The 72,089-nt window shown below is 41.9% G+C and overlaps 1 protein-coding gene across 2 annotated transcripts; it reads right to left on the reverse strand.

Moving 5' to 3' along the window:
- Nucleotides 1-12,083: 12,083 nt before the first annotated feature.
- On the reverse strand, nucleotides 12,084-30,588 carry LOC140199483 (SOSS complex subunit B2-like). Of its 2 annotated transcripts, none has more exons than XM_072261651.1 (6): nucleotides 29,880-30,588; nucleotides 29,403-29,541; nucleotides 23,711-23,782; nucleotides 19,460-19,544; nucleotides 19,236-19,302; nucleotides 12,084-13,227 (listed from the first exon to the last, which is right to left on the reverse strand). In XM_072261651.1, exons 1-6 carry the CDS (start codon nucleotides 29,968-29,970, stop codon nucleotides 13,184-13,186), a joined length of 498 nt encoding a protein of 165 aa, XP_072117752.1. In that variant the 5' UTR covers nucleotides 29,971-30,588; the 3' UTR covers nucleotides 12,084-13,183. The 2 variants fall into 2 exon arrangements, with proteins under 2 accessions (XP_072117752.1, XP_072117750.1); XM_072261649.1 differs by lacking the exon at nucleotides 12,084-13,227 and adding an exon at nucleotides 16,290-16,653.
- Between the last annotated feature and the right edge of the window lie 41,501 nt (nucleotides 30,589-72,089).

Raw genomic sequence — 72,089 nt, forward strand, 5'->3', positions numbered from 1 at the left:
TGCTTCGCTATCTCATCCGCCTTCCTATTCTCCTCAGGGGACAACTTAGAGTGAGCTTTCACCTTTATAACTCCACATTCTTTCCCCTTTGCTTCTTCAAATATATACAGCAATGGAGCAGGAGATGGGTGGGGCTTTCCATCAGCTGAAACAAATCCTCTTGCTTCCCACAGAGGCAAATGTTCTATAAGGCTATTACAAACATACATATTATCAGAGTGTGTGACTGATCCAGATGGAAAACGTTCTGGGTGACTAACCACATATGCCACAGCTGCCAATTCTGCTGCCTGTGCACTTATGGTTTGGGGTAACTTTAAAGCTATGCTGTACCTTTCCTGGCCACGTTCATCCTTGATATATATGCCACACCCAGCTCTTCTGTCACCATCCTGTACTAATGCGGAGCCATCAACAAAAAAATTAAAATAGGGTTTTGCCTTCTCCTTTGTGCCTTTGTACTCGGGCATTACTTTGTCTGATCTGCCTATACCCCATCTTTTTTTGTTTTGATCCAAATTGTCCCTTGGGATTATTTGCTATCATAACCTAACACTCACGTTCACTCCCTTGGTACACCAGGTTGTCAGCTAACATAGTGGTGGTACTTACTTGTTTTACAGTTACTGTACATTTCTCCCTTGCAATAGCTGTGTGCATCTAGCAATTCTGTTTTGGTTTACTGAACCATCTTTAATCATTCTATTTCATGGTAATTGTATGGGGGGGTGGTGTTCTAGCGGTATTGTAAGTGGATTAATTCCCACAATGTAGGCACAGTGTTGCACCACCAAGAAAACAGCTAACAAGTGTTTTTCACATACAGTATACCTCTGTTCTACTGGAGGGAGCACGCGTGAAGCACACGCTACTGATCTGAACTTTCCATGTGTTTCCTGTAATAGCACTGCTGAGAGGGTGGTGTCAGTTGTGGCCACCTCCAAAGAGAATGGAGCATTCGGATTTGGGGTTTTTAGAGCAGGTGCAGTAGCCAATGTTTTCTTTAGAGCTGTGATGGCCTGGGTATGTTCTGATTTCCATTCTTTTTCAGGAACTCCATTAAAGCAGCTGCCTTAGTGGAAAATCCATCAATGTGATCCCTACGGTATCCTACCAGCCCTGGAAAGGATTTAAGCCCTTTCACACCTTGGGGAATAAGCAGTTTCATAATCGATTCTACTCTTCGTTTATCAATGTCTTTTTTTTCCCAGTGTCAAAGTCATTCCCAAATAACTAACTTCTTATTTCATCACCTGTGCTTTTTTTAGGGTTTACTCAGTGCATGTAGTAATAGCAGCAGTTCTGTCAATAGCTGATAGTACTCCTGCTCGGTTTCAATCTGCAGAAGTAGATTATCCACATATTCTACCAAGGACTCAGGCTTTGAAAGCCATTTTGACTCTTTCTCTAAATGCTGCTGAAATATAGATGGAGAATAATGGAACCCCTGTGGTAGGGCAGTCCATGTATACTGCTGTTCCTGAAAGGTAAATGAAAATTTGTATTCGCACTCTTGTTCTAGTAGGATAGAAGAAAATCCATTAATTTTGTCTAAAACTGTGAACCATTGAGCTCTTTCATCTTGTTTAACCACTGTTTCTGGCCTAGTTACTACAGTTGGGGCTGATAATGGGGTAACTTTATTCAGTTCTCAATTGTCTATTGTCAATCTCCAACTACAACCTGGTTTCCTTACCGGTCATATGGGTGAGTTATTAGTGGAGGCTACGAGCCTCAGTGCCCCTTGCTGTACCAAACTTTGTACTAACTTACCTACATCTTCCTCTGCTTTCTTGGGAAACTCATATTGCTTCTGTGGTTTGGGGTCTGGACCTTGTATGCACACACTGCCAGCCATCTTTCTGCAGTCATGCTCGTACCATGAAAATGCCCCGAAGTTCTGTGCAGTAATTTTCTGTACTGTGTGATCAGTGCTCATTTCCTCTGGTTTTTTCCACATTTCACCCATTGTGCATATTCTATCCTGATATTCACCTACTGGAATCTGCCTGTGACATATGTTATTCATATCAGTTGGCATTCACCGAATCATACAGTTAACTGGGTCAAAACAAAGCCCCAATTTGGCCATGTAATCAATCCTTGGTATATGTTCCTGCTTCCCGGGTAATTCAACGAGCGTAGAATCTTGTCATGTTACATCTCCTATTCTAACTTCTAAGGGTGCACTCATAAGTTCCACTTGTTAGTGCCCTGTAAACCCACTTAAGATAACTTTACCTTGTATTTCCCAGTTTGTGTCAGTTACATAGTGGTGTTGATGGTGGTTTGGGATCTTCCAGTGTCCCATAAAACCAGCCAGTCACTAGAGGTCTTCCCGTCTTGTCTCACCTTGTGTCACACACCCAAGATGGTGAGGCCCGACACTGTCATTGAAGCTCAGGGTACAATCCCCTGGATGGTGATGTCTCCACCACATTGTTTTGTGGGCTTGTTCTAACTGGCCCCTCCAAGGTCAAACCTCCTTGCTCTACTCTCCCAGTTCTCAGGTTTGGACATTTCCTCTTGATGTGTCCCTCTTGACCACAGTTATAGCACTTAAATACTCCACCTCCAATTCTTCCTGTTCCCTGCACTGTTTCATTTCCTCCGATTTTCCTGGTCACTTGATTGCATGGCAGGGGAGACCTTTGGGGTAGGTCTCCTACCCTCATTTCTCCAGGCAGTTGCCTTACCTCCAACAGGCGGCACTTTCCCAATAGTGGGTTTATTTGGCCTTTGTGTCTCCTTTTCTCATGTTCTACTCATTTTCTTCAGTATCCATGCCTCATTACCTGTAGGTTCAGTGGGATCAAACATTTCTAATACCTTTTTAGATTCATTGGTAGAGTGAGACACCAGTGTCCTTAACCATCTAGTTGAGGGCTCTGGTCCCAAGTGGTCTCAATTTAATGCTGTTGCATGTACTCCCCGGAACACTGTCCATAAATGGTGGGATGTTCGCCTCTTCTCTGTTAACATGTCTACCAGATCCCCTCTGTTAATACCCATAACAGTCAATATTGCAGTCTTTAATTCCCTATTTGTTCCCCCACCTTGTTGTATATCTGGCAAAGCTGGGTGTATATTTGGATGCAAACACAATCAATTTCCTTTCCTCGGCGTCATCTAGGCTGTCTGATGACTATTTGCTTGAAACAATTCCTGAGGGTCATCTCCGAATACACATATCCTGATATCTTTAGCAATATCTCTCAGCTGCTGTACTCCAATTGGAGTAGTGTATGTTATATTCTGGTTTTAATTTCCTGCCCTGACTTCTCCCTCTCTGATAGTAACGAGGAGAGCCAGTGATGCCAGTGGTACCAACAATATCTTGGCATTGTATGCTGGCAGAGGATCCTTGGGCAAAAAGCGCCTCATCATTATCATAACCTCATCTGGACGCATCATCTGTTAAACCATTCCAATCTGTACCTGCATATTCACTCTCCTGTCCTCTCTTCTTTCAGATCCAAAAGCACATATCATTCCTCTCTGTGCAACACGTTGGTCCTGCAGCTTTTGTATCTGCTTTGAACACTTCGTATAATCGCTAGTATTGTCACGTACCCCGTGACAGGTTAAAGAAACAGCAGAAATAGAAAACACTTTGGAGTCCGGTATTGCTATTAATTAATGGTATTTATTAGTAACTTCGCAGTACAGAAATACATATGCAAATATAAAACAGGTTAGCAATGATTAGATACCAAGCTTCTTCAAGTCTAGGGGTAAATAGATAGTCTTACGATGATGAGTAAAGTTCAGTTCAGTTCATGGTATTGAGTTGACTAGTGAAGGAGAGAGAGAGATATTTAGTTCTTCAGGTTAATTAATGCGAGATGTTTGTAATCCAAAGACAAATGTTGTGAGAAGGCAATTACGTCAATATTCCACAGATTCTACGACAGCAATACAAAATAACAATTGTACTAGGTTTTATCTCCGAAGTTGTTCCACTCCACACATGAAATATCACCGACAGTGATCTTCAACGAATATTCTTTCAACACAAGTGGTACTACCCCCCGAACTCAGCTATGGGACATCTCAAAGTGGTGGCCACAGGATACTCCAACAGAATCCACATATGGATTATCACCAACAGTAGCTTATCACTGAGGGGACCATCTTCAAGGGAACCAACCCAGGCCAAGGTCGGCACACCGGTAGATTCCACACAAGGTTACCCCAAACACACAACTGTGATAGCCACTTATCCAGTTCCACGGCATACAAAATAACTCCAACAGTGATTTGCCACAGGGGTGCCTTTCTTCCAGTGAAATACCACACCCAAACAAGGGTAACACACAAGTGGTATTCACAAATGTACTTCCCTCACCAGAGAACCCACTCTTGTGGATTAACTACATGGCAGTCACACCTTCGTATTCGAATGGAACTCAAACTCACCCTTACAGGCTACAGAGGAGAGAGTCCAAGCAGTGACCTCATTGTCACCAGGTTTCTTCTGTTTCAAACCTTCCTCTCCCCCTTCTCTTCCTTTAAAGTCACCGAATGTGAACACAAGGGGACCGTTTTTCTGTGGTGGAATTATCAGCCCAGGCGAGGGTTGGACACACTAATAACTCCCCACCAGTCACACCTTTTCCACACTGCAAGAGCCACTGATCGATTCTCCTGATCGATCCTCCAAAAAACCCACCTTTCTGCAGGCACAACAAAGCTCATCCCGTGTCCAAAACCATGTGTCTGTATGTCTATCAGCTGACCTATTTATCTCACCACGTTGAACACCAACTGTATATCAAGTAGTTCCTCCCTTCTCTCTTCCTGCAAACTCATTAACAATACTCAGGATCAACCTCAACTCACCCCTTTTCAGGCTACTGAAAGTTTAAATCAGGACCTCACTCACTGATGTCTTTCATTGACTGAATCCATCTTGACTCCGAGCATGTGTTTCTCTGTGTCTGTAAATGTCCTTGCAAAAAGTAAACACGTTTCAGAGAAACCATAACATTGATTGTCCATCAAATAACTCCACCTCGGTCACCATGGCAACCCAGAAGCTGCCAGCAGTAGTCAGTGTCCTTGTAAAAGTGTAAACATGAGCTGAAAAGCAGACTCTGCCCCTCTGTCTCTCAGCAGAAATCCAAAAGTTAGTCTCCATTCTTTCTTGTGCCTTAAAGTGACACTCCACAGCAAAAAGGAACCCCAGGGTTTCATAACCACCATCTCAAAGCAGTCTTCGCCTCTCTCTCTCTTAATAACAAGGTGTTTGTATTGTACAACTCTTTCTTTTTAAAGGTATGGTCCATAAAATATATGACCCCTAGGGGTACATAACAGTATTACTTCTCTTTTCAAAAACGGATTCCTATATCACATTTATAGCTGCTTTTAAATCACTGCATTGTTCATTTAATTCCTCTGCCTGCCTCTTGGCTAAATTAACTTCTTCTTCCTGTTTACTGTGTTCTTTAACCAATTTCTCACATTTCAGTTGAAATTGATTCATATGCACCAAATCCATACTTCCTTGTCCCTGTAAATCTGTAACATTTCCCTTGAGGGTTGTTAACTCCTTTCGGACCCTTCTGTTTTCGTCTTCTAAATTACCTCGCTCGGCGGCAGCTTTTTGCCGATTTTCTACTAACTCCCCAGTGAGGCTGGCGACTTTTACTGGTTTCAGCCACTTAAGTTCCCTTTCTGACAATTTCCCTTTGGCAATTTTAAAAAGAGCTTTGCCGCCTTCACCGCTGGTGTGTCCAGCATACTCCTCGTATTATGGCCATTTCCCCTTCGTACTTCTGGAGGAATCCCCTCCAATCAAAATGATCCAAGTCCTTCAGACTTGCTGAATTCCCTGAATTCTTTATCCTGGGTCAGAACTAACAAGATATCCAGCCCCCAGATCTCTCTGTTTCTCACCCACGTGGTCTGGCTCGAATCTCTTGAGCCCACACAGGGACGCCAGTTCTGTTGCATGAATTGCCCCTTGTATTAATTTAATGTGGATAAATGTGAAGTTATCCACTTTGGTGGCAAAAATAGGAAAACAGATTATTATCTGAATGGTGGCCGATTAGGAAAAGGGGAGGTGCAACGAGACCCGGGTGTCATTATACGCCAGTCATTGAAAGTGGGCATGCAGGTACAGCAGGCGGTGAAAAAGGTGAATGGTATGCTGGCATTTATAGCGAGAGGATTCGAGTACAGGAGCAGGGAGGTACTTGGCCTTGGTGAGACCACACCTGGAGTATTGTGTGCAGTTTTGGTCCCCTAATCTGAGGAAAGACATCCTTGCCATAGAGGGAGTGCAAAGAAGGTTCACCAGATTGATTCCTGGGATGGCAGGACTTTCATATGAAGAAAGACTGGATGAACTGGGCTTGTACTCGTTGGAATTTAGAAGATTGAGGGGGGATCTGATTGAAACGTATAAGATCCTAAAGGGATTGGACAGGCTAGATGCAGGAAGATTGTTCCCGATGTTGGGGAAGTCCAGAACGAGGGGCCACAGTTTGAAGATAGAGGGGAAGCCTTTTAGGACCGAGATTAGGAAAAACTTCTTCACACAGAGAGTGGTGAATCTGTGGAATTCTCTGCCACAGGAAACAGTTAAGGCCAGTTCATTGGCTATATTTAAGAGGGAGTTAGATATGGCCCTTGTGGCTATGGGGGTCAGGGGGTATGGAGGGAAGGCTGGGGCGGGGTTCTGAGTTGGATGATCAGCCATGATCATAATAAATGGCAGTGCAGGCTCGAAGGGCCGAATGGCCTACTCCTGCACCTACTTTCTATGTTTCTATGTAATGGTGAGGCACAGAAAGAGAGAATCTGAATTTACCAACGACTACCTTTATTATTTAAATATATAAGTACAGGAATTCTTACACTAAGTACCTTGCGTGCACTCCCAGTAAGTTTTCCTGATTCTCATGGATAGTCAAAGAATAGCAAAGGTATTACCCAGGAAAAGGAGTCTACGCTGGCCAGGCACTCCTCATTGTCCCGATTCACTCACTATGTGTTTCACGCAGGGTTGCTCACACTTGTATCTGTAATGGTTATTCTTCGAAGTTACCACTGCCAGCACACATGAAGCATCCATTTTTATATCCATTTCTTATCAATTCAAATATCGCATTCCAGGGTCATTGGCCACAGGTCATGCATCTGACTTTTAACACCTTGTTATTGGCTCTACTCCAAGCCAGCAGCCATTTATTGCCCTCTTCCCAGCAAGTGATAGTCGATAATTTATGGTTCTTTGTTGTCAATCAGGAACCAGCTCTCAACACTCCAGACAGGCACCCCAATATTCACAAACCTGCATGTTATATCCAACAAAAGAACATCTCACAAGTAACTTATTTGGCAATTATCTCCAGTCCAGCAGATTACCCGGAGCATCATTGTATCTTGTTTAAAACATTGATCAAGCCAAGCACTTCAAGTTCACAAAAAGGCGAACAGAGTAGCTTCACAAAATGGCAGCCTCCACTCCCAAGCATACAGCAAGAACAAAGGCAATTAGTCTGCCTGCTTCCACTGTCCTTGATTCATTCGAATTCACTGATTTGTAGACTGTCATTTTTTTCTGGCCAACACTTCCTTCTTAAAGAGTGGAGTGATATTTGCAATTTTCTAGTCCTCAGGGACCATGCCAAAATCAAATGATTCTTGAAGGATCATGACCAATGCATCCATTATCTTTCCAGCAACCTTTCTCAGGACTCTGGGATGTCCATCTGGACCAGGTGACTTATCCACCTTAAGACCTATAATAATACCTGTAATACTGATACATCCCATTTTAGTTTCTTCCTCTCAAATTGCAGGGAGAATTCTATCATATTGTGGTCATTGCCTCTTAAAGGTTCCTTAATCTCCCTAATCAATATCCAGTGCAGAATTGCCTTCTCCCTAGTGAGCTCAACCACAAGTTGCTCTAAAAAGCTATTTCATAGGCATTCTACAAATTTCTTCCCTTGGAATCCAGCACCAACCTAATTTCCCCAATCTCCCTGCATACTAAAATCCCCCAGACTATCATAACATTTCCCTTTTTGCATGACTTTTCTATCTCTCATTGTAATTTGTTTCCCACATCATCTGCACTGTTGAGGGGCCTGTAAATGATCTCCTATTGGGTTATTTTTACTCATGCATTCTCTAAACTCTGTCCACAAGGATTCTACATCTTCTGATCCTATGTCACTTCTTTTAAGGATTTGATTTCATTTTTTTTACACAAATAAAGCCACCCCACCTTCTCTGCCTACCCGCCTGTCATTTTGATACAATGTGTATTCTTGCATGTTAAGCTCCCAGTTGTGATCTTTCATCCACGGCTCAATAGTACCCTCAATGTCACACCTGCCAATTTCTAACTGTGTTACAAGATCATCTACCTTATTTCATTTACTACACACATTCAGTACAACACCTTCAGTCCTATATTTACCATCCATTTCAATTTTTTCTCCATGTTGCCTGAAGTTAAATTCTTATCCATTTTAAACTTTTTGTGTTATTCTTTATTCTGGAAACCTCTGTAATCTCTCTTGCACTCTCCTTCCCTTTTTTTATTTTGTTAGGGAGTATTCTGGAGTTATGTGAATATAGCAGATATTAATCCAAGCAAGAGCCAGTCTTCAGTTCTTATTGTAACTGTAAATAAACTCAGGAAACTTGCAATTAGTCTTCAATTTTTATTTTAAATTGCAAGCAGTAAGCTGATGTTAAAAGCCCACAGACAAAGAGTTGTGGTTTCCATGAGACGTTTGTTTATGCATTAGGCTAATGTTAAGACAATGGTGTTGCGTTACTTGGCCTGCATCAAACCAGGCAACGTGGCTGAGTTATTTGCACCATTGTGACTTGAGTACAAGCTAGCAAACCAGACAGATGTTGTCTCTTAGCATATTAAACATGGTCAGAGGTATAGACAATCAATAGTTTGTGTACTCAGAGAAAACCCTAACATTAATTTTGGGTGTCTTGTTCTCTGTCATCAGAAGTTTTTAGAATATTTCCATTGATTAGTTTTTTCCCAAAGGCATTTGGACCTTCAGGGGTATCTTATCAATTACAATGTTCTTCCAGTATGTATCTCAAAGGAACCATTTGTCAACCCAAAGTATTGAAGCAAGCAATGGCATTATAACTATTGAAATTGTATTAAATCACTTCTTGTTACTTTCAATCTTAGTGGTAAAAGATGTGCTATACTTTTGGGTTCATGAGTCTCTACCAATAGTGCCTCCATGACAATGCCTGCTTGTTGTGATGACTAAAGACTACTAAAACACCAGTTTCAGTGTCTCTCCAGTGACTTTGATCACAGTCATAACTTTATCCATAATGGGATAAAGTTGAGCTTCCCCCAACTATTTGTTTAAAGCCCTATCCACAGTTCTAGTTATGTGATTTGCCAGGACTCTGCTCCCAGCATGGTTCAGGTGGAGCTCATCCCATCGGAACAGTTCCTACCTTCCCTAACACTAGTGCCAATATCTCACGAATTCAAACCCACTTCAGCATTGACCCATATCCCTCTAAGTGTTTCCTATTCATGTACCTGTCTAAGTGTCCTTGAACTGTTATTTATCCACCTCCTTAAGTACTTTCTCTGGCAGCTCAGTCCATATAAGCTCCTGCCTCTGGGTGGAAAAGTTGCCCCTCAGGTTCCTATTAAATTTTACCCCTCTCACCTTAAACCTATGTCACCTTGTTCCTGTTTCCCCAACCCTGGTCATGAACAGAAAGACAGTGGTTCCCAATGCTGACTCTGGGTGTCGATGCTTATCGTCTCACTCCAGTCACCACTACCCTCGACTTTCTGACCCTTAACCAGCTTTGTACTAATGGTGCTCCTTGAAACAAGGAAGGAAGTGACAGGAGACACCATTTTGGTCTTCCCCACTATTTCAAAGGCTCACTACTATGTTTTTATTTAATTGTAGCGTTCTAAGCAGAAAAGAATATCTACTGTTCTTAGGAATCATGCTGAAGTATCATTCAAACCAGAATCTAAATCTAACCAAGCCAATGTACTGTGTTTCATGGCTTACAAACCAAGCTAAACTGAAATGCTATGTGTGCATGCTGAGAGGGTGGTAACTAATGGGATTTAGAAACAGAACCATAGCATAGATCCAATGTATATTCCTTTAAGGTGTGCCCCATATATAATAAATGAAGACATTAAATATAATGTGACGCAAAGCATCTCGAGAGGAGTAAAGACCGGGGTTTACAATGTACCCCTGGAAGACTTAATGTCCAAGGATCTCTGAAGACATTATTGCTGGAAGATAAAGTGGTTAAGAATCCACATGCGATTCTTGCCTTCATTAGCTAGGGCATAAAATATAAGGATAGCTGTATTATGGTTTATAAAGTGTTCTCTAGACCATAACCGGAGTATTGTGGACAGCTCTGCTTACTACACTATCTGCAGGTTGTGGTGACACAACCAAAGTAGTGAAGAAGCCAAGTTGAGACATCGAATACAAAAGTTGGGAGTTACAGCTGTTTGGGATATTGGTAAGGCTGCACAAGTATTACGGGCTCTTCTGGTTAGCATATTATAGGAAATGATTAGGCTAGAGAGAGTGCAGAAAAGATTCACAAGGATGTTGCTGGGACCAGAAGCCTTGAGTTATGAGGAGACTGGCCCTGGAGTGAAGGAAATCAAGGGTAACCTTATAGCAGTTTGTAAAATCATGAGGGGCATATATAAATCGGATGCTCACAGTCTTTTTCTCAGGGAAGAGGAGTCTAAAGCTAGAGGTTTGAGGTGAGATAGGAAAGGTTTAACGGGAACATTGGGAGCAAGTCTTTCCCAGAGAGTGATGGGTACATAGAACAGGCTGACAGGTAGAGGTGGGTCAGATAACAACATTTAAAAGATATTTGGACAGGTTTGTGGATAGGAAAGGTTTAGGGATGAGGGCCAGCTCAGAGGTCAACATGAACGAGTTGAACCGAAGGCCTGTTCCCCTGCTGTACGGCTCAATAATCAGACAACTTTATTTCATTTTGTTTAAGAATAATGGAAGTGAAAAACACCACTTTCTTTTGTTGCTTGAAAGCACGAGGACTAAAGCCTACGTTTTCAAACACGAACTCTGTGAAAGAAAATTTTTCAAATATAAAATGCTGTGGATGGTGGAATTTGTTTTTTTTTTAAACCTAAACAAAAACAGAAAACGGTGGAAATGCCAGTCCTGGCGCATCTCCGTTTCGGGTTGCGGATCTTTCATCAAAACTGGACCCCTAACGATCGCTGAAGGCTTTGAAGAAAAGTTTCCAGTTCTGATGAGTAGTCTTCAGCCCGAAACGATAGAATTTGTATCTCTTGCCACAGACAGTCTGGCTTTATTTCCGGGCGTTTCCAGCATCCAACAGCGCCCAGTTAACCTGGGAAGAGTGGAAAGTTAACTGCAAAACTTTCAGATAGTTGTCATTGCTATCAATACACCGCGGGTTGATATATCAATATTGTTACTGGACCCGGCGGCTGCAACTCTTCCCAGCATAAACTTAGTGTTAATGTTCCATTTCCTGCACATCATTACTGTTTTAATAACTGTCGTACTCAGCTGTCAAAAGTCCTGAATTGAAATGGAATCATTCAGTTGCAAGGCAAAGTATTTGGTGGCGTTCTGCCCTCTGGTGATGTGTAACACATCAGCCGCATTGCACTGACTGTAACTCAATCCCCATCCCTTGCATTAGGCACGCTGGGAGAAATGTCGTATTTCACTTATCGCATAGGAAGTTATTAAGAGAACCCGAAATAGGAAAACGGATAGGTTTGACTCCGGCCCGGAAAGGTTAACGTGGCGCGCGCCCTTCTGGTTCTTTACGTTGATGTGAAACCCGTATTGAATGTGTGTGCAGATCAAAATTCGGTTCCATCCAAAGTGCCTATTGAGAAAGCAAAACACACACACACAGCTGGAGGAACTCAGCAGGCCAGGCAACACAATGGAAAAGAGTAAGCAGTCGACGTTTCGGGCCGAGACCCTTCATCAGGGCTGGAGTTGGATTCCTGAAGAAGAGTCTCGGCTTGAAATGTTGACTGTTTACTCTTTTCCATAGATGCTGCCTGGCCTGATGAGTTCCTCCAGCATTTTCTGTGTGTTGCTTTGGATTTCCAGCACTTACTCGCGTTTGTACTTATTGAAAATATTGAACCTATTAAGCGAAAAGGCCTGATACGCTTGCCAACGTGTACAGCTGAGTAGCAGGTTAACACACCGTTAGCCGAGACAAATCCGGTGCCCAATAAATGAGGTTTGATTCCTTTACACTGTAATTTTATACCCCTTTCTTAACTCCGTATCATTTAACCTTTACCTGATTAAGACACTTGTAAATAGATCTCAGTGAATTCGTTTCCATTGATGAAGCATTCATTACGCTCGAACCAAAATGCTATTTCAGAAACGGGCCTGTTTTGTCAAATCGGAGCTAACGATCCAGCCCCTTAAATACGAGTTCACTGAAGTCACCTAGAACATATGTCCAGTAAAATGCAGTCACACGTCAGTAAAGGACGAGAAGAAAAATGAAGACCATCTCTTTCGTTGGTTTAGAACGCCCTCCTAGGGTGCCTACGGGTCTCTTAGCGCACATTGAATAAAATGCCTAACGTCAGCAAAAATGAACATCTGGCCTGTAAAGACTCGCAGTTTATATCATTGTTCTTTGTCCTTTCCTCATTACAACTTCACCGGACAACTCCCTGCTCCTCCAATTCTGATCCCTGAAAGTGGGAAACTGGCCTTCAGCTCCATCGCTACTCATCTGTGGAATATGCTCCGCACCCAGCGGCCTCGGCGCTCTCCCTTTGATATGCGCATTAATCTTTTCCCATGATATATATCATCTGCCCCACCACCCCCTTCAGCCGCATTTTGACTCGTAGCATGGCGGGGCATTCTCTATCACAAAGGCTCTCCAGTAATGCAAGTGTGCGTGTGTATAAAGGTCGTGTCTGACAAAATAATGTTAGTATGTGGAATGTAAAAACATATTGCCACTATAAGGGAGCATGAACAGGCAATAGAATCATCAGCCTTGAGTTCAGCTTCTCACATCTTGGACACCGGGTTGAAAAGTTGTACTCTAGGTTAAGAATGATGGCGCACCGTGCCTGCCGGTCGATCTAATGTTTTGGATGAACTGTGCCTCGCGTTTAAGGGATAACGGTCTCTAGTAATTTCATAATAGCACGTCCAACTGCAAAGAAGAAAAACACAGGTTAAATATTCCAGAAGGAAACAAAAGGCGACAGTAAACAGTTGTATTGATGGACAAGCAGTGAGAATTACGTGCAGTGTGGCTCCTGCTTTCGAAGTTACTGGGACTGCAATATCATTTGCAGTAAGTCATACTTGGACCACAAGGTGATTTCTGCGATTACCTCGGCTGGGAGAACTAACAAATGCTGAGAAATGTTACTCTGAGCCAAAGTTGCTGCATATATTGTGCACGAAGGGAGAGGTATTTATCGTTTGGGGAATTGGGCGGGGGGTATGGTAGTGAGCTGGTGAAGTGATTATATCGTATATCCTCGCAAGTATATTCCTTCCCCACGAATTCACCAACTTCAAAAGAGATGCCTACCACAAAGTGCTCAGTAGGCCAGACAGCATCTATGGAAAAGAGTAAATAAATGACATTTAGGGCCGAGAGCCTTCATCAGTCCTGATGAAGTCTCAGCCAAAACATCGACCGTACACTCTTCCTGCCCTGCCGAGTTCCTCGAGCATTTTGTGTGCATGACTTTGATTTCTCGTGTTTGGGCCCTACACAAAGTTTTTTCTCACACAAACCCAAAAATCTACAAAGTGGAAGAAGGGTTTTCATTGTAGAAGATAAAGGATCTTAATGTTTCAATTTATGCTATGGCCAAGTGTCTTCAACATTTAGTATTGTTTTCCTAATTCATAACATCATCCAGGACACCCTATCCGACTCACAGGTTATTAGCTGCCACAATATACCGATGCATCTACTCAAAGCAAATTATTCACAAGATCAATACTAAGTAAATGCAACCGGTCTCCAATCCCGCTCGAAATATTATGCAAGAGAGCAGTCGCTGAGGTTAGAGCTGTAATGTGTTCCAAGGACAAGCCAAAGCACGCACTCACCTGCCTAACAGATGATAACAACCCATTTTGGGTATGAAAATCAGCTTAAACATAAAGATTGGATTCAGCAGCAGAGCCCCGCAGGTTGTGATGAGAGTCCCACGCACCCTTGTTTTTACTACTTTATACACCCTCACATTGATGTAATATGAAGGTGTAAAAGTGTACAGGCTAAGCTAAAAGTTCCCGAGATCGTTCCGTTGCACATGGCATAGTAATTAACATTTTATTTTACAGCATTTAATTCAATTTAACTTCTAGGAGACGTTGTTTCTGATGAGATACAGGGGCTTGGTTTGGTGCCCATTCAGTAGACAGCAGACTTCAGCTAAGACAGGAATGCTCTCAACACTGATCGCAGAGCAACGGGCAAAACCTATCTGTAACTGGACGAAGAACCAGTCGGCTGCTGGCAGTGCTTGGTAACTTACCGGAGTGAGGCACCGACTACAGCAATCAGCTGAAAATAGAAAAACAAATCTATTTCCCCCAACTCCTACAAAAACTAATTTGATAACCCCAAATTGAATGATCACAATTCAGGTACTTGGAATGATTTCCTTAAAACTACTTTTGGCATAATATACTATTTAGAACGAGACAGGTACCAACATTGAAACCTACTTGGCAAGCAGCTAAGTTTTTTTTTAAATTCTTGGGGCTTGAATTTTGATTCCTGGCTACTATATTTATGGCAAATATTCATATTGTTCTATTCAGAGTATGGTATACTAAAATGGCTAAATTTAAGCGAGATCCATTATTCCAATTTCAACTTCACTAGATTTTCCATGTTCCACAGAAGCTTATTTATTCCAGCTGTCCTTTTGCTAGATTTATTATTTGGTATCAATGAGCTAAGAGCTTGCCCATCTTAATTTAATAAAAATAACAAGCAAATTGCACTTTATGGTGCCTAAGTGCCTCTGCAGAGGAAGGCAGATTTTAGTAAAGTGTGCCTCTCAGTAGTAGCGCTTCTCGCCCAATGTAGTCACAGTTGTATTGTGGGCAAGAGAAGCTGGGGTGCATTCAAGCTTTCAGACAATGACAACATTGGTTGACTGAAATTCTAGTCAGATTGTCCTAGTCTTCAATTGGTGCTCTACATTCAGCAGGCAGGAGCTTTAATCTAACTTAAAGATGACTGCTCTCAGAATGCCATTCATTGTGTAGTACCAATAGTGTCAGCTTACAAACGTGTAAAGCACGGTTTGAACATTTCACATTCAAATGAATCTTTCTATAAGATATATTGAACTGAAAGCAGTTTTGAACTCCACTGGATAAATCACGAGTTCTCTCAACTATTTTTTTTCTGCTTTGTGTACAAAGACTGGCACTTTATATAAACATATACAGTTGATTTGTGTAACACCACTTACACACATCAAGCAGAAACATTTATTGCACAAATATTTATATGTCCTTGCTGTAGGCAGATCTAAATGTCAGTCTGCATCAGTGTATTTTCATGTATTGCAGGTATGCGACATCCAGCTTTTGTTCTGATCTACAGCTGGCTACTTTCAAAGAGTACTGGTATTTTCATTTTGTTACCCTAACCCCTGGTATATTAGGGGCTTATGTTAGGGGACACTGCTAGACTTGAGCCATGTTGTACTTGTGTTAGACATTCCTCATTTCATTGTATAGGCTATTCAATTAAGCCTGGCTGGATGTACCTTCTAATCATTATGCTTTCTTCTGGCACAAGTCACCGTGTGGACAAGTTCAGGGTCATTCACTTCCTTCTCCAAGGGATACAAGCTGTATCATGATCTTGCCCCACTGGCAACAAAGACTAGATTAAACCCCAACTCTTCAAATCTGCATAGTCCAATGCCAAGCAAATTTCCACTGTCACCTGTCAATGACATAGCAACCTGAGGGAGTAAATCTTTAGTATAAATTTAATACTTACATTCAAGATTCAATCCATCAACACTGCTGATCACAGCACAGGTGAAATACCCTTCGCTGCACACTATCGTAATTTAATTGCATTTTATTGATATTTTAAACCTAAAATTCACTTTTCTCCCCTTGCTGCTCTCAACATAAGCACCTCTACTTTTGCAACTCATTTCCAGACCGTAAAAGCTATGAAGTCCTGTGCAGCTCCAATACTGCAAGACACTTCAGTAGTTAAGGAGTCAGATGTTTTACAGTTCAAACCCCCACCTCAAACGATGGAGAGTTAAAACAAACACACAAACAAGTTATATAAAAAATAAAAGTGCATCAAGTGGCTTCAAGTAGGGTGCAGAACTGAACAAGGTGGTATATACATATAGCACAGGTCATCTTTTAAATGCTCTGCGTGGGTCTCTTCCATTGCTAACAGTGGCGACAGTTGCAGATCCTTGAGCTAGAGTCATCTGTGGTTGAACTACTGGTCCCCGTCCATTGTTTCTTCCAGCACCTGCAAAGTTAGGGTTCTGTTGCTGCTGGTGGCAATTGCTTGATGGGAGATGCCCCCCCAGCAATGGCGCACTTTGTGGGCCATTTCCTAAACAAATGATTGAAACCTTTGACATTAATGTTTTTCTACATCAGGCAAAAACACTGCAGATTAAACCATTCAAGTAACATTCAGATTTACCAGCATACAAAATAGTATTGCATTCAGCTTGGTCACAGCCACACCGATTAACTCTTACAATGAAGTGCAAAACACATGACCAGTTTAACATTAAGTTATGAAGTAACAGCAGAAAAAGTGGTCACACATTTGAAGAATAGCCTACCACATTTAACCAAATGAAATGTGGTATAAAACTAACATCACACAGTTTAAAATAAATAACCTGTCATAGCTCACCTGCTTTGAATTACATAAATTGGCAAGCAGAAAACCCAAGACTTACAAGGATTTTCCTAAAAAGGCCAGCGATTCATTAGCATTTATTGTTCCCAGCACAGACAACCTGAATATTGGTTTGGTGTGCAATGTTTACAATGAGTATTGTGAGGGGTCCCTAAATGCAAGTATACATTCAATTTTTCCACACAGCCAATACTGTCAGCTTCAACCTAACAAGTTTTCAGGCATGATTTCTGCTTAGTTTAAAAGGGATGCAGTGCTAGGACTAATTTTGCTTCCCAACTTTGATTTACAAGAAGTTGTTGTGCTTTTGCTCACTTCCCACCTTTCTGCAACAGAAAGCACAAAGATTGTTCAACTCTCTCTACCTTGGCATTTTCAAAAATGATCAATATGGCTATTTGCATCAAGCATCATTTGCTTAACTCCCTCAAAAAAGTGAGGAAAAAAACTTAATTGAAGTATCAGGTTACAGTCCTCAAACTATGGAGCAGTGAATTCTGACCACAGACTCCCAAGATTCAATTGGGTGGAACTAATGAGACCTTTAAGAATTCAGCCAACATTACCATGCAACAAAAAAATGATAGAATTTCCAGTTATTCCTGCTGTGATTTTGGCAGAAACCTAAGAGAAACTGTTTGCCTTTGAGCTTCCTGCAAGGTTTACAGTAGGAGCCTGGAACAACTCCGGAGCTCTAGCATTCAGCATTTAACTGCATTCTGGAGGCAGGAGTTGCAAAGGGGAAAAGAACAAGGTTTTGTATACTGGTTTTCACAATGTCCCAAATTCTTCTACAAACTAATCAAATACTTAGGTAGTAATGTAGGAAATGCACTAATATACTTATAGATATAGGAACATGCATCAAATTTCCACATGATATAGCAACAATTTCCTCTTTGCTTAATGAAACAGGAAACCATTCAATCATTCTCCTTCCCTTTTATTTCCCACATCATTGCAACTTATTTCCACCACTGACCCTCTGATTTACCACCTACATTAAGGGATAATTTATAGCACCAAATTGATAGACAAGAACAGTATTGAGAAATGAGGGCAAATCAGAGCACATCTAGCAGAATCCCAGCCTATCACAGGGAAAACATGCAAACTTCACAGAAACTGTACCCAAGGACAGGATTGATACTTGGTTCCAGGACTTGAGATGATGGTACTAAATGCTGCAGTGCCAAGTCACCTTTCAACCAGCCTACCTTCTCCCATTGCACAACAGTTTGCTTAAAATCATTTCCGAACACAATGGACCAAATCAGCCATAACTTCTGGATAGGATCTCTCTAACTGCAAAGAATCTATCAGAGAAAAAGTTAACTATTCTTTAATAACTAAACCTATGAATTGTAAAATATGGTCTTCAAAGTGCATTGAACAATTCTTGCAGTTCGTAGCATTTCTCAGTGCTCCAAATCATAATCCTTTAATAAAGTTTTCTGTCTACACTACTTCTTCAACCAATCATTACTCCATTCACCAGATGCACATTCTCCTTAATTACATTAGTTCTGAACACCCCTCTAACCTTCACAGTTGTGAGGAAAAGATCTTTGATTTCTCTTCACAATTGATTTCCTCATTCCTGGCAAACATCCACATTCCTTGAAGACCTTTAGATGTGATTCCAAGAACTGTGAACAGTTCTCTAGCTGAGATTTATCAAACTTTTGAATTTAACATATAGCATATGCTTTGCATGTAGTGACAAATGTATTACTCTCAACCCCCAATACAAAGATTCCGACTTATTCAGACAAAATTGGCCTTAAAACATATTATGGCAGTTGCTATATTTCTGAGAGAACTAATTTTGGCCTAGACATGTCTTCTTTCATCCAAAACCAGTGATTTTAGCCATGTTCTTGTACCCACAGTAGAGTTTATAAAGCCCTCGAGTTCTGAGAATCCAAGTTAAAATAGATGAAGTTTTTAAGCCAATAATTTCTAATTATTAAAATTGAATCATGCAGGTCTCAATTCAGAAAAGAATGCTTTCAATATTGACAGGGAACAAAACAGGTATTATAATACAGCAGACAGAAGATAAGTTTTTTTTAAAAAAGAAAAAGCCACATTAAAAAGTATATTTTGTTTAGCCAAGATGGATGTTTTGGGCAAAAATACTTTAGTGCAAGTGTCCAGATTTCCTGTATGAATGATCTCATATAGTGGATACAGCTCCCAAATGACATTGCAAGCACTAGTCAATGATAGGGAAACAAGATTTTTCAGTATTACCAGCTTACCTGTTTGCATTTGTCCATTTGTAGCCAGCTGACTAGGAGCAGAATTGTTTCTATGTTCACTTTGTGCCTTAATAAAACAGTTAAATATGAAATGAAAGGGTAGAACCACATGGTTAATGAGGAATAAAAAACCTCCATAGCAAAATAAATTGATCCTTGATTGAATTAAATAAGTTCAGATCATGACAATAGAACATGCCATCAGCTATCCCAACAACACTTACAACTTTGTTTGTTTGGTTCATCTGGTTCAGGTAATCTGGATTAGGTTCACTAAAGTTGGGTACTTCTGAATATACCATACAAAACCTGACAGCAAAGAGAAAATATTAACATGTTACACACGACTTGCTTGAATACACCATATTCACCTTTAAGTGTTATTGCATAATCAGGGAAGTGCAAGGGACTGCAAAACCACTACCAGCCCAGAGTCTCATCTGGGTTACAAAAGCAGCTACTTATCCACTCTATACTCAGGTTGGGCATATTCTCTGCAATATAGCCAGATACATATAATATGCACAGTGGCATGCAAAAGTTTGGGCACCCCAGTCAAAATTTCTGTTAAAGTGAGTAGTTCAGTGAGTAGAAGATGAACTGCTCTCCAAAAGCCACAAAGTTAAAGATGAAACATTCTTTTCAACATTTTAAGCAAGATTAGTGTATTATTTTTGTTTTGTACAATTTTAGAGTGGGGGGAAAAAAAGGAAAGGAGCACCATGCAAAAGTTTGGGTACCCCAAGAGATTTGAGCTCTCATAACTTTTACCAAGGTCTCAGACCTTAAATAGCTTGTTAGGGCTATGGTTTGTTCACAATCATCGTTGGGAAAGGCCAGGTGATGCAAATTTCAAAACTTCATAAATACCCTGACTCCCCAAACCTTGTCCCAACAATCAGCAGCCATGGGCTCCTCTAAGCAGCTGCCTTGCACTCTGAAAATTAAAATAATTGATGCCCACAAAGCAGGAAAAGGCTATGAGAAGATAGCAAAGCGTTTTCAGGTCGCCATTTCCTCAGTTCGTAATGTAATTAAGAAATGGCAGTTAAAAGGAATGGTGAAGGTCAAATTAGTCTGGATGACCAAGAAAACTTTCCGAGAGAACTGCTTGCAGGATTGCTAGAAAGGCAAATCAAAACACCCATTTGACTGCAAAAGACTTTCAGGAAGATTTAGCAGACTCTGGAGTGGTGGTGCACTGTTCTACTGTGCAGCGACACCTGCACAAATATGTCCTCCAGGGAAGAGTCATCAGAAGAAAACCTTTCCTGCGTCCTCACCACAAAATACAGCATCAGAAGTTTGCAAAGGAACAGCTAAACAAGCTTGATGCATTTTGGAAACAAGTCCTGAAGACTGATGAAGTTAAAAAAGAACTTTTTGGCTGCAATGAGCAAAGGTATGTTTGGAGAAAAAAGGGTGCAGAATTTCATGAAAAGAACATCTCTCCAACTGTTAAGCACAGGGGTGGATCGATCATGTTTTGGGCTTGTGTTGCAGCCAGTAGCACGGGGAACATTTCACTGATAGAGGGAAGAATGAATTCAATTTAATACCAGCAAATTCTGGAAGCAAACATCACACCGTCAGTAAAAAAGATGAAGACGAAAAGATGATGGCTTCTACAACAGGATAATTATCCTAAACACACCTCAAAATCCACAATGGACTACCTCAAGAGGCTCAAACTGAAGGTTTTGTCATGGCCCTCACAGTCCCTCGACCTAAACGTCATCAAAAATCTGTGGATAGACCTCAAAAGAGCAGTGCATGCAAGACAGCCCAAGGATCTCAGAACTACAAGCCTTTTGCAAGGATGAATGGGCAAAAATCCCCCAAACAAGATCTGAGCTGGCTGCAAAAAGTGTTTACAGGCTATGATACTTGCCAAAGGGGCTGTTACTACTACTGCCATGCAGGGTGCCCAAACTTTTGCTTCAGGCCCTTTTCCTTTTTTGCTATTTTGAAACTGTAAAACAGTGTTCCCCAACCACCGTGCCGCGAGCACGTGCTATCGGGCCGCGCGGAAACAAAATGGTCTGGCGATAGAAAATGATATGAGTCAGCTGCACCTTTCCTCAATCCCTGTCACGCACTGTTGAACTTGACCACCACCACCAACCACCACCCCCCCCCACCGTCGGCCGGTCTGCAAGAATATCGCCAATATTAAACCAGTTCGCGGTGTGCAAAAGGCTGGGGACCGCTGCTGTAAAAGATGGAAATAAAAAAGTAACACACATAAAAAGTTGCTGGTGAACGCAGGCCAGGCAGCATCTCTAGGACGAGGTAAAGTCGACATTTCGGGCCGAAACCCTTCGTCAGGAAAAAAGCAATCTTGCTTAAAATATTAAAGAAATGTGTCATCTTTAACTTTATGCCTTTTGGAAATCAGGTCATCTTTTACTCGCTTAGCTATTCACAGTAACAGAAATTTTGACCAGGGGTCCCCAAACTTTTGCATACCACTGTTTGTCTCTGTCCACTTCTCATTTGCTCCCCTAGTACCATGACTAACTCCTCTCACCCCACGCTAATTAGCAAGAAGGTACATGCAAATAGAAATGCCTGTATTTTATAACCATGTTATATTAAATGCAGAAGCATTGCTCAAAACGTTTCCTTTCACGCCTAGGCCAGTTCTCCCACTTCCAAAATTTGTTCACTGGAGAAAAATGAATGAAACCATATTCCCTTTGAAAGCCAAGGCTAAGTCATTGGGTATATTTAAAGCAGAGGTTGAAAGTTTGTTAGTCAGGGAGTCAAAGGTTATGGGGAAAAGATGGGGTTGAGAGGGCTAATAAATCAGCCATGAAGGCATGGTGGAGCAGACTCGATGGATCAAATGGCCAAATTCAGCTCCTATGTCTGTCTGTCTCATCAATCAAGAGCTCTTGGTCGCTCCAGAGAACTAACAACCTGTAATGTCATCCTGACACCACCTGGGGGCAGGATGAGCAACTCTAGATTAGCAATGTATTACACACATCCACCAGCAGATGATGCACTTTTTTTAAAAAAATCAGCCACAAACTTAAGAATTAGTTAGAACTGAAAACAAAATTGGAATTAGTGTCAAGAATCAACGTTTATGGCCTCTGCTTTTTTTCTTAAATTAATATCTCTAGAGTTGGTTGGAAAAGCCACAATTCCTAAATTTCCAGATGACAAGATGTCGGTAGGAAGCAACACACTCATATTGCTGGAGGAACTCAGCAGGTCAGACAGCATCTATGCAAAAACTGTCGACATTTCAGACCATGACCCTTCTTCAGGTTTTATCCTGAAATGCTGTTTATTCATTTCCATAAATTGCAGCAGATGAAATGGGCTGGTGGAAGTTGATGGAGAAATGTGAACTGGTGCATTTTGGCAGGAAGTATGACAAGAAACCATACTGGATGCTTTTCTAAAGGGGAAGAAGGACCTAGAGTTTAGGGTGCACAAGTCACTGGAAGTGACAAGGCCAGTTGATAGTGATTCATATGCAGGGAAGTCATGTTGAACCTTTATAAAGCTGTCACCCAACCTTAGCTGAAGTATTATACTCAATTCTGTTGCATAATTATAGGAAATGACATGCCAAGTATTTGGATAAAGTCTCGAAGTGATTAATAAAGAACCTCTGGGATGACTGACTAGTTACAGGGGCAGAGTGGGGAGGCAGAAAGTCTGAGGTGAAACCTGAGAAGATTGTAATATGATAAACCACCTGCAGAGAGGACAGTGGGGAAACAGTCCCTGTTGGCAGACAGGTAGAGCAACTAGGGGTCAGAGATGGAAAGAAGTGCGACTGGGATCTGGAATGCTTGGTCTACAGTCCTGGTGGGTTCTGTGGAGGCTTCAGGAGGGAATTGGCAAGATACATGGGGTGTCATATCCAAGGAGGGGGATAAAAACTAAGGTTGCTGAGAAGGAGCCAGGGTGAGGAGGTGTGGAACTAGCATTCCGTCATGCAGGGGCTGAATGGTCCCGCTCCATGCGGAAATTATTCTGTTATTCTACACTTTGTGCTACCTGGGATGTTAATGATACACATTCAAACCCCTGCTCATGGCTGATATATTAATAGATCCCAGTTCATTGCTTAGAACATTTAAAGTGAAATCTCACAGGAAATAAACCAGCGATCAAGCTCATTTCTTCCTGTGTATACAGTACAAAATCACAGCAACCCTCAATAGGAGGGCTGTGGGCACAGATGCACTAAAACATCCCTTAAAAGTATCATTCTCTCATCTCGCATTATTTCTTCTTTTGTGAATGACTCCACATCTATTAGAATGTGACCTCACAGGAACCATGCATCTTCTGACATTTTGCCCAAGTGGTTATTACACAGGTCATAATTATGCTATTAAATTGGGTTGCATCACAGGACTGATACTCTTCTCATTATTTTCAAGAGTGCACTGGAGTAATGCTCCCAAAACCATTTCCCTTGAAGTTCCATGTCACGTCATAATACTTACTCTCCAATTTTTTGAAGATCGCCTCCTCTCCCTGTATATAGCGTCAGGCAATTTTTCCACATTGAAGCATAACTGCAAAAGGTCAATGACTTAATTATGATTCTGAAGTAAATAAAATGATTGATGTTTCTTGAAAAGGGTGTATGCAGGTTAAATACAGAAATTATCCTGTTGGTTTAAAGGCACCGAAATGAGGTATTTTTACCTTTCTGCACATGAATAATATAAACATGCTGTTGCGTTATGCTGACACATGATGGGAAGATGGTCTACTCCAAAGGTTCTAACCAACCAAAGCAACCTCACAGGACAGGACTCAGCATGCATTCCTGAGCATCGCCTCAGAATATAACTTAAAGTCATTTAACTACAACACTCAACATGCTTATTTTTGCAAGGGGGGTAGGAAGTCTTAACCTCACCACATACAGGTGATGGTTAACAGCAACATCTGCTTTTTACTCAAGAAGAATTTGCCTTTTGCATTGTGGCTAAACAGTGCATCTTTAACAGGAAAGCAATTTACAATCAATACACTCCCCACCCCTAATTATGAATTCTCTAGCTGTAGACAATGTAGCCTTATTTTGGTAAGTGCACAGATCAGCCTACCTATTAGAGATTTTATTTTAATATTCCATTTTCAAACCTACATGTAAGATTATAAGCCTGCTTAGGCATTTTAAGCACTTTTCCCGTCTTTTGAACTGTGCTCCCCATGAAGCAATATAAATGTAAGGGATTAAAAACACCCACTTACAACAACTTACTGAAGGAACCACTCAAAACTACCACGGGCAGTCAACAGGGTAACAAAGGTGAGGAGAATAATACAGGTGCTGGCATCAGGGAACATTATTTTTGATATCTATTATGGTAAAAAGGTAAAAAAAAACTAGAACCGCAAAACAGAATACCTAATGAGACAGATTAAATGAAAAATAAACATCTGAGGGGAAAACGGATGAAGGATTAGAGTAAACAAATTAGATTAATTTGAGCCACATTCCATGCTGCATTTCTATGAAATCTCCCTTTATACTCCTCCCTTCAGAAAGTGTTTTGACAACAGTCTGAGAGCACCCTTCAGCCTTTCATACGTGGAGTTGCATCACCAGACAATTCAATCACAAGGGTCAAATCAAGTCCTGTCTTGTACCCAATTAGACACACACCTACATACCTTTAAGTCTGACGTTCCAAGCAAGTCCCATATTTCAAAACAGAATATTTAAATTAAATTTGCCTTTGTCTTTTACCTCTTCAGTTTTAGAGAGAGTCAAACTAGGGAAGTTAATGCCACTTAATTTCAGAGGAGTCAAGAATATTTTTGTACTATATATGGTAGTCTTGCTCTGTGCCAGAATTAGAGTAAACTGCCAAATAGTTAAACTGCTTGATTTAGAACTCAAAGCCAGCCCATACTGGGAACAAATGACGCAAATCACATTCACACCCAAAGATTGTTAAATGCAACAAAATTAGGTTATTGCAGTACTATGGTTACCTTAGCAGACTAGTATCCAGAAGGCCTGGACTGTTGATCCACAGACACACTCAAGCCTCACCATGGCAGGGGACAAGAAAAATCCTAGCATCCACAATAGTTACCACAAATCCCGTGAATTGATGCAAAAAAAAAACACATTCAGGTTTACTAAAAACTTCAGGGAAATAAAGCCAGGCATCCTCAGCTGCCTAATCCATCTGTGACCCAAAGTCCCTGTAATGGGGTTAATTATTATGATTTAGCAAGCCTCCCAATTCAAAAACAATTAAGCAATCTGCCAGCTTGGCATCAACTCCTGCATCCTGGAAATGAACAAAAACATTACAGAGTCCAAAACAAACTGCAAATAAATGTACTAATCGGGAATTTGGTTCTTGTTGCACACATTGCCTTAGATATTATCATTCGAGTCTCTCCCTCCCCTCTCCTCCCAGAGTTAATCTACCCACAATTAGGCCATAAACTTTGAAAGATGCACACAAACCCACAGTTCAAATCCGCAGCTGACTATTCACTAACATGGTTGTTGGCAACAAATTCAATTAGATTCTTCTCCCACCCTCCTCCACATCTTTCCCCGCAAGGGAACACCCATTTTCTTCGAAAATTTAACTAATATTAAACTCCATATCAAACGAAAATCAACTACGCCGGACTTAAGTCAAAATAAGCCTTCTTCACCATTTTATTATGCATAGAAACTGGGGGGGGGTGCGAGCTGTCAGAAGTGCATTTGAGACAAATGTGTCAAATTGCAAGAGGAAACAATATGACTGCAATACTATGCAGAAAAGTACACCACACTCTCAACAAATGACGTGAGGCAGAATCACATCCTGCTTTATGGTAAGACTGGCTTCCCCTTCACTCTGACCAAGAGTGAAACATCAAACTGCAGATTGGTTACAGGGAAACATTGCATTTGGCAAGCTTTCAGATGAGAAATACCAACAAGAAAGCCCCTTTTCCTGAAAAATCTGGAGTGAACAGTAAATATATTGGCACTAGAACAGTGGAAATAGTCGATGGTCTAATCTGACCAATTGAGGCATCTTATTCATGAAAGGGAAGGATAAACCTCCAATCACAAGAAACAGGCTATGAACGCAAAAAATTTACTGACACAAGGGCAGACACGGGTCCATCAGCACACCCTGCTTAACAGTGATGCTTTAAATCAAAATAAACACCTCATCTGAAAACTCTGCGACTTGAGGAGCAAATTGGTGAAGGGCATAGAAGGACAGTTAACAAACTAGCAATGCTTTTCAAATGAAAACACCTAGATCCCACCGTCAACTCCAAAACACTACTTTTAGATAAAATTTACTTAAAGATTCTATTTAGAAAGCTCTCTCAGAAGTGATAGCTGCTGCCTTCCACCTTTATGCTCAGTTTTATCTACTTTAGGCTTGAGAAGCATGCTGTTGTATTCTGATGCTGAAATTAAACAAGTCTGAACAGGTATCCTGACAAATCAGTCTTAAACGCGCTTGCAACTTTAAATGGAAATAAACTGTAAGTAGCCACATGCAGTGCTGGAAATAAACTGCAGTGCAGATCAACTTCTGGAAATAAAATGCCTCTGCACCTTCATTTAGTAATGGAATGTCCGCCTGTATATTCAGATTCTAGTTTGATTGGAAATGTATTCGATGGAACCAAACAAGATTCATATTTCAACATCTACTCATTCGGGACAGGTTCTACTTCAATTTGTTTAAACAATAAACCCACAGAAATAAATGTGCTGTAATTAGCAGAAAAATCCCTGTAACAGGACAAACAATCTCTTCCACTCAACATGGACATGCCCCATTTGAAAGAAATGCTTTGTTAGCATTCTCAAATTAGATTTGCTTTGAGTTATAGGAATAGTTGATTCAGTAGCCTAGTGTAATAATCTTTCACTTCTAGATCCTGGACTTGAATTGAAGTCAATGGTCAACTGAAAGTCTCCTCTTTGCTACAAATGGGAAATGAGTTTGCATTCTCAACAAACTGAGCAGTTCTACAAACTGAGAAAGTAGGGGGCAAGTAGATGCGTTTTACACAAAACTGAACACAGGAGCTGTAGTCTGTTTTAAGGACATTCTGAATATCCATCATTCTAAGGTTTCCTTTCTTGCAGGGCACTGTAAGATGATTATAGGAAGTGAAAACGGACAAAAATTTAGAGGAACCAGAAGGGAGGATTTTAGAAGGTGCAGAGCAGCTCAAGAATTCAGAATGAAGATTGCCCAGCTCGGGTAAAGAAACAAACAACTAGATCAGTTACAGGAGGCAGCACATGTTGACATACAACTGGATGAGGCTGGAGAAAAACTGGATTGTTTCTATCTAGGCAAGAGAAGTTCTAGTCCAACCAAGATTTGATGAAAGTCTATTATGTATCAATATGGAAATTAAGGGTCTAGATCCTGTTAGGAAAATGGGTAAGGCACTCTGATTGATATGCAATTTGACTAATGAAATCAGGGCCAGGTGAACCATGAATCATCTTTTGACAAGCCCTAATATTGCATTCAATTCAGTCTGCCAGCTTGTATTACTGCAAGAACCTATTGCAGGCATCTTGAGTTGGTACATACCAACCAAGAAAAAGTTACTGATACTGACAATGTCTCAGACACAAACAAGCTTCATTCATTGTAAGTTTTAACTCTGCGTTCCTCTCTTGTTCTGATTTAATACATTCTCTAGTTTCCAATTAATTCCAATTGGTTATTTGTTTCCCTCAAGACTGAAGACCCTCCTTTGCACATGCTTCATAACAGGACAACCTGTTTTTTGCACTATTCTCTGATCCACAGCTGAAGAACATCTGCAGATGTCCCATACCAGCAAGATTTGGGATACTGAGTCAAAGTCATTCATGGGGAAGTTCTATATCAGCATACAGTTAGAACCTATTTCCAAGGACAACATACATATGGGAAGCGGACTTGTGGCACAGCTGGAGGTGATCACACAATGGTAAGTGTCATCACTGAAGGAACCCCAACCATGTTGGGATGAACTTTTTTTTAAAAAAAAATAGGCTTGTGATGTCAAATTAGACAATGTCGGTCACACATCAGATACTAGACCCGAAACTAAACCAAAATGGACTAGTACAGTATTCATGGGGGTAGATGGTGTGTTCTAAAGACCTTGAGATGTGACCATCTCTAGCAATGCAAACATTAATCAACCCCAACAGTAATGGTGTGGAGCCCCTTCACTGAAACACTGGCAAAGGCACTCAGTACAAACTGGTAGATCATTCAATAGTTTACTGACAATGACAATGAAAGAATAACAGCACATTTTCATGTGTGAGGGAATTGAAGGGGAAAAGGAGTTTGGGGATGCAAATGGAAGCCAACAAGAACTTGAAGATCTTATAGGGAACTACCGCTCAGCAATATCATTCAGTGAGCAAATGAACGAAGAAACTAGTTGACTAAACTCATCCCATGGCATTAGTACAAATCACCCTCAAAATTAGGAGCCAGAGGCTCACATTGATCCACAACTGAGTGACTCTGATCAGTCTGCTAATACTCATGTGATTCTTGGAATCAGTTACAGAAAAAGACAAGGGTAACAAAATTGGCCGGCGTGGCCCTGCTCAATGTTATCAGCAACCTCGCCTCTAAATTAAAGTACTACCAGCAACAACAGTACAATGAGTTATCAGGTGGCCAAATTCCAACCATTTTCTTTAGTTTTTTTAAAAAACATCTGGGCCATTCTAACCCAGAATTTTGCATGATTTGTGTCACTAAGAGGCATTACCTCACTATTTTATTTTTATATTTTTGCACTACTTATTTAACTATTTAATATATATATACTTAGTGTAATTAGTCTATTATGTATTGTAATGCACTGCTGCAAAGACGATTTTACGACATATGCCGTTAATATTAAACCTGATTCTGATTATTACCCATTATTAATCTGACACCATCCCACTCCACCCTGATGAACCAGCACCACTTTTTTCCCCCCAGAGGGGCAGGATTTATCAATGATCATGTTGCCATTTAAAATATAACTGCACTTTTTGCAGTTTTCCCAAGGTTGCCAGTGCGGTTCACCCTCCTCGTAAGCCAGTTTATTTTGTAATTCACATAATTGGTAGATATTACTCAGGTTCATATTATGCCAGCAGCCCGCTGACCATTTTCGACGTACCCTCTTGTCAAGCGAATGATATCCCCGGGCTGTATTAGACCTCCAACCTCATCCCAAACTGAAATAGTGATGCTGCCAGTTTTATCGGCTACTTTGCACGACCTCACTTCATGTCCATCTTTAGTTTTGGTAACTCGACCTGCATGGAGTAAATAAAAACAAACTATAATTAGTTCCAGCAGCGCACATTGATAAATCTGCAGAGAAGTGGATACACTTAACTGCACCAGAAGTAAAACTCACAATTAAAGAAAATCGGAGGTGTCGCTTTCACAAGAAACTGACCTGAGCCTCACTAGCACTTCAAAAGAGGACTTCTAAACTGCTTGGGTCACTTCCCAGTGACTTTAAAAATACCCTCCATGACCATGGTGTTTTGGGTCTTTAAAGAAACTTCTTTATATTATTTTTCTCATTATTCAAAACGATTAAAATAACTTACTCTTGTTTCAGGGCTGGAGCCCCTACCTAACTTACCTATTTCCAGAACAATAAAGACGACATTTAAATTTTTCATTCCTGGCTTAATGTCTTTTACAAATGCGTATGTGTCGTTGGCCATGCTCATGGTGCTTAGGAGGATTTTCGGACAGATACCGCAAAACAAAGCATCACTCGGGAGAAGGAAGATAAAGCGGGCGCGGGCGCCCGGCAAGCTGGCTGAAGCCCCGGCTCACTGAGCAGCTAAGGCACCGGTGGCGGTGGCTGCAATTGCCTCGCTTCTCCCAGCAAACAGAGAAACTAAACTTCCGCAGATTAAAAGTCCCTTTTGGTGACACTTCCACTTAATGTTCCCCCCTTGACTCTCAACCTAGCGAGTTCCGAAACAAAAAAAAGCAAATCAGTCAGAGATTTGTATTTTTAAAAGCGAACCCTAAAGCTCTCGCTGCATTTTTCTCTTCCCCCATTAACTCCCACGCTAAGATTTTATTTTGTTGCAGTGATGAAGCAAACTCTCGCCCGCAAATATAGGGATGTATTGTACACTTCAAAAACTCTCCTCCGTACTGTCAGCAACTTATTTTTAATTAACTGGTTAGCATGGGCAACAAATCTCCGTGGTCAGAATTAGAATCGGGGGATTATTGAGTGCCCGGCTCCTGCTGGCCACTGCCTTTTAAAAAAAATTCTGCCTGCTGATCCGCTACAGTTCGACCTTCCCCGCTCACACAAAAGCCCACACTACGCAAACAAGTGCTCTTCACGCCTTTTATAAGCCCCTGCGCCCATTTGCGACCGTGGCGCAACGTGCTTCCTCCCCCTGGCGCTGTGACGTCTCCAACCTCGGGAAAAGGCGAAGTGAACAATCTCATTAAAACTATTTATACTACCGCGGCCTCCGCTGAACCGGCGTCGTTTTGCGTGCGGGTGTGTATTTTGCTGAAGAAATAAAATCGCCTTTGGAAATGAATGGTATGTCTCGCCCCCCCCCCCAAAGCGGAATAGAATTGTATCAAGAGCCGCTCCCCACGTGGAGGGAAAGGAGGCCGCTGATTGGCGGCTGTGTGTCCGGATGTTCGGAGATGGATTCCAGGGACATTGGGTGGTGTCCTGGGCCGGAAACGCACCCGTTTGGAGACACGTGGCCTCCTCTGGGTAGATGTCTCCAGTGTCCGGGGGTTGCCCCGTCGGGAGCTGCGGCTTCTGTTGTGCGGGTGGAAAGGGCGCATTTTCACTGGCTAGAGGCATAATTAGACAGCGAGCCAGACAAAGGCGTTCTATGCACCGTCATCAGAAAAGATCCACTGGTGACTTTCACTCTTTTTTAAATAAATCTTTTGCCCGGGTCGTTAGGTTCCATAATAATGAATAGCAAATTTGGGAAGTTGCCCGTTTATAGACTAATACAGCGCGGAAACAGGGGTTTAGGCCCAACTCGCCCATGTTAACAGAGGTCCCAACCTAAGGTAGTCCCATTAACCTGCGTTTTACCCATATCGCTCTAAAGCTGTACTATACATGTAGATTTTACCCATATCGCTCTAAAGCTGTACTATACATGCAAATGGATTTAAAATCTTGTTTCTGTATCTCCCTCTAGAAGTTCCCTCTATTTACAACACTACCCCTTCCTCCCCCCCCCCCTGGCGTGAGTAAGAAGTTGCCCCTCACGTCCCTTTTAAATCTTTCCCCTCTCACCTTAAACATGTCCTCTGGTTTTTGGTTCCCTCTTCCTTGGAGGTTGGGGGGTGGGGGTGGAAGAGAAACGAGAGCTTGATCTAAACAAGCTCGAGCAGCGTCTCAAAGGACGAGAGGGAGCAGTGAATAGGAAGGCTGAGACAATGCAGAATTTAAGACCAGCTTGTTCATTGCAAAAAGACCAAATCCTACAGACTCGAGGAATTCTGCAGATGCTGGAAATTCAAGCAACACACATCAAAGTTGCTGGTGAAATCCTGCAGACTGTTGATTTTGTTTATAGCTGTTGAAATTTACTAATTTCCTTTCTCCAGTATTCTTATCCCTAAGTCTTGGCTAAGTTTTCTTCCTGCCTCTACCAGATGACTACCCTGTAAATATTTTACAGAACTTAGGACAATGATCCAGACGTACTGTTGGGTCACTAGCATTTGACCTGGAGATTTGTGGGTTTATGCAGCCCTAGAGAGAACAGGCTAGGAGATATAGGCTTCAGACTTACTTTGGGCATACTAGAAGGTAGGTTCCTCAGCTGTTGGGCATTGCCATCCAATCTCAAGTATTTTTATTATCAGAGTACATGTATGCCACCACATACAACCCTGAGATTCATTTTTCTGCCGGCATAGTCAGCATATCTATAGAATTAGAATTATAACAGGATTAATGAAAGATCAGTTTGTAGAAGACAAACTGTAAATGAAAATATAAATAAATAGCAATAAATAATGAGAACATTAATTCGTAAGATAAACAGTCCTTAAAGTGACATGATTGGTTATAGGAACATCTCAATGGATAAGTGAGTAGTTATCCCCTTTTATTCAGGAACCTGAAGATTGAGGGATAGTAACTTCTTGAAAATGGTGGTGCAAGCTTCTTGTACCTTCTATCTGATGGCAGCAGTGAGAAAAAGATCATGGCCTGGGTGATGAGGATCTCTGATGAGATGATGAGGATCTGATGAAGCCTAGAATCTCACACCATGACTACCTTAGAAAGAGCTCTGGAAGCAGTGTAACAGATAACTGCAGTAAATTTATTTAATGAGGTCAGACCATGTCCTAAAGGGCACTTTCAGACCTTTAACCTGCCCAGTTTTCCACTTGCTTTAAAACATTTTCTTTTTATAATCTTGGGATATTCTGAAATATTTTATTAGCAATAAAGTAGTTTGCAAGTTGGTTATTGTGGCATTATGGTTAAGTTATTGGTCTCGGATCCAGAGGCCTGAATCGTTGATCCAGGGACTATGCTCCTCATGGTCATATACACTATCAGGTCACCCCTCAATCGTCTATGTTCCACAAAATAAAGTCATGGCTTATGCAATGTTGCCTTGGAACACAGGCCTTCAACATCCTGATAAATCTTTTCTGTGCTCTTTCTAGTTTAATAACATATTTCCTACTAGGGGACCAGAACGGCACACAATACTCTGTACACAAGTACGGCCTCACCATCATCTTAAGTAACTGCAGTATAACTTCTGAATTTCTAAACTCAGTGTTTCTGATTGATGAAGGTCAGCATATCAAACGCCTTCTTCACCACTATATATGTGGTGGTTCCACTTTCAGCGAACTATGTACTTGCATTCCCAGGTCCCTCTGTTCTACAGCACTCCCTGGCTATATGATTCACTCTATAAATTCTACCCCAGTTTAATCTACCAAAATTCAATACTCCACATTTATCTGGATTAAACGTCATTTACTAATCCTCGCCCCACATACCTAACTGATCAAGATTTCCCTGTAATTTTTCCTAACCCATACTGTCTGCACCACCTGTTTTAGAATATCTGCAAATTTACTAATTTGCCTTGTACACTTACATCCAAATTATTTACATAAATTACAAACAACAGAGGTCCTAGCATCGACCACTGGACACAGGCCAAATGACTCTGAGCTATCACCCTCTACTTTCCAACTGAGCCAACTAGGAATCCATCCACCATCTCCCCCTGGATCCCCGTCGACTAAACTTTCCACACTAGCCTGCCGTGAAGGACCTTGCCAAAGCCCTTACTAAAATCCATATAGTCAACATCCTCTGCTCTACCCTCACCTGTTCTCCTGGTTACTTCCTTAGAGACACGACTTCCCACACACAAACCATGTCAACTGTCCTGAATCAGACACTGTCTCTCCAAAATCGGTAGATGGTGTCTGGACTGTCCTGACCAGCCCTTGGGAATGTAGCTATGCAAATATTTTCCCTGTTGCTGGGATTGCATGGGACTGGGATGTAGTCTCACACAGAGTAATTTGCATCAGGTTATGGTAATTGTTTTGATCAGGAAATAGGGGCATTCTCAGGAACAGTGAAGAGGAGGCTCGGGACATTTACTTTGACATTTATGCTGATGTGAATGATTTAATAAGTGCAAGTTAGCGTGGACTTTTTTCTTTTGTTTGAGCAAAAGATATGGAAGTCAGTTCCACGTTCAATTTCCCACTCTAATTGGCCTGAGTTCACTGTGGAATGTACCACACAGTACTCTGAACAGTGAGATCCTGGTTTTTAATCCTGCAGCAGTGAAAGAAAAATGCAATATATTTCCAAAACAGGATGGTGTGTGGATTAGACAGAAGCTCACAGATATTGTTGTTCCCATGTAGTTTCCAGCCCATCCTTTTATGTGGTGGAGACCAGACTTGGAAGGAGTTTTGGAGACATGCTGATTTGCAACTTGAAGAGATGGTGGCAGAAAGAGTGAATACTTAAAGTTTTGAATGTAATGCCAAACAAGCAGGCTGCTTCATACTGGATGCCGTCAATCTCCTTGAATGCAGTTGGAGGTGCCTTCATAAATCAAATGTGTATTCCATTGGTTCCAAGCATATGGTTTATAGGTGAAGTAAAGATCTTAAGGAGCCTTTGGCAGACAGCAGGATTCTTGCATGAGATGGAATTCCAGAAATTTGATCAATTCAACACTTCAGGCTGAAGACTGGGAACGCCACAGTTTTATGTTTCACCAAGTCGAGCTGGAGCTTGCATTCACCAAAGATTGGAATGTCCTTGGAGATGACGACTCCTGTTATTTGTTGTTGGGGATTATCTTTCACAATCAGAAGTAACAGGGCATGGATAAACTGGAAGGAGTGCAATGAAGATTCGCAAGGATGGTGCCAGGACTTAGAAGGCCTGAGTTATAGAAAACTATTGGCCAGACTAGGTCTGTATACCTTGGAATGCATGAAATTGAGGGGAGCGACTTGTAGAAGTATTTAAAATGATGAGTGGGATTGATTGGGTGGATGGCAACAGTCGATTCCCCTGGGTAGAGGAGTCCAACACTAGGAGCCACAGATTTCGGGTGAGAGGGGAAAGATTTAAAAGGGACCAGAGGGGAACTTCATCACACAAAAAGTTGGTGAGTATATGGAATTAGCTGCCAGAGGATGTGGTTGAGGCAGGTACCATAAGTATAATTTAAGAAGCACTTAGATAGGTAATAGAGGAGCAAGACCTAGTGGGTTACGGGCTGACCACAAGGAATTGAGACTGGTTACATAATGTACTGGTTGGGCACAGGAGTACATTCAACCAGAGACTCATTCCACCGAGATGCAACACAGAGCGTCATAGGAAGTCATTCCTGCCTGTGGCCATCAAACTTTACAACTCCTCCCTTGGAGGGTCAGACACCCTGAGCCAATAGGCTGGTCCTGGACTTATTTCCTGGCATAATTTACATATTTCTATTTAACTATTTATGGTTTTATTACTATTTATTATTTATGGTGCGACTGTAATGAAAACCAATTTCCCCCGGGATCAATGAAGTATGACTATGACTATGACATGGTCGGCATGCACTAGTATCTGTGCTATTATTTCTCTGTGCCCCCTATGACTTTGTTGTGACTCGTGCTGTTGCTTAAAGGGTGTGGGACTACTGCAGTTACATTACTGAACCAGTAATCCAGGAACTTTGACAAATGATGTATGAACTTCAGTTCACATTCCACAGGGGCAGCTGGGAAATGTAAATTCAGCTAATTAAGTGAATATGGAATAAAATGAATGATCATTAATGGTGACCATTGCCTTTGGCAGAAAGGGGTTTGACTACCCAGTGAAACAGCATTTCCAATCTTGGCACATCCACAAGAGGTTAATTAAAAGAGCTTCATGCAGATTGTGTCAACTTTCCCATGTTGAATGTGGCCCTGAGCTTTAGCCAAGTCAATCTTTTGATTTTAATTCTGCATTTTGCCGTAGTAGTTCTGTACAAGTGGTTTGCCAGATGTTTTAAGGACTATACTTATCGGTCTTGAAAAGCCATACTTCCTCTTCCCTTTTCCAGACCCTCCCACTACTCCATGATGAAATTCTGAGGGTTGAGATAATCATGTTGTTTTCAATTTGTAAGCTTCCATCTTCACTTCCCTGTTCTATCTAGTGCCACTTTTAAAAGCTGTCAAACATCAGAAGGTGAAGAGATTGCAGGTGCTAGAACCTGGAAGAGGAAACAAAATGCTGGAAGAATTCAATGGATCGGTCAGCATCCATGGAGGCAAGAGGTGTGAATCAGTGCTTTGGGTCAAGACCGCGCATCAGGACAAGGAGGGACGAGGAAAGATTGCCAGTTTATAGCAGTACAAATACGAGTGGAGATTAGATAGAGCCTGATGTGTGATGGGGGCAACCAGAGAGGAGGAGGATGATGGATAGATACAACTGGGGGCAGGGTGGGTGAACAGAGGGAGGGAAAAAAGGTAGATGGGATGGGTGTAAAGAGAGCACCAAGGGTTTGGGTTACCTAAAGTTGGGTTACACATTACCTAAATGGAATATGAGATCGTAAACACGAGGAAATCTGCAGATGCTGGAATTTCAAGCAACACACATAAAAGTTGCTGGTGAACGCAGCAGGCCAGGCAGCATCTCTAGGAAAAGGTACAGTCAACGTTTCGGGCCGAAACTCTTCGTCAGGACACTTTTAAAAAGAAGTGTCACGAACATAGGTAGGAAGGGATTGAACAAGGGGGGGGATAAAACAGTGTCAAGGTATGCAGAAATGAGTTCGGTGGGGCAGGAGCAAGCTGAGACAATGGGTCTACCAGGACAGGCAGGTTTGTGGATCTTGGGTAGGAGGTAGAAACGGGAAGTGCGGGGTGTGGGAACTATAAGGTTGGTAGCAGTGGATGGGAGATGCCCTGAGTGGATAAAGTCGGTGATGGTGTGGGAGACAATGGCCTGGTGCTCCTTAGTGGGGTCACGATCGAGGGGTAAATAAGAGGAGGTATCCGCGATTTGTCACTGTGCCTCGGCAAGGTTGACGTCAATGCGCCAGACTGACGGTCTCAGCCCGAAATGTCGATTGTACCTCTTCCTAGAGATGCTGTTCTACCAATTTGTGTTTGGCCTCCTCAGAGCATTGGCGACTTTTCTCCATTGTGTCATTGTGGGAGTGGAAAAGAGGGTTAAAGTGAAATGCAAATGGCAATTTCAAACAGAGCATAGGTTTCCACTTCTGTAAAGATGCCTTTTTCTCCTTGCTAGCCCGGTTGAGACTCGGCTATACCTTCCTACTTCAACTTGAGCTCTCCACAGTCCCACCTTGAACGTGTTCCAAGCTCCAACCCACACAAAGAGCAATTCACCTAAATCTCTATTGCTCTTCACTATCCCACACCTTGCCCCTTTTCTTGGAAACTATGTACCATTGATTTTAACTCCCCATTCTCATCAGACTTTGGTTTTCAAACCCCTCTGATGTTATTTCTGCTGTAACCATGGGCAGGCGGGTGGATGTATAATCAGTGGCAGGAACCAGAACTTTGAAATAATATACTTCAATGAAACATTATCCATATAGAGTATTCTTTCATCACTCATCTCACTTCATCTGAGCAGGCAGAGAGGAAGTGAAACTTGCCTTTGATTTCTGGCATTAAATACATGAGAGAGTATTGGCTGTCAACTGTACTGACCTCCCTAGGTACCCTTCATTTTGAACAATGTACGGAGTTAAATAAAATTAGCAGCGAATATCTTGGCCAAAGTTTAGAATTGCAACTAAAAGAAAATCTCTCTCTCTAGATCTTAAATCCCCGTATGAAATACCAAGAGATCTAGTGATATTAAAGGTAATCCCAAAGTATTGCTTCTAATATGGATTAACTTTTGTACGTTCCTGAATATCATCAAAAGGCCAACGTAAATTTTAATTTCAATTTTTGAAATATCACCAAGCACAGATACTGTTTCATTCAACTAGATAATTGCAGACAAAATCCTGCCAATAGTTTTGGTCAATTACTAATTTAAAGTAATTGTCGTAATTGATGCTTCTTTGCAGTCATTCTTGCCTGCAAGTCGGTTATACAAACAGTGACTCTCTATGGAGGTAGGCCACGGATCAGCTACAGTATGTTCTCACTGAAGGAACGTGTCCTAGGAGCTAAGTAGCTTATCATGGTTCTCGGGCTTCTGCAACATTACTTCATAAACAATTCAGACTGAGGTTAATGTTGGCCAACTTAGATAATACAAACAATCAAAAATCTGAGACAAATATCCATTCTTAAAATGTCTCAGGAAACGTTCTCTTCTACTGGGTTAATGAGGAAATAAACTTGAAGCAATGAAATCATAAAAGGAATGATCTATCACCAAATTACCCTCCTACTGATCAACCGCCAGCATGAAAATAATTTGTGGCGATTATTGCAATAAAGTTAATATCAGTAAATTAGTTTTAATTTCAACATATCACTGTTTTTGAATAGCAAGAATTGTTGCTTTATCTTAAGACAGAATAGGCACAAAATTTATGAGTTAGATATGGCCCTTGTGGCTACGGGGGTCAGGGGGTATGGAGGGAAGACTGGGGCGGGGTTCTGAGTTGGATGATCAGTCATGATCATAATAAATGGCGGTGCAGGCTCGAAGGGCCAAATGGCCTACTCCTGCACCTATTTTCTATGTATGTCAATAATAACCCACAGGAGACGACAAAGATAAACTAAATGAGCATTGAAAAATGCCTTTGTGTTAAGCAAACTGGGAATATTTTCCCCAGTAAATATAAATGAAACAAAAACACCTGAAAATACTTGGAATCTGAATTATAAACAAGAATTACTGAAGTTGCTCAGCAGGTCAGGCAGCAAGAGAAAGAGAAACAGTCAAGGTTTCAGGTCTGACTTCATTTATCACAACTGGCAAGAAAAGAAAACAAGTCCATTTTCAGAGGCTAAGAATGTATGGGAGGAGGGAGGGCGGGGGAGAATCAGTGAAAGCAACTGAATTTCTCTGGTAGGGTGAATCTAAATGATCTTGCCTTTAGATGTCCTTGCTTTTAATAATTTTGCTTGATAATAGTAATAATTCATTTATTGCAATACATCATGAAATAGGCCCCTCAAGCTGCGCCAGCCAGCAATCCCCTGATTTAACACTAGACTAATCACGGGACGATTTACAATGTCCACTAACCTACATCTTTGGACCACAGGAGGGAACTGGAGCAGCTAGGGGAAACTCACACAACCACTGGGAGAATATAGGCAGAGGTGGGAATTGAACTCTGGTCACTGGTACTGTAAAGTGTTATGTTATCGTGCCGCCCCGTTATTTATGGTGATACAGCACGGAATTGGCCCTTTGCGCTGTGCTGTCCAGCAATAACTCTATTTAATTCTAGCCCAATCAGGGATCAATTTGCAATGACCTTTGAACCCAGGTCCCTGGTACCATAAAGCATTGTGCTAACTATTACACTACTGTTCCACCCTGTTAAGTGTTGCTAATAGAAGGCTGGGGAATATGCCGCTCTGACCAGACTGTACTAATGGAAAGGAAAACTCAGTCCGAATAGTGGCATCCGAAATAGCCAGCGCCAATGCTGACAGAAAGAAAGAACGGTAAAAAAAACATATAATGCTAGAAAAACACACTGGGTCAGCAGCATAAGAGGAAAGAGAAATGGGTACCGCTTTTAGGACCTGGACCCTTCATCAGAAAATAAGGGAGTTGCATAAAGGTTGGAGAACTTAATGTTGAGTCCAAAAGGTTGCAATATGTTCAGCAGGAAAATTGCATCTGTTCCTCAAGCTTGCATTGGGTCTTTTACCAGTGCAGGAGGCGATGGACAGATAAATCAGGATGGCAGTACAGGGGAATAAAAGTGTCAAGCAACAGGATGCTTGGGTGGAGTGGGGGCTGGTGCAGGTCACTTGCACAAATTGAATGCAAGTGTTCCACAGAGCAATCACCAGATAGGTATTTGGTTTCTCTAATGTAAAAGAGCTCACACTGCAACACTGATTTCAGTACACCGGATATTTTTCATATTATTAGAGCGGATCTCAACTGTTGATAAATGAGGCAGTGGCGGGGGTGGGGGGTGGTTGGGATATGTGTGGGTGGTAGGAGGAAATAACCTGGTAAGAGCAAGAACAATTTGTCATTCTGAGTCCTTTCAACTTTTGCAAAAAATCCCCGAGATTATAATCCTGCTCATGATTCATTGATCTTCTGGTAACTAGTGTTAATAGCGTCTTTAGCCTCCTAGACTTAATACTATAGAAACCTCTTCCTAGTCTCCCTTGCAACAATCCCACCCCCTTCCTCTTCCCCCAGCACTTTTTTTTCTGTGAGCCTCTATTAAAAAACTTTTTATTTCATGTTAAGGGCCACGAGAAATACATGTTTGCCAATCAGAAAAATACATTTACAAAGAAGTATATACTGGAAAGACTCCAAATTTAGAGGAACTATCTTTCTAGCTCACTTGATAGGTGTAAGTTATAATCATTAATGGGTTAGATCCTTAATCTGTCAGCAGACATTGTGGGCTGGTAGGAGAGGTTTGATCATTTGTTACAGCAAATGTCGACGAGGAAAGAAGAAAATAATCAGCTATCATCCTGTTAGATTTGATCGTTGATGTTCAAACAACCTCATTTTGATTTTTTTTAATGAACCCTCCTTAGTCCCTTATATGTGTTTAGTACAAACTTCAGTTTAGCCATTAGTACAGACAACAAGAACAGTCATTAGCATTTTAAGGCAGAGATTCAGACACAGAATGAATGCAGATGGGCAATGTGGGAGCAGTTACTGCTCCCATGTTTGGTGTAAGCAATAACCATAAGGAAATCTGTGGGACACACACTGACATCAGAGCAGGAAAGAGGGCAGTTTACTTAAGCGAGGTGTGTGGAAATGAATATCACATCCCAGACAATCAAAAATCATTATCTCTATCCAACATGACAGTTTTTTCATGTTTCATATACTTTACAGCAGTTATCGATTTCTTTCACAACATTCAATAATAGCATTGAGTTGTAAGATAATTACATCTATTCTGATTTATCTATGTGTAAAACATAAGAACATAAGAAATAGGAGCAGTGTAGGCCCCATTGAATCCCTGCTTCACCATTTAATAAGATCATGGCTGATCAAACCGAGGACTCAGCCCCCCCTACATGCCTTTTCCAATTACCCTTAATTCCCCTACTATGCAAAAATCTAACTCATTGTGTTTTAGGTATATTTAACAAGACAGCCTCCACCTCTTTCCTGGGCAGAGAATTCAATAGAACAAGCATTTCCTCCTCATCTCTGTCCTAAATCCACTTCCCTGAATCTTGAGGCCATGTTCCGTAGTTTGAGTCTCACCTGCAGGTGGAAGGAATTTTCCCGCCTTTATCTCATCTATCCCTTTCATAATTTTACATGTTTTTAAAAGATCCCCTCTCATTCTTATTCAAAATTACTTAATTTATCTCTATCTGAGCAAAACTTGAAAAGATTATAATTAAAATAAGGTAGAAACAAGAAACAAGAATAATCATTAACTGTCTCGTCCTGTGGTGAATTAACCTCATTTTGGAAACCAGAGAAAATCGGCAGATGCTGGAAATCCAAGCAACACACACACACAAAATGCTGGAGGAACTCAGCCGGCCAGGCAGCATCTATGGAAAACAGTACAGTTGGCATTTCGGGCCAAGACCCTTCCTGCTGAGTTCCTTCAGCATTTTGTGCGTGTAACCTCATTTCGGCTTGGCTGACATTAAAACCACTAGGAAAAGTCAAACTATATAGAGCATTCCTCAGATCTTTTCCATCCAGCTGGAATGGGTGATTTAAAGTCACATAAACTGAATAATGGGTCTTTCAATATGACCACACTATGTGGAGTTCTGGTCATACTTTATTGATCCCAAGGGAAATTGGGTTTCATTACAGTTGCGCCAACCAAGAATAGAGTATAAATATGGCAATATAAAACCATAAATAAATATTACAGTATGTAAATTATGCCAGGAAATAAGTCCAGGACCAGCCTATTGGCTCAGGGTGTCTAACCCTCCAAGGGAGGAGTTGTAAAGTTTGATGGCCACAGGCAGGAATGACTTCCTATGACGCTCTGTGCTGCATCCTGGTGGAATGAGTCTCTGGCTGAATGTACTCCTGTGCCCACCCAGTACATTATGTAGTGGATGGGAGACATTGTCCAAGCTGGCATGCAACTTGGACAGCATCCTCTTTTCAGACACCACCGTCAGAGAGTCCAGTTCCATCCCCACAACATCACTGGCCTTACGAATGAGTTTGTTGATTCTGTTGGTGTCTGCTACCCTCAGTCTGCTGCCCCAGCACACAACAGCAAACATGATCGCACTGGCCACCACAGACTCGTAGAACATCCTCAGCATCGTCCGGCAGATGTTAAAGGACCTCAGTCTCCTCAGGAAATAGAGACGGCTCTGACTCTTCTTGTAGACAGCCTCAGTGTTCTTAGACTAGTCCAGTTTATTGTCAATTCGTATCCCCAGGTATTTGTAATCCTCCACCATGTCCACCCTGACCCCCTGGATGGAAGCAGGGGTCACCGGTACCTTAGCTCTCCTCAGGAAATAGAGAGGGCTCTGACCCTTCCTGTAGACAGCCTCCGTGTTCGCTGAGGAGAGTCACTTTCAGGTTGCACAGAGTGGAGAATTTCATTTATGAGGAGAGACTTGATAGGCTGAGTTTGTTTTCCTTTTAGTGGAGGAGGCTGATGAATGACTTGATACAGTCAAAATCAAAATTATTGTCATATGTGCAAGTACATGACTCGTCCATCGTCATCGATGAAGACCTCGACACCATTAGTACTTCTTACAAGGTCAGGTTTGACACTCAACCAGCACAGATGGAGAGCGTGTCCGGGAGCTGGCCGGATTTGAACTCGGGACCTCTCGCCCCGAAGTCCAGCGCTGATGCCACTACGCCACCAGCCAGCTTGATGGTGTTGAGACTAGCACTTGATTTGGATTTAAGTGAGGGAGAGTTGCGCAGCGTCAGCCTCACTCTCTCTTCCCAAGTCCCATCTGGATCCAGTGGCAAGACAAGAGTCGAGACAGCTGGAGATGGGACTAGGCGCAGTGGATGACCAGGACGTGTTCTGTGTCTACACGTACCACGATGCTTGCAGAGACTGCCCTTCTTGACCGTTGGACCCTTCATTGGTCTCGTCCACTCAATCTGCCAGAGTCTGTCTTCACATGCTGAGATAGACAACTCCCTATCTCACCGAGGGTTTGAGAACTGTCAGCTACCCTCACCTGGTTCAGTCGGTTTGTCGAAGCCGTTGCCCGGGGTGTGGCCGCTGTCGCATGCAAACAGCTACGGGGAGCCACAGGTGAGAGCTGAGTGCCAGGTGGGGACCAAAGGTGGACTAACCGCCTTGAAAAGGACGCGACATGTTCCCCCACCAGAGGTGCTACCCCTCCCTGACACCCCATACACCCCATGTGCAAGTACATGCACATGGAAAACTTACCTGCAGCAGCATCACAGGATAATAGAATCATATAGGCAGTATTGACAAGGAAGCATAAATTTAATCTAATTTATGCAGAATTTTTAGAAGAAATAACGCAGAACAAAAAAGGCAAGAAATATTTCCCCATGGAAGAGCTCTGTAAAACCAGACAGTATGGGTTTAAGGTAATAAGTGTGAGATTGAGAGGGGATCTGAGGACGAATTTTTTTTCCCTAGAAGATGGCTAGAATCTGGAACAAACTGACTGAAGATGTGGAGGAGGCAGAGACTATCATATGTAAGAAGTATCTGGACATGCACTTGAATTACCAACTGAAAGAAAGTTAAGAGCCAAGTGCTGGAAAATTGGATTAGGGCGGATGGGGACTTGATGGGTCACTATGACACTGTGACAAGGTTGTAAGTAAGGCAAGTGTATCAACAAAGGAGCCAAGCTGCTATTAAAAGCTACACAGAAAATTAGAGAGAACCATAAACACGAAGGATGCCTTTTGTGCTTTTGTGAGCCTCACCATCTCATTCTATCTCCATGCTACTTGAGCTGCTTATCTAATCTTCCCCTAAAGAGACTACAGGCAGGCAGTGGCTCATGTGAGACCAGAAGATAAACTAACCAAATCTGGCTGAAGTACACGTGACTGTGACGTAAATATTGACCTTATCATTTTTATCTTCCATTATGATCTGTTTGTGAACATATTTCATTTTAACTCTGTTTCGTAAGAACCTTCCTGTAGTTCCTGTGGTTTTTTTTACTTTATACTTTATTGTCGCCAAATAATTGATACTAGAGCATACAATCATCACAGTGATATTTGATTCTGTGCTTCGCGCTCCCTGGAGTACAAATCAATAGTAAATATTAAAAATGTAAATTATAAATCATAAATAGACAATAGAAAAGGGAAGTAAGGTAGTGCAAAAAAACCGAGAGGCAGGTCCGGATATTTGGAGGTTACGGCCCAGATCCAGGTCAGGATCTGTTCAGCAGTCTTATCACAGTTGGAAAGAAGCTGTTCCCAAATCTGGCCGTGCGAGTCTTCAAGCTCCTGAGCCTTCTCCCGGAGGGAAGAGGGATGAAAAGTGTGTTGGCTGGGTGGGTCGCGTCCTTGATTATCCTGGCAGCACTGCTCCGACAGCGTGCAGTGTAAAGTGAGTCCACGGACGGAAGATTGGTTTGTGTGATGTGCTGGGCTGTGTTCACGATCTTCTGCAGCTTCTTCCAGTCTTGGACAGGACAAATTGCATACCAGGTTGTGATGCACCCTAGAAGAATGCTTTCTACGGTGCAGCTATAAAAATTAGTGAGGGTTTTAGGGGACAGGCCAAATTTCTTTAGCTTTCTCAGGAAGTAAAGGCACTGGTGGGCCTTCTTGGCAGTGGACTCTGCTTGGTTGGACCAAGTCAGGTCATTTGTGATATTGACCCTGAGGAACTTAAAGCTTTTGACCTGTTCCACTTGCGCACCACCGATGTAAATTGGGTCGTGCGGTCCGCTACTCCTTCTGAACTCAACAACCAATTCCTTCATCTTGCTGATGTTGAGGGATAGGTTATTGTCTACACACCATGCCACCAGGTTCTTAATTTCCTCTTTGTACTCAAACTCGTCATTACCCAAGATACGGCCTACGATTGTGGTGTCATCAGTAAACTTATATATTGAGTTTGATGGAAACTTGGCTACACAATCATGGGTGTACAGTGAGTACGGCAGGGGGCTGAGTACACAGCCTTGTGGGGCACCGGTGCTCAGAGTGATTGTAGAGGAGAGCTTGTCCCCTATTTTTACAGCCTGGGTCCTGTCTGTGAGGAAGTTGAAGATCCAGCTGCAGATCTGAGTGCTAAGGCCCAGGTTCCGGAGCTTAGGAATCAGTTTATTTGGAATGATGATATTAAAGGCAGAGCTGTAGTCAATGAAAAGGAGCCTTACATATACGTCTTTACTCTCCAGGTGTTCTAAGGAGGAATGTAGGGCCAGAGAGATGGCATCTGCCGTTGACCTTTTGCTCCGGTAGGCGAATTGCAAAGCGTCGAGGTTGACCGGTAGGCTGTGGTTGATGTGTGCCATAACCAATTGCTCGAAGCATTTCATAGCAATTGATGTCAGAGCCACAGGTCGATAGTCTTTCAGGCATGCCACCTTGCTCTTCTTTGGCACCAGGATTATCATTACCTTCTTAAAACACGAGGGGATCTTAGACTGAAGCAAGGAGCAGTTGAAGATGTCAGCAAACACTCCAGCTGGCTTGCTTGCACAGGCCCGGAGAACCCATCCCGGGATGCCATCTGGGCCCGTCACCTTCCTTGGATTTATCTTCAGGAAGGCCCTTCTAACGTCCTCCTCAGTGACGATGAATCTCGATGCCACCAGGTCCGGTTCATCCGGAGGGAGTGGGACACTCCTCTTCTGTTCGAATCTTACGTAGAATACATTAAGTTCGTCAGGAAGAGAAGCGCCACAGTTATTGATATTTCCAGCCTTTTCTTTGCATCCAGTGATCTCATTTGGACTCTGCCATAGTCTACCGGCATCCCTCTGGTTAGCCTGGGCTTCCAATTTGGCTCAATATTGCCTCTTGGCGCCCTTAATGGCTTTCCGGAGTTCATGCCTGGATTCCATGTAGCGACTGGTATCCCCGGACCTAAAAGCCGCAGCTCTAGCCTTCAAAAGGGGCTTGACCTCATAATTCATCCGAGGTTTCCGGTTAGGGAATACCCGATCGTCTTGCGAGACACAGAGTCCTCTGTGCATTTCCAGATAAAGTCCATGACAGCTGAGGCATACTCATCGAGGTTAGCTGCCAAGTCCTTGAATACTAACCAGTCCACCGATTCAAAGCAGTCACGGAGGACCTCATCCATTTCCTCCGTCCAATGCGACTCCACTTTTGACACCGTGACCTCCCGCTTCAGTTTCTGTTTGTAAGTCGGAAGGAGGAGTACGGCCTGATGGTCCGATTTTTCGAAGTGAGGTCGTGGGACGGAATGGTAGGCATCCTTGACTGCTGTGTAGTAGTGGTCAAGTATATTCAGGCCTTTAGGGGGGCAGGAGACATGTTGGTTTAACTTTGGCAGCGCCTTTCTGAGGTTGGCCTGGTTAAAGTCCTCGGCTGTAATGAGCAAAGCCTCCGGATACCTGGTCTCAAGTTCACTGATGTTGGCATACAGTACATTCAGAGCACACTCCACATCCGCCTGGGGGGGGGGAATGTAGACTGCTGTCAGTATGAGCGAGGTGAATTCTCATGGCAGATAGTAGGGACGACACTTCACTGACAGGTGTTCCAGGTCCGGGCTGCAGGAGCTTGTCAGTGCCACTGTGTCCGAGCACCATGCAGTGTTGATCAGTAGGCAGACACCACCTCCCCTCGTCTTGCCTGAAGATGCTGTGCGGCCCAACTTTATCCCCTAACTGTGAATTAGCTTGATGCGTTAATAGATAAATATAATAAAAAGCTTCTAAACAGCTTTCAGAAAGGAATTGGATGAGAAATTGAATTGCTGCAGAGAGTCAGAATTGAACCAACTGGATTTGGACCTAGAAAAGTCTTCATTGAACAAATGGTGATGGCTGGATTTAACAATTCAGCTGGAGGGAAAATGTTTAGGATTTGGCTCCATTTGGAGTTAGTTCAGTTGGTGTCTTTACTGGAGCTCTTTAAGATTAACATCTGCTGCCTGTCTCTACAGCCCTCTGCAGCCTCATGCATTCCTGGGCAATGGAGCCTCCATACTGAGCTGAACACTGTACAACTATAGAAATTTGTAAGAATTTTTGGTGGCATACAAAATCTCCTCATGGTAGAGCCACTGGCATGTCTTCCTCACAAATGTATTAATATATCCAAGGTAGATCCTCTGAGATGTTGAGGCCCAGGAACTTGTTGTTTGCCCTTTCCACTGCTGCTCCCATAGTGAGGAACGATATGTGTTCTCCTGATTTCCCCTTCCTGGTCCACAATCAGTTCCTTGGTCTCGCTGCCATTTAGTGTTGCGACACCACTTAACCAGCCAATGTATCTCACTGATGCATGCCTCCTCATTGCCATCTGAGGTGCAAGGAACAACAGTGTTTGTGACTGTTGGCAAGGATTGGCAGCTTAAAATTTCTACTTTACCATATTTATGCCATAATCTAAGATGATTGAGGCAAGCAAGACTCCCCCACCCCACCCCCCCCCCCGCCACCCCTATTAGCAAATATTGATTGTTGAGCAAGGAAAGATTTCTGCAATGACAAATAGTCAGGGGAACAGGGGACTGGGGGTTTGTGACCAGGGCCTGAGGTTATCACAGGTTCAGGGGATGGGAGTTTGGGTTTTCAGGACCTAATTCTCAAGTGATTGTGGAGTCAGGTAGATGGGAGGGAGAGAGGAAAAGGGGAGATGGTGGAACACAGAGTTCAACTCAATGTAGCCATTGAGAACTGAGCCCCACGAATGCAAGGTAAGCAAGGGACTTACCTGATCAGAGATTGAATCAGTACCTCTGGACTTCTCAACGAAGATTTCTTTATGGAGCCCATGTCCCCCAGCTGTGTTTCAAAAGGATTACAGGATGGGAAGGTTATCATCGCAAGAGATGAGCAAGAATCCTGCATCCCTTCTTGTTTCTTTTCCTCTTCATCATCGAGTTATTACAGAGAGTGCTTTTATCTCAAACAAAGAGGAGTCAAGGCAGTGTAACTTAGTCAGTAAAACTTCTAAACACAATCCTGGGAATGGTTCTGATCGCAGAGAGTAGAAACAGGAATTTTCTTCAGTAAAGAGCAAAAGGCCCATCTGAGTGCAATGGTGGGAGCTGGCTTTCCTACTCAAGAGATATTCCTGCGGGCTTCATGACGTCACCTCAGCCCCATGTCCACAATTCTGTCTTTGATCGACCAGCATTTCAATCCTAGCAGAGCCTCGTGTTCACACACCGATACCTTCCTGATCCAGAAATTTCTTCAGGCCACAGGTCCTCAACGTAGCTCTCCGCTACATAATAACTTTAAACAGTTAAAAGATCCAAGTTGTTGTTTGAGGCTCACACATTAAGAGTAAACCTGAATGATGAGAGTTGCCAGTGCAAGTCAAATGGAGATGAAGACCACCAGGCAATAAGAATTCGTTCAAAGGAAAGTCAAGGTCATATATTTAGTATCAAGGAAACATGTATGCACAATCATTTCAAACATGATAATGGAGCTAAGCCAGGTAATTGGAATTGACTTTCACATAATCTGTGATATGTATAATTGCAGAGAAATTTTGAGGGTCAAAAAGGGGTCCGCTGTTCCCAATGACCCTAGGAATATTATGTAATGTCTGATATGTCAATCTTGAAAATGGTAATTCTTTTGTGGTAAATTGAATAAATAAAGAGTGAGGGATATTTGTTCAAAATTGACTGCAAGTCATTGGTTTACTATACTACATAATTTTATTTCTATTCTGTCAGGGCAGTAGGTCAGAAAACAAAGTTGCTGGTGTTGTTTGCTTTTTATATTGCCTCTCTGTCTGTTCCTACCACTTCCGAGGGTGCAGCTGTCTGCTGGGTTAACCAAACAAACACTGTGGGGAATACAGTACTGTACCGGGTCCTAGCTTCACTAAACTACAGAGTAATCTTCCTTGGTCACTGCTATTAGCAACCCAAAACTTTCAGCAACAATACTGGTATTCCAGTACATTACCACCACATTATTATTTGTGAAGCTTCACATATGAGTCACACCATTAGTAAATATTTTTGTTTATTGACAGGTAAATGTTTAGGAAAGACTAAACCCAAGCAATTGGAACTGGTTCTGTTAAGCAACTTAGTTGGCATGGATGAATTGGCCAAAAGATCCAGGTTTCCGTGCTTTGTATCACCATGACTTTATTGTTTTATCATACCAACCAAAATAAAATGATCACAATAGTAGATTGCTTAAGTCATACAACCTGATTCTAATTTATAACATTCAAGACTGGGAATGCATATGAGCTTTCATGAACAAGAAAACCCAACCACAGATCAATACAAGGTATTTGGTTATCAAGGGGTTAATAACTATGTTAGCTGTATGCAAATTAACACCTGAATGAAACATCACCTTGTAATATCTATCTAACCAAGCACATCCATTCTTGTTGAATGTGTGACTAATAAAATGGAAGCAATGTTTATTAGATGGAAGGCAATGGGTCATGACTCATGCATGGACTGTCACAAAAGTTTCCAGCATAACAGCATTAAGTCAATAAGCATAATATGGTTAACATGAATAACACGCAGAATTTTAAGGACCCCTTCACTCTGCATTTCCTGTTGTGTAGCTCTTCACTTCTTACAAGAGCTCCATCAAATTTTCTTGATGAAACAAAAGCTTAGCTTACTGCCCATTACGGCATTGGCATTTAGGGCAACAATGAAGGTCCTCCATCCTTGGTTGTGTTCAGGGCCTCCTTCATCATGCCAGAAGTTTCTTCTTGGTTTTCACTACTGTCAGCCATTCAAGTCCTAGGTGGAGACTCAGTAAAACCGTCACACTCAGATGTAGAAGGATTCTTCATTGCTGTTTCCCTAATAGGTTTGTTTGACCAGTCTGGGACGTTAGCGCTGAGCTGAACCCCTGAACCTGGAGGACCGGTAGACCACTCTTAATCTGGTCTCCACCCTTTGACCTGTTTGGCATGGATGACCCTATTGAGAGCCAAAGCATAAAGCTTTGACTCCAGCCAACATAGCTCTCCAGGTCATTGAGGTACACTAGCCTCCAAACCATGACAAGATTGTGGTCCTCTTGGAGGTAGAACAGAAAATGCTGGAAATATTCAGCAGGCTAGGCAGCATCATTGAGATAAAGATGAAGCTAACATTTTAAGTTGACAATCTTTCATTAGAACTGAGGAAAGTCAGAAATCAAACATGTTGTAAGTTGCAGAAAGGGAAGGCAGTGGGAAAGAGAGAGAGCAAGATAAGATGGAGACCAAGAAAATGACACAAGTGCGGATTGCCCACTGAGGACGGATTAATGAAGGCTTTATAATCACAGTTGATCTGCCTCTCGAGGACATCAATCGAAGAAAGTGAAAGAAAGCACTGGGAGAGAAGGAAGAAATGTTGCTGGGAATAAGAGAGGTAAAATACTTCAAAGTAGGCACACCCAAAAGGAAAACAAGATGATGTAAGCACTCACCAGACCAGGCAGCATCTGTGAAGAGAGAAACAAAGTCAATGTTTCAGGCTGGTGATCTTTCATCAGAACTAGGAAGTTCAGAACGGCTAGTTATCACAACAAGCTGAATTTAGTGCAGAGTCCCCGAGGCTTTCATACTGTATGATTCCTGTAGAATAAAAGGTCATGTAGCAGATGGAGTGAGATAATTTCATCAGCTTTAAGTGAAGCAACATCAGTTCTTGAATGTCACTGAAACTAGATTATTACCTTTAACACACTTACTTATTACTTAAAATGGATATGTTTTCATTTTTATTTGTTTTATTATTAGGGCTTCACTGGCAAGCCCTGCATTTAATACCCATCTCTAATTGAATAAGGTTCTGGTGAGCTGTCCTCTTAAACCACTACAGTTCTTACTTTGAAGCATTTTATGTGCTTAACAATGTTGTTTGGTAAAGAGTTGCCGGGATAGTGAAGTCAGTTGTTTAACTTGGGGAAGAACCTGCAAATATTCATAGTATTCATAAGAACTTCAGAGACATCTACAGAATCAAACCAGTTCCTCTGTTATTCCAAGAATAAATTTTAAATAAATTTAGTATTTTCCTTTCTTTTGTGTGGCATAAATGTCACTTATCAGCCCATAAACACAAAATATTTTGCAGATGCTGGAGTCAAAGCATCACTCGCTACAAGCTGGAGGAACTCAGCAGGTCGGGCAGCATCCGTGGAAACGATCAGTCAACATTTCGGGCCGGAACCCTTCATCCAGCTTGTAGTGACTTATTGGCCCATGCCTGAATGTTGATAGTGACTCGTTGCATGCAAGGAAGGAGGATTGATTCATGATCAGAGGAGTTGTAAAGCAGACTGAACACTGTGTGATTATCAGCAAATATCCTGACCCCTGAAGAAAGGGAGGTCAATGATGGGGCTAGACCTAGACGCCATTCCTTTGTATTCCTGTAGCAATTGACAATTGAATTCCAACAAACCTAACCAGCTTCTTTTGTGCTGGGTAAGTCTCCAACAAGTGGAGAGTGTTCTGAGTGATTCTTATTGACTCAGCTTTAATAGCCTCGGGTGGATTTCTTCCTTCCCCAAAGGACCAGCTGGTCTTTATGACAATCCCATGGATTCATAGTCATGTACACTAATTATCGTGTTTCTTTTCAGATTTAATTTATCCAGATATCATTCAGTTACTTGAATTTAAATTGTCTAGATGTCATGGTGGGATTTGAACTCATGTCTTTGGATCCATAGATCAGGCCTCCAGATACAGGTACAATGCTGTAAATTAACCACTATGCCCTTATACCTTGGAATGCTTCTGAGACATGATAAAGTGGGATATAAGATGTAGTTCCATCTTTCTTTACCTACAATTACAAATATAAATAAATAACATCTGTATTTTTTTTATCATTCATCTAACTCTGCTTTAGAATTACACCTTACTGTATATATCCATTCATACTGAGCATAAAATTGTAAATGGCAGAGTGGAAGAAAATAAAATGAAGAACTTTTAATTCAAAAATCGGCATTCTGACAATTTGATAATTTCTTCACAGATCTAGAGATCGAATTTGAATTAACACAGACAAAATGCTGGAGGAACTCAACAGGCCAAGCAGCATATATGGAAAAGAGTACAGTTAATGTTTCAGGCCGAGACCCTTCAGTGGGTCTCGGCCCGAAAGGTCGACTGTACTCATTTCCATATATGCTGCCTGGCCTGCTGAATTCCTCCAGCATTTTGACTGTGTTGCTTGGATTTCCAGCATCTGCAGATTTTCTCTTGTTTGTGATTGAATTTGAATTATTACTTTACCCCACATCCTTTTTATACACAATGTATGCTTTATCATGTTATTTCATACTTGTTCATACCTTATTGGATAACATAACAGTGTCCTATGTTAGTGTTGGTGTAAGAAGGGTACACATCAACATCCAACATTCAATCAACACACATCAAAGTTGCTGGTGAACGCAGCAGGCCAGGAAGCATCTGTAGGAAGAGGTGCAGTCGACGTTTCAGGCCGAGACCCTTCGTCAGGACTAACTGAAGGAAGAGTGAGTAAGGGATTTGAAAGTTGGAGGAGGAGGGGGAGATCCAAAATGATAGGAGAAGACAGGAGGGGGAGGGATGGAGGCAAAAGGGGATACGAGAGGATCATGGGACGGGAGGTCCGGGAAGAAAGACAAGGGGGGGGGGGACCCAGAGGATGGGCAAGAGGTATATTCAGAGGGACAGAGGGAGAAAAAGGAGAGTGAGAGAAAGAATGTGTGTATAAAAATAAGTAACAGATGGGGTACGAGGGGGAGGTGGGGCATTAGCGGAAGTTAGAGAAGTCAATGTTCATGCCATCAGGTTGGAGGCTACCCAGACGGAATATAAGGTGTTGTTCCTCCAACCTGAGTGTGGTTTCATCTTTACAGTAGAGGAGGCTGAGGATAGACATGTCAGAATGGGAATGGGATGTGGAATTAAAATGTGTGGCCACTGGGAGATCCTGCTTTCTCTGGCGGACAGAGCGTAGATGTTCAGCAAAGCGGTCTCCCAGTCTGCGTCGGGTCTCGCCAATATATAAAAGGCCACATCGGGAGCACTGGACGCAGTATATCACCCCAGCCGACTCACAGGTGAAGTGTTGCCTCACCTGGAAGGACTGTTTGGGGCCCTGAATGATGGTAAGGGAGGAAGTGTAAGGGCATGTGTAGCACTTGTTCCGCTTACATGTCTATCCACGGCCTCCTCTACTGTAAAGATGAAGCCACACTCAGGTTGGAGGAACAACACCTTATATTCCGTCTGGGTAGCCTCCAACCTGATGGCATGAACATCGACTTCTCTAACTTCCGCTAAGGCCCCACCTCCCCCTCGTACCCCATCTATTACTTATTTTTATGCACACATTCTTTCTCTCACTCTCCTTTTTCTCCCTCTGTCCCTCTGAATATACCTCTGGCCCATCCTCTGGGTCCCCCCCCCCGTCTTTCTTCCCAGACCTCCTGTCCCATGATCCTCTCGTATCCCCTTTTGCCTATCACCTGTCCAGCTCTTGGCTCCAACCCTCCCCCTCCTGTCTTCTCCTATCATTTTGGATCTCCCCCTCCCCCCTCCAACTTTCAAATCCCTTACTCACTCTTCCTTCAGTTAGTCCTGACGAAGGGTCTCGGCCTGAAACGTCGACTGCACCTCTTCCTACAGATGCTGCCTGGCCTGCTGCGTTCACCAGCAACTTTGATGTGTGTTGCTTGAATTTCCAGCATCTGCAGAATTCCTGTTGTTTGCGTTTAAATCCAATATTCAATGATTTTTTTTTTTACCCAAAGTACTGATTAGGGGAGCAGATTGGGTAACTGGAAGTCAGATATAGTTTAAAAGGATAGAGTTAGGCTTTCAGGATGAAGTCAGGAAGTGCTTCTTTCTGGAGTGGTGTTAAAACTATGGAGGAAATGGAACTTTGTTCTGCAAGTATTCACCACAAAAAAAAAGGAGTTGGCAAAAATGTATTAAATAATCCGACAGTCTGATCTCCACTCTGATTCATGTGTAAAAACATTACTATAGGGTTCCCAGTGACCAATATCATACCATCACATGACGAGGTACTGCCTTAACACATCTCTCTCCATGAAGCAGCAGAAAAAACTACCATGAAAGTCAGGGAAAACGTGGGTGTGGAGCTTGTCAGGGAGAGAGGGTGTGAGCAATTTATCTGGTATCCCTACAATCCATACGACTGGGCACAGAGATCGAGTCCCACACTGTGCCTGGCACCACCCCATTGTGGGTCATAGAGACATTCTGCTACACAGATCACAGCATGTATCTGTGCAGTGATTCAGGTAAAAGGGCCGGTATAAGTTATGAGACACCAAGCAACCCTGCTGGAACTGTGTCGATAAATTAAAAACAAGGCTGACAGCTGCAGGCAGCAATACATTGATGAACTCTTTACATTAAGGATCCTTTAAATCATGTTACCTTGCCTATCTGCTGTTGGGTTTAGTCTTGTTTTCCTGAATCAGAATCAGGTTTATTGTCACTAACATATGCATTGAAACTGGTTGTTCTGTGGCCCAATAGAGTGCAAGTCATAAAAATTACTCAAAGGTACAAAAATACATGTGCAGTGGAGGGATAACGAGGTAGTGTTCATGGATTCATGGACCATTCATTAGTCTGATGATAGAGGGGAAGAAACTGTTCCCAAAATGTAGAGTATGGTTCTTCAAGCTCTCGTACCTCCTCCCTGATGGTAGTAATGAGAAGACGGCGTGGCCTGGATGGTGAAAGTCCTTCATGATGTTTGTGCCATCTTGAAACACTACTTCTTGAAGTTGTCCTTAATGGTGAGGAGAGTTATGCTTATGAGGAGAGTCTTCTACAGTCTCTTTTGATCCTGCAAATTGGAGTTTCCATACCAGCAGGTGTTGCAACCAGTCAGAGTGCATTTCACCAAATGTCTGCGGAAATTTGCAAGAGATTTGGGTTACATACCGAATCTCCTCAAACTTTCGATGAAATAGAGCTGCTGACATACAGTATCTTCATGATGCGTTAATGTGTTGAGCCCGGGACATGTTAACACCCAGGAACTTTCACAGCTAGCCCTTCAAAGAGGACTGGTGTGGGTTCCATTGGCCTCCCCTTTCAGAAGTCCACGATCAGTTCCTTGGTTTTCCTGACGGCGAGTGTGAGGTGGTTGCTGCGACACCACTCAACCAGCTGATCTGTCTCACTCCAATATTCCTCCTCGCCATCGCAGAGTCTGCCAACGACAGCGAGGCCACTGCCAAATGGATCGATGGTGTTTGAGCTGTGCCTAGCCACGCCATCACAAATGTAGAGAGAGAAGAGCGGTGGATGCTGCACACCCTCTTGAGCTGCGTCTGTGTTGATTGTTATAAATACAGAACCATAACTGCCAGTTCCCATCTTTATAGGTAGAATTTGATGTTGCACACAGGATGACATCGTTAACTGCGTGACCAAAGGCAGGCAAATGTCAACTACGCAAAGGAGAATAGCACCAGAAGAGTTTGTGTGATTATCCTGATGTCACTAATCAACCCCACAATGAGAAAAACTGTACATATGTCTAGTCATAGGTGATTACTAGTTTTCAGTCAGAGATTTATAGATGATTTTTAAACTACAGGTAGTGATGAGGAGTGTACAGGAGTAATGCATAAAAATTTTAGGGTGAGGGATATGGAATTAAGTCATATATTAGTCATAGACTCACTGGACAGAACAGGCTTAAGAAACTAGGTACTTTATTACCTTTCTAACTTTCAGTATACATCAAGATATTAGTAAATGGACAGTGAGCTACTTAGCTCCAGCTACGTCCTATAGGAATTGTCACACACTCTCCAAATGACCTGGAGCTGGCCTCCAGGGAACTAACCAATATACTGATGGCGGGAGGGAGGCAGGGTTACTGAACAGGGAGGAGCAAGGCCATGAAGGGATTTGAAAGCAAGCATGAGAATTTTAAAACAGAAGCAATACTTAACCGGGAGCCAGTGTAATGGGGCTAGTGGAAGAACGGTTAAGATGCAAGTTGAGCGACGTGCACAACATGCTGCATGAACAGCATTTTGTGCGTCTTGCTTGGATTTCCAGCATTCGCAGATTTTCATTTGTTTGTGACAAAGTTAGGTTGATAATTTACAAAAAAGAAATCCAGGAATCCAACGTTGAAGGCATTGGAACTGTTAAAATTTAGAAGTAACATGGGTTGATTAAGCATGTTAGACTTAAAAATAGTATGTCTGTTGACACCACTGTTGACAGATCTCACTGAATTATGCAGTCATCTCCACAGCTTGTGCCTTGGGCTGTCACTGTGCCGCCTTAGTAAAAATCTCTGCACGGACTTCAGCATTACACAAATCTAGTAGAGGAACTCATTAATCACTGAACAATGTCCCTGAGGTGAGACGGAATAGATTTATTAGAATGGTTTTGGGCACACCAGAAGGATTTCAGCTGCAAGGCCAGAATGAAGATCCTGAGGTTTATTCCTTGAAGTGGAAGATTTGAAAGAGGTGTGATGAGTTAGGCAGGGTGAGTAAGTAGAATCTGTTCCAATAGAGATGAGTCAAGGACTGAGCCACGCAGGTTTACAGTACTGAGGTAAAGAGATAAGGAGGATGTGAAGAATTGTGTTTTTATTTAGAAAGTGGTTAATATACAAAACACCTAAAAAGATAATGAAAATAGCATTGATCAATACCTTCAGAAGGGAATTAAATAGACATAAAACAATATAATCACAGGAATAGGCCCCTTGAGCCGTGATGTCTGTTGACTATGAAGTCAATTTGAACTGCACATCTGCCTGGGCGTGATTCATATCCATCCATTCCCTATCTATTCTTGTCTCTGTCTAGATGCCCCTTAAACCAATCTGCTTCCATCACCACCTACCCTGGCAGCACTTTCCAGGCCCCCCCCCCACCCAGCGAGTAAATAAATATTGCCAAGTAAATCTACTTTAATCTCTTCCCCTAAGCTTGAAGCTTTGCTCTCTTGTATTTGACATTTCAATCATGTGAAAAGGATTCTATCTACCCAGTCTATGCTAATCGTAATTTCATATACCTCTATCAAGTTTCTCGAACCTAAAAAATTCCAGGGAAAATAATTCAACTTTGTCCAACCCCTCCTTATAGATAAAATTTTCCAGTCAACATCATGGTAAACCTCTTCTACACACTTTCCAAAGCCTCCATGCCCTGCCTTTCATGTAGGGACCAGAAATACACACAATACTCCTAATGTGGCCTAATCAAAAAGTTATACAGCTGCAGTATGACTTCCCAACTCCCATACTCAGTACCCTAATGAGGCAAGTGTACAGAGTGCTTTCTTTACCATCTTTCTACTTTTGTTACCACTCTCAGAGAGCTAAACTTACACCCCAGGATCCCTCTGTACATCAGTGTTCCTTGGGGTTCCTTCCATTTACTGCACGATTGCGTTTTGCATTTGATCCCCCAAAGTGCAACATCTCACACTTGTCTGAATTAAGCTCCATCTGCTATTTCTCTGCCAAGGCTTCCAACTGTTGTACATCTTGCTGAATCTTCTGACAACCTTTCTCACTGTCCAGAACTCCAACAATTTTCATATCACCTGCAAACCTATACCTACAACAGGGAGTCAAAAGTCACAAAACGATGAATTATACCACCTACATTTTTGTCCAGATCATTATTTGCGCGATACTTTGCAGAGCTGGGGGAAAGCATTAAGGAATGAGACTGATGGGATAGTTCCACTAGATACTGGCATAGACTGAATGGGAAGAATGGTCCACTGTTGTGCTTTAATTAACTATCCTTCTATGAAATATATGAAAATCAAGTCAACACAATAAGCAGGAAACTAGGTCATACGCCTCCCTCCAGTAACTGCACACCATTGAGGTACGTTGTGATCAGAACACTGGTTAAACCCTGGAGGATTTCAGCCCCTACTCCGTTAACATCATGTTCATTCTGTGCTTAAATCAAAGATCACCCCCAAGCCCAGGAGCATTCACCTCTTTTCCCCCACCACTTGCCTCTCACATACATGCACACACTTCTTCATTAAAAGACACATGGAAATAAATATACACCAAGGAGCTAGAAGTAACAAAATTATTAATTATACCAGCAAATGTTTATTCAAGGATAAAAGATATCTGGAGGATAATCAAAGCCTCTTCATCTTTGGGGACAGCCTGTTCATGAAAAAGTGTAATTAAATGAAGAGTTCCACCTGCAATAATATTGGTTTTGATGGGCATTGTTTTAAAAAAAAATAATGGAGTACTGCACATGAATGCACATACAGTACATTTAGAAGTACACTATAAATACAAGCAAGGCTTTTCTTAGACCATATGTGAAAATCTCAAAGTTTGCACAAAACTCTTAAGGATATTAGCAGTATTCTTAAAGAATGTTACTCAATACAGCTTTGGTGTTGCTAATATTCCTCAGGGAATAGGGGTTCAGAAAATTAAAAGAGAAAGAAAGGTTGAAGAAGAGAACAAGAAATTGGAAAACAACAAAGTAAGCAATTGAATAACAGGAAATAGCGTCATGGCTCAGAAAAAGCCGAAGATATCCAGCTGTGGTACAGCCTGTGATTGCAATTCATTCCCCCGATAGCCCATTCAAAGTTCATTGCTCATATGCAAGCCCATAGGAAGAGCAGAAGTTATCCAGATCACACCCTTCCTTGATGTCTACCAACATACGCTTCCAGCAGAGTGGAAACTGGAACCTTTAATCTCTCTCTGACTGAAGCTGGTGCCAGCGCCTCTACCTCAGCCCAAGGTAATGTGTCAGTCATGTCAGGAAACAGATGTGGCCTTCTGCAGTGCACTCTGTCAAGAGGTAGAGAAGCAAGACTTCTTTCTGCAGATAATACAAAATGTACTGTTCTGTGCAGGAAATAGAATTCTCAGGAATAAATAATTTGCTGTAAATTTTTATATTTAACAAAAATAGATCTCACTAGCCTCGTTCATTGCTGAATGATTGCTGCACCAGCTCATGGGGTTCTTCTCAAGGCTGGAGAATAGGGGAGAGGAGAGAAAAGGTGAAGCGAGTGGAGAGTCAGGGGTAGAGGGCAAAAAGGGAAGGACGCACAGTGGCCCACCATCAAGGCCAAAATTACACTGACTTGGTTCTGCTGAGCAGGCCATTTCATTCACATGCCAGACACCAAACTCCTGAAACAGACACGAGATTCAGCAAATGCTGAAAATACAGAGCAACAAGCACAAAATGCTGGAGGAATTCAGCAGGTCAGGCAGCATCTACGGAGATGAAAAAATAGTCTATGTTTCAGGCTGAGACCCTAAATCAACTGGAGAGGAAGGGGACAGGAGCCAGAATAAGGTGGTAGGGAAAGAGGATGGAATAAAAGCTGGCACATGACAGATGATGCAAGGAGCTGGGAAGTGATAGGTGGAAGAGGTAAAGGGCTGAAGGAGGAATCTGGTAGGGGAAGACAGTGAACCACAGGAGAAAGGGAAAAAGAAGCAGAATCAGAGGGAGGTGAGAGACAGATGAAAGGAAGAGAAGGGGTAATGGGAGCCATAATAGGGAATGAGAGGGTGCAGAAACTATGGAAATTTAGAGAAATGAATGATAAACAGTAGGTGGGGAATGATCTACAAAGCTGGGAGGTGATAGGTGGAGGAGCCAAAGGTCTGAAGAAGGAGAGGACCTTGGATCAGGGAATGAAAAGGAGGATGGGAACTAGAGTGAGGTCCCCCACCTACCCACCTTCCTCCACACCTGACTTCACCTATCACCTGCCAGCTTGTACTACATACTCTTCCCCAAACCTTCTTATTCTGGTTTCTTCCCCTTTCCATTCCAGTTCTGCTGAAGGGCAATGTTCCCTCTAAGGTCTGCGTGCACACACATCTTTCGCTAGTCGCGTGTAAAGGAATTTAAACTGCACACAAAATGCCGTCACCCTCTACCTCATGGAAATATTATGCATATTTCACGACCGTACACAATCACATTTCTTTTCTGGTTTCTAATGTAGACAGTGTTGACAATGTGAAGTTTGCAATGATTTGTTTGCAGGTACTAGAACTGGTTTATTCATACTGTTTTTATTAAGTAAATTATCCAGTGCGCACATGTTGTTGTCACCAGGCAAAAAACAATGGACAGCACAAGATTTTTACACACACAGGTCATTACAAATTAGAGGGAACATTAATGAAGGGTCTTGACCTGAAACATTGTCTGTTCATTCCCCTCCATTGATGCTGCCCGACCTGCTGAGTTCCTTCAGCTTCTTGTGTGTGTGTTGCTCAAGATTTCTAGCATTTGTCGCCTCTGTTGTATCTATCTCCTCTTCTCAGATGGTAACTGGTCTGATGAGTGTTTCTAGCCTTTTCTGTTATTGTTTCATGTTTCCAATGGTTGTGGTATATAAAAACACAGTTTAATTATGTGCATATTTGGCATATACAGCAAAACTGGGCCTGACTAAATGCACACACTACACGCATCACCTTCCAGATTAAGCTGAAAGTACAGCAAAAACATAACTCAGCCGTGTGTGATCTGTGTGAAATAGAAACACAAGAGACTGCAGCTTCTGGAACCTGGAGTAACAGACAACTTGCTCAAGAACTGCATCAGGGTTAAGCAGCATCTGTGGGGGGTTTGAGGGAGGACTCGTCAACATTTTGAGTCAAAACCATGCTTCAGATACTACTTGACCTGCTGAGTTCCTCCAGCACATTGATAGCTCAGTGTGAAGGTGAATTGCAATATCCTGCTGTATGCACAAACAAAGATGACTGAAGTTCATGAGTTGAAATTGATATCAGTTGAATCGAATCTGTGTGCGAGTGAGAGAGAGAGGGATACAGATGGGGGGGTAGTGGTGTATGTTTGGTAGGGAAGAGGTGGGTGTTGGGGTCTGCGCACCTCTTTCTGTTTTTGGCAGAGTGTTCTAGTATGAATGGTGTTTGTGTGTATTGCGTGATGGTTGTGTGTGTGTGTTTGTGTGTGAGGCTGAGGATGTGTTTGTGCATGGGTTTTGTGGGCATATTTAAGGTTTTTTTGCACATAGATAGGGTGTGCAGTCTATTGTATGAGTGTGTGGAGAGTGAATTGGCTATAAGTGAGTGCCAAGGTGTATGCACAGGGACATGGTAAAGGGTACTTGTCTTTGGGGTGTTTTGGACGTATGTAGGTATATTTGTGAATGGAAGGTTGTTAGGTTGTCAGCATGTTAGGAAATGAAGATTTAGTTAATGACTTTTGAGATAAAGCAGTGCTTTGCCATTTTTATATTTTTGATCATTTCAAAAATTAAATTTTATGAAAAATATATACACCAAGTATAAAAGCAGTTCATAGTGTTGTTCAGTCTATGCATTCATTGTGTTGAAGACAATAGAGACTGCAGATCCTCTAATCTGGAACAAAACAGGTATTGCTGGAGTAACTCAGTGAGTTAAACAGCATCTATGGAGGCAAATGATTGATGATTCTGCAAAAGCACTTAAAAGTGGGGATAGAAGATAGTCAATATAAAGACGTACGAGAGAGAAGATGGTAGGTGATAGGTGGAACCAGATATAATGGGGGATGATTGGCAGATGAAGCTATGTTGGGGAGGGGAGGTTAAGAAAGGTTGATTGGTTGAGGATACATGGAAACAGATAAGAAAAAAGGGCTGATGGAGCCTGGTGGTGCCAGATAAGTGGAACCAGCAGAACAGACTTGGTGAGCTAAATGGCCTAATCCAGCTCCTATGTTGTATGGTCTTATAAGGGAGGCATAACGGGCAGATGGAACGATGGTATTTGTCATGTTATCAGGTCAATATACTTGTAGTGTCGACAAATTAGTACATACTGTGTCCACTGCCACACGGGGTCTCTTTGAACAATTTTCTAAGTGCTTAGAGGTCTAATGTATAAGACGCAACCCTTCCATGCCTAGTGGTGACAGGACCTTGGATTGCAGTCCCTCCCACAAAGCCTCTGCATTGACAGCAGCATGCTACAGAGTGTCCTTAGCATGTAATCCTGTAGCCTGGAATATGCTTAATGACATCTTATTGTACTGTTAAACCAACAAAATTTCAGGCACTTGTACATTTAATATTTCAGTAATACAAACGTTTCTATTTGTGTAATATTGTAAATATATTTAAGTATTCTTTGTTGTTTACAGTACTTAATTCATGACAGGTTATATGTAAAAGTATGTGAATGACATACGTCATTACACCACCACATCATATGTGAGAACCAAGCTAAAGTAAAAACAAAACTAAGGCACACATTATCTCCTGGCCCTGTGTTTTTCTTTCAATTAGCCTTATGTTTTGGAGTTTCAAAACCTAACAGTGACCCACAGATTCATGGGTTCATAAACGGTGAGTATTGGGTGACAATAATCATAACTTTTTTAAAAAAAAGAGCTGAAATGGCTGGCTACATTAGAAAGTTAGCTGTGTTGGATTGCACATCGGATAATTGGCTGATGTATACTGAGCAAATTGAGCAGTATTTTATATCAAATGGAATAGCCAATAAAAGGTCATACCAGTTTTGCTGAGTGTAATTAGTGGAAGTGCGTACAGTTTGATTAGTTTAACTGCTCCACTAAACCAGCTAAAATCGTCAAAGTAATGCAGGAACATTTAAAACTGAAACCACTGTTGATTGCCAAACACTTGTTTGTAGAATCAAAAGGAAGGGGAGTCTATTTCAGCTTATTTGGCTGAATTGAAGAAGTTGTCTGAGCTTTGTCAGTTTGGCAATGTGCTTAATGATGCACTAAGAGACTGTCTAGTTTGTAGAATCTTACAAGAAAGCATTCAAAAATGTCTCCTAACTGAAGCACAACTCATATTTAAAAGAGCAATTGAAATCACTGAATCAATGGAAATAGCAGACAGAGATGAAACTGAGTTGTAGTCAGGAATGAAAGTGAGCATGAATAAGATTACAATGTCTATTACAGAAACCAACCTGAACAAACAAACTGTCTTACCTTTGTGGCAGGGGCTCACATACAGCAAACAAACGCAGATTTCAGGGTGAAACTTGCAGAAAGTGCAACAAAGTAGGACAAATACAAAGAGCATGTCAGGCAGACAAAAATAAGTGAAGAAAAAAGATAAAAAGTCAAGTTGCAGTTTCAAAAAGAGTACTGATCTATGTAACGTTGATGAAAAAATCTGATAATGATAACAGTGACAGCACTGAGCAGCCTTGAGATTTATAATGTGAAAACTAGCAATAGACAAGCAATATGGCTTACACTGAAGTAAATGCAAATTAATTAAAATGGAATTGGACACTAGCTCAGCTGTTTCAGTCATTCCACAAAAGGAGTTTGAATGGCATTTGAAAGATACTGTACTGTAGCCTGCAGATATCCAACTAAGAATTTATGCTGGAGAAAACAAAGTAACTCCTGTGGAAATGACATTCATAAAAGTGAATCCAACAACCAACAAGCCACATTGGGCTTGTATGTGGTAAACACAAGAGGGCCAGCATTGTGGGGCCGTGATCGGCTAAGACAACCACAACTTGATTAGAGATCTATCCACAATTTGCATGACATATCCTCTGTAAAAGAGTCAATTGAAAATGAATTAAGTAAGATACTGGATAATATTGGAAAACTAAAAAAGGATAAAATAGTGTTAAATGAAAATGCCCATTTTACAAAGCCAGTCTGAGTCACTACATATAGCCAAGAAGAATGGGCCTGTCAAGATCTGTGCTGATTTTAAGGTCACCATCAAACCAGTCCAGCAGGTAGATCTATAGCATCTGCCCAGGATAGAGGATGTCTTTGCAAACTTTCTTGGAGGAAAACACTTCAGTAAAGTGGATTTAGTTGAGGCCTATTTGCAGATGGAGATGGAAGAAGGGTCCAAAGCGTTTCTCACCAAAAACACTCACAAAGGGCTCTATTGCTATAAAGCTTATTTTTGGAATAGGATCTATACCTACACTTTGGCAGAAAACTGTGGATCAGATACTGCAAGGCTGTCCAAGTACTCAGTGTTACCTGGATGGCATCATTGTTACCGGTAAGGATGACAAGGAACATCTCCAAAATCTCAAGACATTGTTGAGAAGATTAAAAGATTACGGGTTCAGAGAAGGCTGCAACAGGTGTGAATTCTTTACACCAAGCATCACTTACTGTGGTACACCATCAACACACAAGCATTACACAAGTGTGCTGAGAAAATTCAAGCAGTGGTGAATGCCCCAAGGCCAAAGGACATGTCATAGTTGTGATCCCTTTTAGGATTTGTCAGTTACTATAACAGGTTCCTGCCAAACACCGCTGCCGATCTTCACCTCTTGAACTCATTACTACAGATTGGGAAGAAATGGCAATGGACAAAGTAGTGTGTGGTGGCTCTCCTAAAGACAAAGGAAATGGTGATGTCAGACAATAAACTCACACAGTTTGATCTACATCGCCCAGTGAAATTTGCCTATGTCACCTCACCTTATGGTATATGTGCAATCACGTCACACATTATGAGTGATGGAAGTGAATGCCCAATAACATTTGCATCATGTTCACTTACCACTGCAAAGAAAAATCATGCACAGATTGACAGAGAGTGCTTGAGTCTGGTTTGGGGTGTAAAAGGTTTCAACAAGTACTCGCATGGGAGAGTATGCCCTGATTACTGACCGTCAACCACTATTGTCCATTTTCAATCCACGGAAGGGCACTCCACTAGCAGCAGCAGCAGCACAAATAGAGAGATGGGCTTGGTTTCCTGGAGGACGCAATTACAAGATCAAATTCAATGGAAATGCTGATGGATTGTGCCAATTACCCTTGGGATAGGAAATACATGCAAAATTTATAAAAGAGGACACTGCTCTTCCCATATTCTCCTGAACACAAATTGAATGTCTCCCTGTCATGGCAGAGATGATCCAAAGGGAAACCAGAGAAGACCCCACACTGTCTCGGGTCCACATGGCCACCCAAAAAGGCTGCAATATGCACCAAAAATCCTAGCTCCCCCATTTTTACCAGCACCAGGATGAACTTGCCATTAATGGAGATTGCCTTATGTGGGGATTGAGAGTTATATCATTTAAGCTGAGAGCCAAGGTGTTGGAGGAGCTAAATGCCAGTTACCTAGGTGTAGTCAAAATGCAAACGTTGGCTTGAAGCTTTGTCTGGTGGCCTGCGACAGATCAGCAGATCGAGCAGCTTGCCACGCATTATTTTGGATGCCAACACAAGTGCCCCTACATCCCTGGGAATGGCCTACATTACCCTGGCAGAGGATTCATGTAGATTTTGTTGGGCCATTTATTAGCACAAATTTCTTTGTAGTTGTGGATGCAGCTACAAAGTGGACAGAAGTGTTCCCAATAGCCTCCACTACATCCTCACACACTGCTGATGTGTTGAGAAACTCAAGGACTGGTGTTCCAGAACATTTAGTCAGGAACAATGGACCACAGTTTGTTGCAGAACAGTTTCAGTCATTCCAGAAAATGAAAAGAATTAGACATACTTCACCTACACGGTACCATCCAGCTACAACTGGCTTGGTGGAAAATTTGTCCAGAGTCTAAAGAATACACGGCGAGTAACACCCTACACTAACACAGAACCAAAAGTTTGCCAATTTCCTCCTTGCATATCGCAATGCAGCACACTTCACAACCAACAACTTGCAATATCGCAATGCAGCACATGCTACAACAACTTGCCATCCATGCTGTTCCTGAGTCATCCCTTGCGATCTGCCCAAACCGAATCTTAGAAGCAGGACAAACATCTGAGACAAATTTGAGGGCCCCTCAATCTAGGAGGTTTGATGCTTCACACCTGAAGAAGCAGGCCCGGCAAAGGACAACAGCTGATTAGAAGTGGGTACTCAGAACAATTGAGGACAAAACTGGACCACTCTCCTACAGAGTGGAGATTGTGCCTGATAGCATCTGGAGATGATACATCAATCAGTTGAGGAGAGCAGAGCCCATTGCTCAAGAAGAAAGGAGGCCAGAGCTGTCAGAACCACTTCCTGCAGTCCCCGAGTCATTTCCTACAGCCACCACGGAGGAGGCCCCAGAAACTGAGATTGTTTCACAGTCACCCGTCTCAATTGCTAAGCAGAGTGATCCCACTTGTCAGGAAAAACATTATCCCACAAGAATAAGAAAGCCTCCACAGCGATTGAATCTTTGGGCCTGTGTGGAACAATTTAAAATATGTTACATATCTGAGCTGAGATGCATTCCATATTGAGTTGGAATTGAAAGCTAAGCAGGAGTGAAAATATTTTAAAGCTTTTCTTTATTCGTAATATAGCCAAATAGGAACAAAGTCGATGTGTACCGCAAGTGTCTGTCCATCCACTTGTTTCTAGATCAGAATGACAACAGGGCAAGGTACCCAAAATGAGTGAGGCTTATAGCTGCTACCGATAGACATCCTCAGTCATAGCAGCAGCTGGAGTGCGAAGGTTACGTTTAGGCTATTAGCCTTGTTAACACTGATTCAGCCAATTTAAACACACTCTAGTACAGTATAGGAAAAGTGATGTAGGAGGCTTTCGAGGAACTGCACAGAAGGTCTGAGGAGGAAGAACAATAGAATAAAGATTAAAAAAACAAAAGCAATTTTGCAATCATACGTGCTGAATTCATCTTGTTATTGTGACACTGAGGTGTTTAATTAATCGTATATCCTTTTCATAGATGCACAACAATGTAAAAATAGAAAGCCTTGATTTACAGGCAAAGTGTGACGCTTAACAGAACAATAATTACACCCATCTTAACTGCGTCCACTGCGTGAACGTGCTGCTACAGCACGTTTTAACCAATGGTTGTCAAGGTAACAAATGTACCCAGCAGTTCGTAACACCGCAATTGTTTCCATTTGAGCCTGTGGACTTGCACTGAGAGTATTGCATACTGGGATATAGAGCCCAACAATCATGGGTGCAAATGAAACAAGTTAACAAGAGAGCACGCTGATTATTAACTAGTTCATTTTGCTGGAGTGAGCCCTTGACTCTGACAGGCAGCCAGTAATTACATCTCAGGGATAATTAAAAGCCATTTGTGGAACTCCTAAGGTGAAAGCTAGCATTTGATTGTAGATCTTATTGTAATTAGCTCAGTATTGCCAGTTGCAAATAATTTAAGGAGAGCGAATCAGATGCCCGTTTTGAGTCGTCTCATCCAAATTGGATTACCAGTTGTAGGAAGGAGATAATAACTAATGTTCCGACAATTTGTGCAATGTGATGCAATTACTGGCACATCCTCCCGGGGAACATATCAATGTTATCCCCAGTTACCTTCTTGAAGAACAATTCAGGACAAGTGTCGCAGATTTAAACATGGTTCTGAAATAAAAGAATGTATAAAATCATAGAGAAAAGCATGTGCAACAAAAATAACTTTAAGCAGTAATGTTGCCATGTAGGTACATCTGTTCTGACAATGACGAAGTCCTCTGTTTCCCATTCAAAGTAAAAAAACAATATTATTGTGTTATTGCTGTTTCTCCTTTCTCTGCCTCCATCACTCTCACTTGTCGTTGTGAAGAACTTTATGAACAGCAGCTATATTTTAGAAGGTTATTATATTTCAGTTAATCATCACTATCTCTCAATTTGCACTTTGGACTTGCTTGAAATATGCTAGAACTGGCATTAAGCAGTCTTTTCTTCCCAGGTTCCCTCTCCCAGTTTGCTCACTTTTATGAGCGGGTTATAATTGAACATGATATGATAGCTTGGGGCAGGAGACACAAGAGGAAGATTCCCTCTCTGAAGCTGAATCATAAACCCCTGCTCTTTAAATTCATTTTTCAATCCACTTACATGTAACTCATTGAGGAAGCCTCGCCCCCACCCCCTGGGGAATTCAGAGTGGAAGACATTATTCAGTATTTGGATAAGCTGGTGACCTTTGAAAATATCTATTTACACAGTGTAAACCACTTATTTGATAGAATTTGTTCTGTTCAGCAGCATGCAGTGAGACATGGTCAGATATTATTTACAACATATCTAATTCTTATCTCCACCTTGATACTGCCATCGACTGTAAGGTAATTAAAAAACAACCAATGTCCCCACTGTGGCTGGGAACTGGGGCTTTGGCAACCTTTCTAATGTGATTTAGCAGCCAAGCAACAACCCTTGCTGCTTTCAACTTTTACAGCTGCCGGCAGTTTATTGCAGGCTTCAGAGCAGAGCTTTCCTATTAAGTTTGTTCCAGGGTGACATCCTTTTATCTGAACCTGTGACATGGAACCATTCTAGGGACTTTCAAAGTTCAAAGTAAATTTATCATCAAAGTATGTATATGTCACCATATACTACCTTGAGATTCATTTTCGTGCAGGCATTCACAATAGAACAAAGAAATACAATAGAATCAAAATGAAAAACTACACGCACAGACTGACAAGGAACCAACGTGCAAACGACAAACTGTGCAAATACAAAAAAAATAGCTTGAAGGCTGAGGGGTAATAACTATTCCTTTTCTTCTTCAATCTTTTTATTAGTTTCAGCATCATATACATTACAGAAAAATAGATACAGAGAAATTGGGATTACATTATTGAAAAACTAGTTTATACAACTATAACCTCAATTGACACATAATTCATGAGCCTTCCAAAGTCTCAAAAAATACAACTCTAATATAGGGAAATATGTAAAAATAGAAAAAAATCATGAAAAAAAGAGAAAAAAAGAAAAAAAAATCCCCCAAAAAAGAAAAATAATCTAAACCAGCTAAAAGAAAACTAAACTAATGAAAAGAATGGGCTATTATGACACCTCAGATAAGCCGCCATTAGTGTCGTTAACTCCGCTCCTCTCCCCGTATATAGAATAACAAAGTAGAATTGGAAAGGGTCAAATTACATCATATGAAAGTATTGAATAAATGGTCTCCAAATCTCTTCAAATTTAATAGAAGGGTCGTAAATAACATAGAAACATAGAAACATAGAAAATAGGTGCAGGAGTAGGCCATTCGGCCCTTCAAGCCTGCACCGCCATTCAGTATGATCATGGCTGATCATCCAACTCAGAACCCTGCACCAGCCTTCCCTCCATACCCCCTGATCCCTTTAGCCACAAGGGCCATATCTAACTCCCTCTTAAATATAGCCAATGAACTGGCCTCAACTATTTCCTGTGGAAGAGAATTCCACAGATTCACCACTCTCTGTGTGAAGAAGTTTTTCCTAATCTCGGTCCTAAAAGGCTTCCCCTTTATCCTCAAACTGTGACCCCTCGTTCAGGACTTCCCCAACATCGGGAACAATCTTCCTGCATCTAGCCTGTCCAATCCCTTTAGGATTTTATACGTATCAATCAGATCCCCCCTCAGTCTTCTAAATTCCAATGAGTATAAGCCTAGTTCATCCAGTCTTTCATCTTATGAAAGTCCTGCCATCCCAGGAATCAATCTGGTGAACCTTCTTTGTACTCCCTCTATGGCAAGGATGTCTTTCCTCAGATTAGGGGACCAAAACTGCACACAATACTCCAGGTGTGGTCTCACCAAGGCCTTGTACAACTGCAGTAGTACCTCCCTGCTCCTGTACTCGAATCCTCTCGCTATAAATGCCAGCATACCATTCGCCTTTTTCACCGCCTGCTATACCTGCATGCCCACTTTCAATGACTGGTGTATAACGACACCCAGGTCTCGTTGCACCTCCCCTTTTCCTAATCGGCTACCATTCAGATAATAATCTGTTTTCCTATTTTTGCCACCAAAGTGGATAACTTCACATTTATCCACATTAAATTGCATCTGCCATGAATTTGCCCACTCACCTAACCGATCCAAGTCACCCTGCATCCTCTCAGCATCCTCCTCACAGATAACACTGCCGCCCAGCTTCGTGTCATCCGCAAACTTGGAGATGCTGTATTTAATTCCCTCATCCAAGTCATTAATATATATTGTAAACAACTGGGGTCCCAGCACTGAGCCTTGCAGTACCCCAATAGTCACTGCCTGCCATTCTGAAAAGGTCCCATTTATTCTCACTCTTTGCTTCCTGTCTGCCAACCAATTCTCTATCCAAATCAATACCTTACCCCCAATACCGTGTGCTTTAAGTTTGCACACTAATCTCCTGTGTGGGACCTTGTCAAAAGCCTTTTGAAAATCCAAATATACCACATCCACTGCTTCTCCCCTATCCACTCTACTAGTTACATCCTCAAAAAATTCTATGAGATTCGTCAGACATGATTTTCCTTTCACAAATCCACACTGACTTTGTCCGATGATTTCACCGCTTTCCAAATGTGCTGTTATCACATCTTTGATAACTGACTCTAGCAGTTTCCCCACCACCGATGTTAGGCTAACCGGTCTATAATTCCCTGGTTTCTCTCTCCCACCTTTTTTAAAAAGTGGGGTTACATTAGCCATCCTCCAATCCTCAGGAACTAGTCCAGAATCTAAAGAGTTTTGAAAAATTATCACTAATGCATCCACTATTTCTTGAGCTACTTTCTTAAGCACTCTGGGATGCAGACCATCTGGCCCTGGGGATTTATCCGCCTTTAATCCCTTCAACTTACCTAACACCACTTCCATACTAACATGTATTTCCCTCAGTTCCTCCATCTCACTGGACCCTTTGTCCCCTACTATTTCTGGAAGATTATTTATGTCCTCCTTAGTGAAGACAGAACCAAAGTAATTATTCAATTGGTCTGCCATGTCCTTGCTCCCCATAATCAATTCACCTGTTTCTGTCTGTAGGGGACCTACATTTGTCTTAACCAATCTTTTTCTTTTCACATATCTATAAAAGCTTTTACAGTCCGTTTTTATGTTTCCTGCCAGTTTTCTCTCATAACCTTTTTTCCCCTTCCTAATTAAGCCCTTTGTCCTCCTCTGCTGAACTCTGAATTTCTCCCAGTCATCAGGTGAGCCACTTTTTCTGGCTAATTTGTATGCTTCTTCTTTGGAATTGATACTATCCCTAATTTCCCCTGTCAGCCATGGGTGCACTACCTTCCTTGATTTATTCTTTTGCCAAACTGAGATGAACAATTGTTGTAGTTCATCCATGCGATCTTTAAATGCTTGCCATTGCATATCCACCGTCAACCCTTTAAGTGTCATTTGCCAGTCTATTTTAGCTAATTCACGTCTCATACCTTCAAAGTTACCCCTCTTTAAGTTCAGAAGCTTTGTTTCTGAATTAACTATGTCACTCTCCATCTTAATGAAGAATTCCACCATATTATGGTCACTCTTACCCAAGAGGCCTCTCATGACAAGATTGCTAATTAACCCTTCCTCATTGCTCAATACCCAGTCTAGAATAGCCTGCTCTCTAGTTGGTTCCTCGACATGTTGGTTCAAAAAAACCATCCCGCATACATTCCAAGAAATCCTCTTCCTCAGCACCCTTACCAATTTGGTTCACCCAATCTACATGTAGATTGAAGTCACCCATTATAACTGCTGTTCCTTTATTGCACACATTTCTAATTTCCTGTTTAATACCATCCCCAACCTCACTACTACTATTAGGTGGCCTGTACACAACTCCCACCAGCGTTTTCTGCCCCTTAGTGTTATGCAGCTCTACCCATATCGATTCCACATCCTCCCGGCTTATGTCCTTCCTTTCTATTGTGTTAATTTCCTCTCTAACCAGCAACGCCACCCCACCTCCTTTTCTTTAATGTCTATCCCTCCTGAATATTGAATGTCCCTGAATGTTGAGCTCCCATCCTTGGTCACCCTGGAGCCATGTCTCTGTGATCCCAACTATATCATATTCATTAATAACAATCTGCACTTTTAATTCATCCACCTTGTTACAAATGCTCCTTGCATTGACACACAAAGCCTTCAGGCGCGCTTTTACAACTCTCTTAACCCTTATACAATTATGTTGAAAAGTGGCCCTTTTTGATGCTTGCCCTGGATTTGTTGGCCTGCCACTTTTACTTTTCACCTTACTACTTTTTGCTTCTACCCTCATTTTACACCCCTCTGTC

Source organism: Mobula birostris, chromosome 6, assembly GCF_030028105.1.
Source record: "Mobula birostris isolate sMobBir1 chromosome 6, sMobBir1.hap1, whole genome shotgun sequence".
Lineage (NCBI taxonomy): Eukaryota > Metazoa > Chordata > Chondrichthyes > Myliobatiformes > Myliobatidae > Mobula > Mobula birostris.

Excerpts from the sequence above, each read along its gene's own strand:
- LOC140199483 (XM_072261649.1), bottom strand. The coding sequence starts at position 29,970 with ATGAGCATGGCCAACGACACATACGCATTTGTAAAAGACATTAAGCCA. Across the intron at positions 19,545-23,710 it reads GATCTTCAAAAAATTGGAGA|GTTTTGTATGGTATATTCAG; the intron begins GTAAGTATTATG and ends CTTTGCTGTCAG. Across the intron at positions 16,654-19,235 it reads AAATGGACAAATGCAAACAG|GAAATGGCCCACAAAGTGCG; the intron begins GTAAGCTGGTAA and ends TCATTTGTTTAG.